At 38.5% G+C, this 72,089-nt stretch overlaps 3 protein-coding genes across 4 annotated transcripts; 1 reads left to right on the top strand and 2 right to left on the bottom strand.

Moving 5' to 3' along the window:
- Positions 1 to 1,258: 1,258 nt before the first annotated feature.
- On the bottom strand, positions 1,259 to 6,094 carry LOC130717921 (60S ribosomal protein L5). 2 transcript variants are annotated; one of them, XM_057568330.1, is made up of 9 exons: positions 5,960 to 6,094; positions 5,599 to 5,668; positions 5,408 to 5,499; positions 5,163 to 5,289; positions 4,968 to 5,047; positions 4,763 to 4,879; positions 4,539 to 4,673; positions 4,264 to 4,433; positions 1,259 to 1,607 (listed from the first exon to the last, which is right to left on the bottom strand). In XM_057568330.1, exons 1-9 carry the CDS (start codon positions 5,960 to 5,962, stop codon positions 1,496 to 1,498), a joined length of 906 nt encoding a protein of 301 aa, XP_057424313.1. In that variant the 5' UTR covers positions 5,963 to 6,094; the 3' UTR covers positions 1,259 to 1,495. The 2 variants fall into 2 exon arrangements, with proteins under 2 accessions (XP_057424313.1, XP_057424312.1); XM_057568329.1 differs by lacking the exon at positions 5,960 to 6,094 and having other exon boundaries at positions 5,599 to 5,674.
- A 26,634-nt stretch (positions 6,095 to 32,728) lies between these two features.
- LOC130719465 (uncharacterized) lies at positions 32,729 to 34,397 on the top strand. Its single transcript, XM_057570094.1, has 2 exons — positions 32,729 to 34,086; positions 34,298 to 34,397. The coding sequence occupies exons 1-2, from the start codon at positions 32,729 to 32,731 to the stop codon at positions 34,395 to 34,397; spliced, it is 1,458 nt and encodes a 485-aa protein (XP_057426077.1).
- A 21,109-nt stretch (positions 34,398 to 55,506) lies between these two features.
- Positions 55,507 to 57,021, bottom strand: LOC130719464 (uncharacterized). Its single transcript, XM_057570093.1, has 5 exons — positions 56,927 to 57,021; positions 56,628 to 56,844; positions 55,831 to 56,213; positions 55,638 to 55,704; positions 55,507 to 55,542 (listed from the first exon to the last, which is right to left on the bottom strand). Exons 1-5 carry the CDS (start codon positions 57,019 to 57,021, stop codon positions 55,507 to 55,509), a joined length of 798 nt encoding a protein of 265 aa, XP_057426076.1.
- Positions 57,022 to 72,089: the final 15,068 nt, after the last annotated feature.

Here is a 72,089-nt window from a genome sequence, read left to right as displayed (position 1 = left end):
TGTGTGTTCAACAAGAATGAATGTGGTTTATAAGAATGTTTTTACAAATAATCGATTCACACTTGTTAATTTACTGACTTATATTTGAGCTCAATTTATCATTTTATTCATTTATTTATACTCTTATTTCATCCGTGCATGGCGCAGCGGGATCAATACTAGTTTTACTACTAATAAAAAACTTTCAAACGATGAGCCTATTTTTAATTTTTGTAAATGATTAAAAAAAATTATTAGTAAATTATACTAAGTACTAGTAAGGGGTAAGGGGAAATTGTCTCCTTTTTATTATACTAAGTAGTAGTAAATTATACTAAGTAGTAGTAGCTAGAAACTTTTCTCCTTTGCTTTTTGTTCTTTTCTCCTTTCAGCTTTGTACCCAAAAAAAGGGGGTCATGGGAAGTTGTCTCCTTAACTATATTATTTTTACATATAAGATGCTAAATAGGTTTAATTGAGTAGTTGCAAGTACGAAAATTTTGTCGAACAGTAATTAAGTTTGACCATTGTAAGTGAAAATGCAAATCCAAATCTCGTAAAAATCATTTTTTGAGAGTGACAACTATAATTTCTCGAATGGATGAGAACTCCAGTAAAAAATAAAATAAAAGTTAGTTGGAAGTGATAAATGATGAAAACTAAATAATGTGTTAATAAATAATAACATATCGCTGAAATTAGTACTTAAGTTTTTAAAATTAGCATATTTTTTATTTTTAAAAAAGTGAACAAAAATTAATTTGGGTGATGATCATAAAAGGAAATAATCTTTCCTATTGAATTCTAACTCAAGGTTTCCCTCAAGAATAAGTTCTAGACATTATGAAGTTGGGCAATAATACAAGGTAGGAGGATGGTCAATTTAACAGAGGCGTAGACATGGTTAGCCAAGTTAGTTAGCATAAGTTCCAAAAAATAAAATGTTCAGTTTGAGCATCTTATGTTGCTATTAATGTGTAACTGTAACATAAATTGGTTTTCATATTTCTAGACTGTACATTTTTAAATAATATGAAACTTCCTGGCTTAAATTCACTCTTAAAAGTTTCTGTTCATATACCACTCGCTGGTCCATCGCATTAACTCAAAACAAGGACTACCTAACCATCGCCACTGCATACAATAAGAATAAACACATAGCACTTCCGAAATTAGAATGCCCCTTTAGATCTCGTTACCTTTCCTACAAAATTGATATCCATGGAACTTATTTTATTCCAGAAGCAATAAGCGCATGTAACTAAACACATTTACTGCATACTATAATGGATAACATTAATTTTATAGGAAAAGACTTATCTGGTGTACAACAGAAAATTACGTTGAGAAACATTCCAATCCAGGTTTACTCAAAAGTTGACCCCAATAAAAGACCAATACAAAAGTATCCAAAATTTCTACGTTGAAAAACAATTAGCACAAGCAACAAATTTTTAAGAAAACGATTCTGTGGATGCTAGTACTAAGAAGTTCTAGATATGCATTCATTGCACTTTCACTCATCATCCTCATCATCTTCTTGATCATCAGCAGCAGAGTTGAGGGCTTGCAAGCGTGCAATCAACTTATTCTTCCTCTCATCATAAGTAAGCTTTTTGAGGTTGTACCTGTACAAAAGATACAAAGAAATACTTAGATGTGCTTCGTTGATGCAATTGAAAACTCAGGAGAATTCATGATTTTTTTTTCATGATTTTAAGGAATTAAATTGTTCAACCAAATTCCTTTTACTTGATGGAGTTGAAAACTCTGGAGAATTCATGATTTTAAGGGCTTGCAAGCGTGCAATTCATTTGCACAATCCCTTGTTTGAATAAAATAATAATTATAATTCCTCTTATTTATAAAATTTATATCAAAATAAAGTTTCCCCCTTTTACAAATTTATTTATTAACTTTCACAGTGGTGTCCGAAAAGCAAAAACTTAGTTCCTGTGTAAGTTGTAGTAAGAAAACATACAAGAACAACCAAATCCTTTTCCCAGTAAATGGAGTTAGTTGGCTACATGGATCAAATGACGATAAGTCTACCTAGGAGATAGACCATTTAAATCTATCTCTTGATGCCTTGGGTAGTTAGTCTAAAGTAAGCCGAACACATCTATCCCAAAAATTACCAGATAAATTTAGTATGAAAAATTTCCTGTTGTGTGCAAGCAGCAATACAAACCAGCAGAGAGAGAACAGTAAACACCTTGAAAAATGTGTGGAAAGGAAGGAAGTTTGAAAGGAAGGAAGTAGAAAGGATTATGTGTGGAAAATAGCTTTTTATGTGTTTGGATGGGAGTGCAAAATGGCAGGAGCTGAAAATGGATGGACTACAGTACTAAAAAAAATTCCTCGCTGTACCTAAGGAGAAAGAATCAAAGGGCAGTTGAAATTCCATTGGGATGCGTGAAATTATACTGACTTCTCCTTTCATTCTCCCTTCTTTTTCTATTAATCCAAACAACTTAAAAATCACCTCATTTTCCGCTTAAATTCTTTCCACCTATATTCTTTCCACTCATATTCCTCCCTCACATTTTCACCTCTGCATCCAAACAAAGCAGCATATTATACAATCAGGTCTGAAATTCTCTGCATACCCCAGCCTAAGCTCCAAAAATAATCCCTAAAATTTGCTAAACCCCAAACTCTTTCCCCTCTCCTTCATTGACATTTATTAACATTCTTTCCATCATTGCATAATTTCCCTCCTATGGCCTGCAGGAACATGTACATTCTGAGACACTACCCCTCCACTATTTCCTTCTTACTCATAATAGCACTCCAGCCAGTCCACACATACATGTCCCTTGGCATAACCCTCACCAACCTACTTTCTTTATTTCTTTTTAACTATCTTGTATCCATGAGGCAGAGGCCCACTAACATGTTACGAATGATGGCATGTGTGTGACTGTGGTGGCTAAAAAGGAAAAAGGTACCTCAGGTTAATAGTGATTTGAATCACAAAAATCTGACAGGAAAATTAGGGATCTTAAATGGACATTATAAACATTTCACAGGAGGTTTTCATAGGCTTTATAAATGGATGAGGGGGTACTTAAAACATTACAAATTTAAAGCGGAAGTAACAGTGAAATACTCATAAATTAGTAACTTCATAAATACTGGGCAATGATCCAATTTTAGACAAAGTACAAAGTTGGCAGAACGCAACAAAAATGAGAAACTGAAAACCCCCTCAATTCTATCTCCTCTTCACTCTACACTCTAAATTTATTCTATGAAAAGTTCACAACGGAACAACTCTTCTACCCAAAACCATAGAAGCTACATGGAGTAAAACACATGACAAATAATGGTTTCAATTATGCATGCTCGCCCACTTTCTTGACATCACAGCAAAGTGATAATGAATCCATCAAAATAGTGTAGCGGTTAAAACAAAAACAGCCAACAAAATTCTCAAGCTGTCAAAAATCAGATCTACAATCCATGTACTAAGATACACAGAGATGACGAAAATCAGAAAATCAAACTACCAATGGATAAAAAGGAATGAAACCAATGAAAAGAATGAAGCTGAAACCACCAAATCAAGATGTTGAAGACAGTATCAGGGATCAAGATGAATGGAAAGGAAAATTAGAAAAGAATGGATGAGAAATTTTCAAAATTTCTTCTAACAAGCAGAACATGGGAAAAAAAGAACTATCAAAATTAAATAATTTTTAAGTTTCTTTTAGTAAAGCATCAATACAGATTATTGATATCTCAGTCATTTTAAATCCCTCCAAAAACTACATTTCATACCAATCACAAGCTTTAGGGGTTTCCACAAAGTAATAGGGTTAATTTACAAAAGCAAATCGAAGTTTGAATTAGTGGTAAAGAATGGGAAGAGGGTAAAGAGAAAAAGTGACCCAATCACTTATTGGGAAGATTTTAGACGAACCCTCTATTTAGGTTAAAAAAATTCTTAAACTAAGTTGAATTTTTCTTTGAATGTAGCTCTTTAAACTATATGACGTGAAAATAACTCTTCTCCCTATTTCTTAACAGCAAACAATCACAGGAAAGACATTCCCCTACAACCATTATTGAAAACAGCAAAGCAAGGGTAAGTAACCCCCCCCCCTCTATTCCCCTGCTTACTTTCCCTTCCCTTTTTATCCATCCACTTAAAATCTTTGAAACATAATAATTATATGAACAAAACACTCTCAAAACTATTTTTCCCATAAAGAACAGATAGCTGATTTTTTTTCTAGAAGCATAATGCATGTCTATATAGTATATACCACAATTACTAACCTCTTATGCTCCTTAGGTTGCGGCTTCTCAGATTTCTTTGAAGTGGGATCTGCACGAATTGCAGCATGGACCTTCTTATACAGCTCCTCAAGTCCATCAGCTTCTATTCCTCGCTTGATATATTCACTAAAGTGAGACTGGTATTTCTCTGGCTCATCTTCAATCAGAGTCTGCAAAAATTATCAAATAGGTTGTCTCACAAATATTAGAAATCTTCTTTTATTGCACCTAAAATTTCAAATAAAAATGTACTAAAATGATATCTTCGCCCATGCCTTCATATAGGCAGCAACATGTCCACCAAAGACATATTTGCGGTGAACCTCAGCATCCAGCTCCTTCTTCTCCTTATCAAAACCAGCAAACCTCTTGTCACTGTGAGGAATATCCAGACCACCATCTAGAGCTCCCTGTAAACCACCAAATTATTCAATTCAACCAGCATTAAAACAAGATAACAAGATCAAACGAATTGGCATTGCAGTATAATATTGAATACCTTAAGGGCACCGAAGACACGGTTGCCAGTTGTGGTCTTGATAAGACCAACATCAAGGAGAGCACGGAATGGCCTCCTGGTCTCAGCAGGTTCCACTGAATAGTCCTCTCCAGTAGCCTGATAAAAATGATACAACTCAATTAATAAGCAACGAATCAGGAAGTTACAGAGAGAGAGAGAGAGACTATAGCAAATTAAAGGATACCTCAACATTGCCCTCATATTCCTCATCCATTTCAAGTGTTTTAAGGACTCGACGGGCCAATAGGAGTCCAGTGCAATAAGCTGGTCATGTTTAAATATATTTGAGAACCAAAGAAAAAGGTCAAAAGATAGACATAAAAAAATGTTGAATGAGAGAATGGTAGCGGAGAAAAGGAATTTCTCTTAAACAGAGTACCTGCAGCATAATTTGTAAGGCCTACTTCAAGACCATAGCGTGGAAGTTCATGTGAATAAGCTGCAGCAAGAACAATATCACCAGCAATGGTAGAAGATATTATTTGTGCAATAATATCCTTGTTCGTCTGATGATGAGGTGAAGGTATAACTAATTTTAATAGATAAATTCATTTTAATGGCATAAAATCACTTCATGAAAGACAAAAACAATGCACAAACAAGTCTAGGCTAACAGTAGGATACAGATCGAACAACAAAGCGGTATTTTGCAGTATTGTACTTGTTCTTGTCCTGATTGATCAACCGAATTCGGGCTCTGTAATCGGTCTTTCCCTCTGCAAATTTTTAAGCAAATAATGTCATCAGAATATTAGCATAGAGGAGGCATGATGAAGAAACACAGAGCAGAAAGACAGATAAAAAATTAACAATACCTCTTCTTCTCTTAAACTTGACTTGAAATCTCTTGAAGTAAGCCCTAGGTTTCTGAGCCTTAATAAACACCTTCATTATGCATAAAGAAATGGACAAGAAAAATCATGCTTAGTCACTGAAAAAATGAGCCACCACACACATAAACATACACCAAGATTGATTTTACTCCAGAACGAAAAGCTAGTAAAAACCAAAACACAAAACTGAATGTGATGAATTTCTCAACATCAAAATACAGATTACGAACACTGCTAGTTTCTCTTAACACAGATCAACATGATTCACTTTCTGCGAGACGAAATGATTGAATGTGCTGCTGAGAAAACGAAAATAGAACGACGAGAGATTGGAAATACTCACCATTGCTGCTGAAGCTCGATCTCTTTCCCGTAGGCGATGGAGAAGAGTGAAACGGTATTAGGTTTTGCCAAGGTTTAGGTTATAAGGGATTGCGTTGGGCGGGTCGGGTCGATTCCGGTTTTGGGCTTTTATTTGGATTGGATTATCATGAGTAAGACTAAGAGTTAGGTACTGCTTTTTTTTTAAAAACCAACTTCATTTAATTTAATTAAGAAGAAATAGAGGGCTTAGAGGCCAATACGTCAGATTGGACAATATCAAATAACTCTTGAGGAACCTCCTCAAGCCAAACAATGTCCACTCAAATTAAAAGATAAATGAGCAAGAGCGTCCGCCGCACGGTTTCCCGTACGACGGACAAACAAAAAACTAAAAACATCAAAGTTTGCAAGCAAATAACGGCAATCCATTACAATTGAATCTAAAATAGAACAACCATCGGCACGACTCCAAGCGTCAAACAGCACCAAGCAATCTGTCTCGAAAGAAACACGTCCCCAAGTCCTTCGCCATAAGCATCGCCCATCGTAAAGCAAGAGCTTCCGCCACGAAAGGTGTGGGAACTAGACCAAGAAGACAACACGCTGCAGCAATGATCTCACCATGGCAGTCGCGAGTAATTAGGCCACATCCAGCCTCAGCAACCCTTTGAAGAGCTGCGTCAAAATTTACCTTGAAAACACCAGCAGCAGGCCGGCTCCAAACCGCAGCAAAAGACCGTGTTGACCGCTGAACCACCGGTTGCAAATCAGGGGGAGGGAGGAGGGAGCTTGCACGCTTGAGAATTTGCTCCACCGTTGCATTAGTGTCATTAAAGACGAGCTCATTCTGTGTGCACCACAACACATACAGCAACGTCATGAACTTACCCACTGCTTTAGCACAACCTAAATTACTTTTACACATCCTAAATTACTTTAGCACAAGCTTTCTTCGACCAAAAAAAATCCGAAAATATTATATATCTTATTTAAACATTTACATTTACAATCCAAAAAAATTTTCACGAAGATGAAATTTCATGAGTAAAATTAACTTTCCAAAATTTGAATTGTTTGAATCATTAAATTTTACATTTTCACATGTTCATGGAAGGAAAAAATTGCTTTCAGAACTTAAACTTTTAGAGGTGTTAATTTTTTTCTTTTGAATTATTCCACTTCTGAAACTTTGACTTGCAAAATCAAAAAAAACTTTATTCATATAAAAGTTGAAATTCCAGAAAAAAGAAAAAAATTAAAATTGAACTTCCAAAGTATAATTTTTTTTCTACAAATTCCATTTTGAAAACTTGAACTTCTATAACAAAAATAAAATTACACTCTTAAAAGTTTAAATTCTGAAAGTAGAAATAAAGTAGCTTTCGAAACCAATGAGTGGTTGGTTCAAGTGGTACATGCTTGATTCCCGCAAGGTCTTGGGTTCAAGTTTTGTGGATAAAAAAAACCCTCATTGGGAGAGTTAGACCGACCATGATGTGGATGTTCCCGACTCGAACAGGATTGCCTCCGAAGAAGGACACCTGTCTTACACAAAAAAAAGTTCTTTCAAAGTCGAAACTACCACTACTTTATTTTACTTATGTGAGAACATCCTACTCTCCGTACCTAGTAATGCAAGAACCTATAACTTTTTTTTACACAGGAAAGATGCAAAAACCTAGAACTACACTACTACTTTCTTCTAATCATGTTTTTAAAACTTTTCTCAAAGGAAATCATGTGGTGAATAATACTAGGGGTGGAGAATGCACTTGGTTGTTGTTCAGCCCATTTGACCCATCTTTTCATAGGTTAGGTTGAGATTTTGTATCCAAATTTTAAAAGTGAGTCAGTCCAACGCACCCCGCATTATGACGGGCTCATGACGGATTAGATTGGCCTGCCAACCTATATCTCCACCTCTATATATAGGTTATGTTTAGTCTAAAACTTTCATGATTACATGATATTATTATTTAAAATTGTTGGTTTATTATAATTGGCTGAAGTAACTCTTACTATGATTGTAGAACTCATTTAGTAATGTTAAAAATGTTAAATGAGTGTGAATCAAAGAAAAAGTGACATTCGTTAATGATTTGATGAAGGTTATTGACACTTATACTCGATAGTCGTTGTTAAGGTTGGAGTGATATTTTATAATAACAATGCATGGTAAATATTTGTTTGATGCTCTTGTTGAACTTATAACTTTTAAAGATAAAAAATAAATATAATATTGTGATGATTTTAATTTCTACATGTGACAACATACAAAAAGTAAAAGATTTCTTAAAATTACTCATTACACATTTTATTTTTATTTAACTACATTCTCTAAGCGGGTCAACCCACCAACTTGTAGACCCGCTAAAATGTGAGTTAGGTTAAAACTTTGAACCCAAATACAAAAAATCATCCTTCCATAATGATGGGTTGAATCCAACCCACCCCACCAACCCATATTACCTCTAGCGAATACCCTTCAAGTCAAATTGAAAACTTTGTTTTATGTACTTTGCTAGATTCTGGGGGTTTCTACTTCTCTCTTGTTCATTCCTATTGTTATCTTACGTTTTCCATGCCCCAATTTCACATATCATTATGGTATGCCTTTAATAAAAATATCAATATGGTAGATCTATTTTATATTTTCCTCTTCACAACAAATTTGTTTACTTGCTCCAATTGAAATCTGCACTCTCTTAGAATCTGTTATATCTTATTTGGGATGAAGTACCCATTCAATAAATTTTGACTTATAAAAAAACTAATCACCTCAGTAGTTCTAATAATTTAAGTGAATTGTTATTCAGATTCTTTCACAGCTATTTAAACCCCTGAAAAAGCGTAAAAATATTAAAATACCCTTAATGAAAATAAATTAAAAAAAACCCCACCCACCCCATCCTCACATTCTCTCTCTTCTCTCCTTACCTCTTTCCTCTTTCTTCCACCCACCACCACCACCACCTACAACCACCAAAGCGCCCACAGCCGCCGCCGCCGCCACCACCACCACCACAACCTACAACTTCTGTCGTTTTTTTTAAATTTCCAACTGTAGGGAGTTGTTTCTGTCACTTTTAATTTTTTTCTGCAAATAAACGCACTTAGAAGTGCTCACTCACGCACTTACAAAGTGTGAAAGAAACACACTTTTAAAGGGCGAATTGCTGCAAATTTGTGCAGAACTGATGTGAGATTATTTTTAAAAATTATGAGACTCCACAGTAAATCAAGTTAGAATATTTGGAGATTTATGGTGGAATAAAAAAAATTTAAAAATTCAAAATAAAATACTAGATGAAGGAATTTGGCTAAATTACACAAATCTTAGAGTCTAAGGTATGATCATTTGATTTTTCTCTTCAGCTTTGCAGTTGGTCGCCTGAGAATCCGACACAAAAAATTGTTCACTTTGCAGTTGGTCGACTACTAGAAAGTGTAGGAATTTGGAGATTCTAACAGCATATTTGAGCTCAGAATGGTCCTGTTACCTTAACCAAGAGGTGTCAGTCCTAAATTCCTTCCAGAAACTATACAGGAAAAAAAAATTGTGCGTTCCGCTCCCACTATGAAAGTGCGACCAAAACGCACGTTGAAAGTGCGTGATAAACACACTTTGGAAGTGCATGATGGACGTACTTTGCAAGTGCGTTTTGGTCACACATGCAAAGTGCGAGCGGAATTTTTTTTATACAGGGCTTTTTCGAATTTTACGAATTTAACAGAGTCTAAATAGCTGTCGGGGGGTTCGAATAACAATTCCCATAATTTAATAGTCCCTTTGGTGAATGCCACACCCTCGTGTTGAAGGACTGTGGTTCTAGTGTTAGCTCTTTAGCTCATGGTTAGCCTTGTGCTTGGGCCTTGGGGTTTGGATCCCTTTTTTGTAACAAAAAAAATTTGACCACATAGTAGAAGATTAACAATTTTAATCCTCTAGCTTAAAAAAAAAAACAACTACAATCCTCTATTGATTACGTCTGAATTTAAGACATTAGATGTCAGCGTTATCAATTAATATGTAGGGCCATGTGCTAACATTGTTCATTCCACAATATATTTTGATTTTCCAAAAACACATGTTCTAATTTGAGTGTTGGGGTGTCGTTACAGGGACCCTCTCAGACACAACGAACAACGGAGCACCGTGAAGATCATCATCTCACGACCCATCCTTGCTGGAGTTTCACCGTTCCTCTTCAATCAACACTTTTCCTGGTGATTTGGTTGGATTTGTCAGACCAATAAGAGAACAAATTTCTACTGAACTTATGTTATCCAATTTTCTATAAGAAGCATATTGTAAATGGAAAAAAAGTATCCATCCACATAAGCAACACTCATGTCTGTCTACTAACGTTTTAGATTACTAGCGTTTTAGATTAGTCGTGGGAACACAATCTAAAACACAGTAACTTCTGAAATTACACTCTGTAGCTTTTTCCTATAAGTGATTATTAGATTTCTAACAGTAAAAATCAAACTCGCTATACATCTTATAAGAAAACTTGGATGTTATCTGAAATGAACTGAAAGGGCATCAACAATAAAATAATGACGTATGATACTTAGTTTTAAAATGAATAAATACCTACATGTGGGTTAAGGTAACCTCCACTTTGGTCTTTTTCAATTTTCTTTCCCATTTTGATAGTCTAAGGGACTCAATTACTAAAGAGGAAAAATAAAGGAGATGGAAGATTTTCTTGAAATGAAAACATGGCCAATACACTAAAATAAATATTAAAAAAATATTACACCCCTATGATTCAAACCTATAAAAAAAATAAGATTCGACATAGGCCTTGGATAAAAATGTTATTTTCCTCACTGCTTGTAGCGTTTGGTAGTTGCAACACAGACAAAAATGGAGGTAGCAAAACATAAGTGGTAGTTGCAACACATACAAGGAACACAACAAAAAAATCTCATAATTCAACCCCGCAGCTCAAACCCTATAGTGGGAGTTGAAGCCACACAACCCCAGGCTCAGAACATAAACACTAAAAGTGTGTCTTTGCTAAAGCTGAAAACTTGAACAATCTCTCTAACGGGAAGAACCAATCAATCAAAAACAGAACAACAACATCATCTTCTCCTTCTCCTTCTCCTTCTCCTAGTCGAAACTCCCATCCCCAACCCCACCTGCAACCGAAACTCCAAAAGCTACCACACCTTCGAACCTTGGATCCACCCTCACCCACATTCAACCAAACCCCCGAATACCACTAATCTGGAACCCTAACCTGCAAACCTGTTAAAATAGCAACACGAATACAGATCAGAGTAGAGAGAAACACACAAAAGCTCTACGACTATAGAGCAGCTATAGTTCTGTTTATTTATTCGCTTCTAAATACAGTCACTCAGCAATTGCAATTTCTCTCCATTGCACTAGTGTCTCTTGTTAGGGCGAGTCACGACGAGGACCCATGGGTCAAGGCCTAGGGGAGACACTAAGAAGATCTTGGACAACACATCTTAACCCAAAACCTTAAGGCATTAGGTTTATGGGTCTATCTCCTTATAAACGCTTTCTCTTATCCTGGCTTCTCTGATGTGGGACTTGACTCTAACACTTGATTCCAACAAAACCCAAGCTTTGCTGTGAATCGGCGCAAATCGACTCGTACCTTGGCATTGCTATGAATCGAGATCCCCATTGGTGATGTTGTGGATCGAAGGCAGAGAAAGAGGTTGAGGGCTCTGTCAGGGTGTGAGGAGGAAGAAATTGTCAAGAGAGGAAGAAATCGAGAGGAGATGGAGAGATTGAGGTTCACCGTCATCTTCGTCCGTCGTCGCATCCATCCTCTTCCTCTCATTTTCTTCCTTCGTCCTCCATCGCACTCAGATTCGGATCCAGATCTTCGTTCTAGTGTGCTTCTGCTACGTTCCAGTGGTGGTGGTTGTTGGAGTTGGTGGTGGTGAATAAGAAAAGAGGATGGAGAAGAAGAAGAACATGATAAATGAATGAGGAAATGAGAGGAAATTGAAGAAGAAGAAGAAGAAACAAAAGAGGATTTGAGTTACAGAATATGAACCCTAATTTGATTGGAATGACTGGAAATTTGGGTTAATTCACTTAAATGGAATTAATTTTGGGGAATTGATTTTGTTAATTAATGTAGGGTTATTTTTATTAATTGGATCCAATATTCTGAATTGTTATTTTATTTTATTTCTTAATATGTCAGCTAAGTAGTCCTAGTCAGCTAGACAAAACACAAGTAATCATCAAATAATGATGTTATTGGGTTGAAGTTGAATCAATCAACTAAGACATTGATTTTTTTTTTTGTAAAAGATGTATAGAATAAAACAAATAATTGTCAAACGACACTTACAACATGCGAGAGCAAATCTCTAAGATTGCTACAACAATGTACAAAAGAATAAAAGATGAGGAGCAAGCATGCATACCCTGACAACTAGCCAAAAATATGATGCAACACCCTAAAGGTTCATCATAACCCCCTAGAAGCCCTAAAAACCAGAGAAGCTAATTAAATGACTTCTATATGAAGAGAACAATTTTCTTGAGAAGCTGAGGATCTAAGATTGGCTTTACAAATGAGGCAATGCGGTTCTTAGAGAGCCACATGTCAATACATTAGAGATGGAAAGTGTGGTTGCAACCAGGGAGTAGTCGAGCCGGTTGCTCGCTTTCAATGTCGTCAAGGCACATAACGCATTCAGTGGTGTGGTCCAACTCTTTGCCGGTAATTCTGGAAAGCTTCTCCAACTCCAAAGGGGATAACCCCAACCCCTTGACAGGCTTCGAAAGACTACGAAGATCGTGATGCATTGAATACGACATAAAGCCAAGGCTAAGAATGAAGAATATCACAATCAAAGACACTACCAAAATTTCTTCCATTGGGGAAGCGTTACACCAGCTACACGACAATATATATATTTGACACAAAAAGGAAATGCTCTGATGGATTGGATGAAGCTTCACGACTGGCTGATGAATTGAGCTCTCAGGGTCACGCTCTCAAGTATAGAATCAGTTTACTGTTTATCAGAAGAGTATGTCTGAGTTACCATCTATATTTACAAGGAAGAAGTAATTGCATGTGAAGGAATGACAATGGGTAGGGTCTGGGTAGGGTACTATAATACCCATCCCCATACGCCGCGTTTTCAAAAATTACTCGTACCCGTCCCCATACCTGCGTGGGTAGCAACTTGAATACTCGTCCCCGTACCCTCTGGGTACCTATATACCCGTACCTGAACCCATTACCCACAATTTAGCTAACCAAAATATATTTTTTCACTATTTTTGTTAATAGAAAACAAAAAATACAACTTTAAAAATAAGTAGAAAGATATAACTTAAATTTACAATTTTAGATTTATAATACAGTCTCCAATAGGTGAGTATTCAAGGTATTGATAACTATTGCTACAATTTTAAAGCTATAACTTAAGTTAATTTGTTAATAGCTTAATATATTACCAAATAATAATAATAATAATAATAATAATAATAATAATAATAATAATAATAATATGATAATAATAATAATAATAATAATAATAATAATAATAATAATAATAATAATATTATATGTGTGCGGGTATGGAGCGGGTTGGGTACTATAGTGCCCATACCCGTACCCGCACCCACACCCACTCATACCCAACCCTATACCCATCTAGCGGGTTTTTACCCTGCTCATAGTGGGTCTTTTTTGCGGGTACTCTATAGGTCCGAGACCCATTACCATCCTACATGTGATATAACTTTTGATACTTTTTTTAATGAAAAAAGATAACATATCATATTTTAAGATATATATTTGCGACTAATTAGGATATGTCAAATATCCCCTATCTTTTAATTTTTTTGAACGTCCCTATCTTTTAATTTAGAGTTTGAAATCTTTATATTTAAATTTAGATTAGAAGATATGTATCTCTTAACTACAAAAGACTAAACTATTGCAACGGATTAAATCGCTGCAAAAGCTTAATTATCGCCAGAAAAGACAAAATATAAAGAAAAATTAAAGTAGTGAGCTATGATGTTCCCAAATTATCTACGAAGCACTGTAGCATTTCAATGCATATAGATATGCAATTTTCACATTCTAAAGATGCACATATATGTGTGATTTGATAATATTTTCTCTTCAATTTCAAAAAAAAAAAGCTTATATTTGTCTTCAGTTTAAAAATTAATTAAGATTTGATAATATTTTACTCTTCATTGTGTTTGATTATGTTGGAAATGAACATGCTTGATCGTGATGAAATCACTTTTCTTAAAGTATTTCAAGTACTCTCTGAATTTTATCTTAGAGTTTGGATGCAAGAATACCCAGGATAATCAGCCTTGTTTCGAGTTTGCACAAGACCAATGAAAACTCGAAATGAAGCGAAGTGGTTTTCTGGAAAATCAGAGGATATGATTGTGTATCTTGAATTCTGAACATGCACTATATTTATAGGCCAAACAGAACAATATATAAGGTTGTGACCCTTCATAAATTGTGTCTGTTAGTAACAGATATGTGTGCCAACTGCCATTTCGTGAACAGTTGCAAAATTCAAATTCAACAACGAGCAAAACAAACGGACGTTACGGCAACCGCGTTGCCATTGCCGTTGCGTCGTGCTTAAGTGCTCAACTGTCGTCTACAAGCCGCCACTAGCGCCTCTACGCCCACGCCGGTGTGTGAGTGGAACATGTCACATAAAAGTTTGGGACCACCAAACCATGCACATGTGACACTATATCCTCTCTTTGTCCCTTTGTTGAATGGTTGACATTTAATGATATATAAATGCTTTGAAAAGTTGCTCCACTTTCTATGTGGGACTTGTTTCAAATCCATTCAATGCAAAATCAACACACTTATCATTTTGGAACACTATGTAATTATTACTATTTGAGTAATTATTAGAACAATCCCCAACTTGTTACATAAATGATGTGGATACCCATTTTTGTCCGGGTTAATAGTTTGAATTTAAAAACTATTAATAACTTAATTAAGGATATAAAGTTAGAGTGAACTCTATAGTATTAGTGATCAAGTGAGTTAATTTATTTTTGATTTCTTAACCATGTAACAATAATTAAAAAAAAGAGTGTGTGGTTAGTGGGCCTTTGGCCCATTTTCGACCAAAAATACTAATAAAAACAAGGAGGATCAGCCAGGTAAAAAAAGAGTGTGTGGTTAGTGGGCTTTTGGACCATTTTCCACAAAAAAAAATGCTCATAAGAAGGAACTGATAAGACTGATGTATTCCAAATACATGTGAAACATCTGGGTTGTCTATCTTTACTGATTCATAGATAAATACAGAGAATGAAAAATAAAATTTGTAACATGAAAACCTAGACTAAAATCTTTGCTGTTCAGAGATAATATCCAGATACATACAGAGACTGAAAAAATAAATTTGGATCATGACAGAGAATGAAAAATAAACTTGTATCATACTAAAACAATACTTGAATAACAAAAAAATACAGTAATACAATACAGTAACCATACAGTGCAAGAAAGGGGAAGGCTTTGTCCTTCACGCCCTCACTGAGTCACCAATGGAGGATGGTGGCTCGGAGTTGTGGCGGTGTGTTTTTGGGTCATCTCCACTAACCCTCGCCGGAGCATCGCCGAAAGGTGGTGGCTGCGTTGTGGTTGTGTTGCTGCTCTGATTCTCCTCTTTCCCCACTCAAGACAGATCCGAGTGTTTTGGCCCCTTCCGCAGATCTGCGCTGCTCTCGCCGGACCGCCGCCAAAAGGCGGCGTCTTTGGTGTTGCGGTGGCCCTCATCGGCCCCGTCGAGCCCTGCCATGGCTACGACCACCGTAGCCACGCGCGGAAAGGAGGCCGGCGGCGCAAGTCAGAAAGGCTAGGGTTTCAAAAAAAAAAAGGAAAGAAGAAAGAAGCGGAACTGGGAGGAAACAGAGAAGAGAAAACGTTAAAAAGGAAAATAATGAACTGTTTGGAAAAGGGGTAGGGTTTATTCCCCTTTATGGCTCTTGTTTTTTTCCTTTTTTTAATTCAATCTAAGTGATTCAATCAGGTTATGCTGCGGGCCCTGGCCCAGCTTCTTCCCCTTTTATTTGTTTTTTTTTTTCTTCTTTCTTTCTTCTTGAGTTCCATTCATATGACCTGATCCCCTTTTCTTTTTCTTGTGAGCCCGTGCATTACTATGGACTTTGTCTGATGGGCCATTTTTTTATTAATCATTTAGATGTTATTAGCTTTTAATATATGAGTCATTAAGGGTCGTGATCATTTTTTTTTGGTTTTTTTCTCACCAATTATTTTCCTAAGAAAATGTCAAGGAGCGTCTTCTTCAATGATGCCAAGAACTTGTCATAAAATGCAAGGATCTAGCCTTTTTGCAAAATATAAAAAAAATCAAAAAAACAAACTATTACTTTTTCTCAAAATGAATTAATCTTTTTGAAAACTAAAAAATACTATAACCAACTCATGTTTTTCTACCCCAAGAACTACGTAGCCTTGATTTTCTCTGTTGATAGAGAATACGTAGGCCCGGGGTCACTCCCGCCAGGCACTCCAAATAAAAAACCTAAATTTTGTCATTCTTTGTAAATAATTTTCATCATTAGGAACATGTAAATATTCTTTTAAATTCAAATTTATAATAAAATACAAGACATATTTTCAAGGACGAAATAAATGATTTAGAAAGCTAAGAAATTTTGCATAATTAATCATAGGTAACTGTCTTATGACGGACGTTGTAGGGCGCTAACACCTCCCTATGCGTAACCGACTCCCGAATCTAGATTTGGTTTCTTTTATTATTTGGGTTCTCTGATGTTCTCCCTAAAAACATTAGTGGCGACTCTTCTGATACATTGATTAAGTTTTAGCGCGCCGTCCCGCTGCGACCCCCGGTTGCGACAGATGGCGACTCTGCTGGGGACTTTGAGAGTCAAGCCTAAAATGTTTAATTGTGCAACTTTCTTAGCTTTGTATATATTTATTTTTATCTTGCTATTAATTTATTGTCTTGTATATATATCATGTTGTGGCGGACCCTAGGGTAGTCGATGGCTGAGATAAACTCGTTATATATATATATATGTGTTTGCTATTCGTCTGTAGGTGGGGGGGGGGGGTTTGTGTTTTGTGTTTGTGTTTGAAAGGTTTGGATGCTCCTAGCACACACTTCACTATCACTGGTGTTGCACACACATGTAGGCTCTATACCCGAGTCTTGACGAGCTCTAGGATTAGAACGGGATTTCGATGTTATCATTGTGGGGTCCTTTTTAGGATTTCCTTGGTTTTCATCGACTCTCCACTTGGATTGTTACTAGTATCATGACTACCGTATTGTGATCACTTCGGTGGTACTTGCGGGCCAGCTCGTGATATTGGAACCTTACTTTGGAAGTTAAGGGCAATCCGGGGACCATTTCTACTAGGGGTTTAGACCTTTCCTGTGTCATACACTATAGTCAGACCATAAGTCGACCATCCGTTTAAGGTTCAGAATCCATGATTATTGGAACCCCTAGGATTTACCCGGATAGGACAATTGGGAGCAAATCTTTTTCCAATCTCTCATCCATGTACATATAATGTCATTATCACAATTTAATTTGTCAAAATTTCAAGCATGTTATAATGCACGTTTTTCTTGACAATTAATTCAATAAATTACTACGTCAATAAAGTGAGATCCTAATGTCATTATGCTTTACACTCATATGTTGTATTATGTATTTGCACTTGCGTGACATGCATTTGCATTTAGTGGGTTCATGTAAAAAATGTGAAAAATAGGGTGTATATATTATGTGCTTCTTATTTGCCTCACTCACTTCCATCTTTTTATTTTGTTTTCACTAAGGTATTAAATATATCAACGTCACCTTGGTAGCCCGAGATGGAGAGAAATGAGAATACTAGCAATGCACAGAGGCAAGGGAAGAAATTTGTTATAGTGGTGAACGAAAACCGAGTGGAGCCCTTAAAGCAGTGGTATAGGAAGCTTCCTGCAGATTTTCGGACAGCAGTAACTAAGAGGTATGGACGTCTTATGCATCTGTGGGATGTGTCTGTGGACAACTCAGCAGTGGCAGTTTTAGTAGAGTACTGGAATCATGAGCTCAGATGCTTTGAATTTCCTAATATAGACCTCGTCCCTACTTTGGAGGAATATGCATGTATGATGAGGATGCCGATAACGGCGACAAGCCCAATTTACTTCCACACTGAGCGACAAATGACCGATGCAGTCATAAGCGCCAAGTTTAATGAACTCTTGGAAGCCCCTCCTTATCAACTAAAATTGGCAGGGCCCGCAGGATCAAGGGGGTTGAAACTGAATGTCTTGCAGGAATACATGCAGAAGCTATTACATGAGAATGAATGGGCTGTTTTGGCTAGAGCACTGGCACTTGCGATCTACGGTTTGATATTTCTTCCTTCCGTTCTAAATATAATAGACCAATCAGCGATGGACGTTTTCTATGAGGTAGAAATGAGGGAAAGGAATCCGATACCGGCTGTGCTTGCAGAAACACTCCTTTCAATAAGTCATTGCAATAAAACAAGGAGAGCGAAAGTTTTTTGTTGTACACAGCTCCTCTATGTGTGGCTTGTGACCCATTTATTTCCTGATAACGAGCTCAACGATATAGTAAATCCATTGCGAAGCTTCGAAGGAGTCCGCATGCACCCTAGAAGTCAAGATGTGTGGAGGGCGGAATTTGATAGAGCTGGTGAAGAAGGCTTCAAGTGGGTCTGTCCCTGGTTCCGTAATTCTAGAGGAGATGTTATCTTCAGATGCGGGGATTTTCCTAATGTGCCTCTTATGGGACCGCGGGGGTGCATAGCTTACTCGCCTGCGCTTGTTCTGAGACAGTTGGGACGGACGCAAGGGACACCATTCGAAGAACAACTATGTGGTTACCACTTCTGGTATGCCGAGGAAAGTGAGGCCGGAGCATTATCTCAGCATGTCCGATACGCTTGGGGGAGAATAGTGCGTTTTAGGAGTGAGGAACTTGGAAAATTCATAGTGTCAGAAACCTCTGGATACACAGCATGGCGAGTGGCGAGAAGAGCCAGGGGTAGAGCCCCCCGTTTGGTGCAAACAAAGGGGATGGAGCCAAGAAAAATAGCCGAAATGGTGGAACAGTTAGAGAAGCTAAAGGCCCAGGTTGAAGAGGTACTTGAACAGAAAGATGATGCTGATGAGGAAACAAGTTATCAGAAAAGAAAGTATGAAGCATTAAAGACTAACATGAACAATTTGACAAGGGACCATGAAGAAGAGATTGTAAGAGCTAGGAAAGGGAAAACTGTCATGAATCCTAGGGGAAGAGATGGTGTGGAAGAACGTATGCAGAAACTGACTTGGGAGAATGAAAATCTGAAAAAGCAATGGGAGGAAAGATTTTTGAAGGAGAAGCAAACGCGAGGAAAAATGCAAGAGGAAAGCCGCTGAGATAAACTAGCAATCGACATGCTCCAAAATGAAATTGGGATTGAAAAGGCAACACGCCGTGAGTTGGAAAATGCATATGATATTCTCGACGGCATGCTGAATGCCGCAAACTTCAATTGTGGCCAAGCCTATGAAGAAGTTGCCAGAATTCAAGGTATGTACGATGCCTTGGAGCAGAAAGTGACGGAAAAGGAGACAGAGGCTCTTTACTGGCAAAATCTCCATGATCAAAAAAATGATGAAGCAAACCAAGGATGGTGGGCATTCCAGACAGTCATAACAGGTCTTAATGAGCAAGCTGTACTGCTGAGGGACCACTGGGAGGAAGCGGAGAAAGATCGCACCAATCCATTCAGGGTCTTCCCTCCTGGCACTACTGGGCTGGTTAACTACTGCGACAGCATTGTTCAGGGGCTCAATAGGGCAAGGAATGAAGAGTAAGAAAAGTTGAAGAGTTGAAAGAGAAATAGAGCTGAAGAGAGACATCTACTAAGTTTTTTGTATCTATGTAATGAATGGAGCTTTGAAGAGTTGAAAGAGAAATAGAGCTGAAGAGAGATATCTACTGAGTATTTTGTATCTATGTAATGAATGAAGTCTTGAAGAGTTGAAAGAGAAATAGAGCTGAAGAGGGTCATCTACTAGATTTTTTGTATCTATGTAATGGATGAAGTCTAATGTATCATACATCTTTTTAATGAAGTACTTGGTTTGCAACTGCTATTTGCTTGACAAGATTTTGCTAGTATTCTCAAGGCATCATCCATTGTGGAAAAATGTTCGCCCTCCCTTGGATGATTGCCAACCATGTTACGGTCTTATGAGTACGCTACTCTATTGATCGAACATGGGTCTGTCTCCGCGCTACCAAGACATCGACGTTTAAAGGATTCACCCTAAAAAAGGGAATAATAATAAGGGAAAACTTTAAAAACATCAAAATCAATGAAATGAGTGACGTTTTGTTAATAAATCAAAATGAATGATATAATAAGTAATCACTTATAAAAGGGTTTGTTATAAAATACAGGCAAGCTGTATCCCCATCATCCTTACAGGACTCGTCTCCAAACCAGACTTATGGAGGGACTTGAGCAATCTCAAGAAGAGCTGAGGAGTGAAGTGAACCAGATGAAGGAGCAAATGGAAAAAATCTTAGAAGCTGTGCAGGCACTCGGAAGAAGAGAAAGCACAGAAGGGATCCCTTCGAGTGGCGTTGAAGATCATGTGACCATTCTAGCTTACCCACCTGGCTTCGAGCCTCAACCTCTGATCATTACTCCCCAAGGGGTGATGTTTCGTTCCGCGCTCCCACATAACTCCAATGTCTCTTCGCATGCAGCGTCACAATCATTTATGCCGTTCTATGGCATCCCTCAGAACTATACGTCTACAGTTGATCCAAACCCGCTCTTGGGATTTGTGTCTGAGATTGGTACAAACTCTGGAAATCCCACTGCAAACCTGCAGAGTATCACCCAGCCACAAGATCACGCCTACACTACTATGGAAGGATCTACAGTTATGACCACTGCTCCTGTGTCACATCCTCACCATGCCACACCTGCTCATGGGCAACCACAAACTACCCTTCACCTTCAAGCATCCCTGGAAAATCCCGTACCTCCTCCCTCTGTTCATGCACATGCACCGCATATTCAAACTGTTGTGGAGGAGGCTCTTACGGGCCTAACCAAAGACGCGTCGAAAGGACAATTTGCAATGTTAGAAGAAAGGTTACGAGCTGTTGAGGGAAACAATTATGGGGTCATGAATGCGGCAGACTTGTGCTTTGTCCCGGATATCGTCATTCCTCCAAAGTTCAAGGTACCTGAGTTCGATAGATACAAAGGGACCACTTGCCCAAAGAATCTTCTAACAATGTAGTGCAGAAAAATGGCATCCTATGCGCATGACGACAAATTACTAATCCATTTTTTCCAAGATAGTCTCTCTGGGGCAGCATCAAGTTGGTATACACAGTTAGAACGAAGTCACATTCGCTCTTGGAAGGATCTCGCCGATGCGTTCTTGAAGCAATACAAGTTCAACTTGGATATGGCCCCTGATCGGATACATCTTCAGAATATGGTGAAAAAAGGGAATGAGACATTTAAAGAGTATGCCCAGAGATGGAGGGAGATAGCAGCTCAAGTATACCCTCCAATGACTGATAAGGAGATGATAACTATGTTCGTCGAAACCCTTCAGCCCCCATTTTACGATCATATGGTTGGAAGCGTCTCTTCCAATTTTGCAGATATGGTGACCGTTGGGGAAAGAGTAGAAAGTGGAATGCGTACCGGGAGAATTTCTCAAGCCTCGGGTGGAGTCCCGAGTACGAGGAAACCTACCTACAATGGCGGAAGGAAGAAAGAAGGTGAAGCACATGTTGTAGGTTTTGAAGGGCAGGACAAGCAAGCTAACAATGTCCATTACTCACCCCGCGCACAGCCACAGTACCAGACGGTGGCCAACATTCCACCCTCTTCGACTCAAGCACCGCCCTCAGCTCCTGCACATCCTAGGCAGAATTTTAGACCAAATCAAGGTTCTTGGTCAAATACAAACCAGAGGAGCGGAGAAAGGAGACGTTTCGACCCAATCCCCAAGACATACTCAGAGCTACTTCCACACCTCATCAGTAATTCATTGGTTGTTCCTACGCCACTGAGGCCCGTTGAACCCCCATATCCGAAATGGTACGACCCAAATGCTAAGTGTGACTACCATGCGGGTGCGATAGGTCACTCTACTGAAAACTGTTGGCCTCTGAAACACATGGTGCAAGCTCTGATTGATGCTAAATGGTTGACCTTCACAGAAGAGGCAGATCCAAACATCAAGAAGAACCCTCTCCCGAATCATGGGGAACAGTCTACCAATGCAATTGAGGAAAGTCTTGGTCAAGAAATGGTGGAAAAAGTAGATGAAGTGAAGACTCCCATGGGGGTGATCTTTGTTGAGATGTGAAAATACGACATGATAAGCGGGAGTCTAGATAAGAAGGAGATGTGTGGTCTCCACCCAGGGTCGAATCACTTGATCCAGGATTGTGAAGAGTTTAAACTGGTTCTCCAAAACCTAATGGATGAGAAACTGGTACATGTTTGTCGTGCAGTGAATAACGGTGACGTATGAGTGACTGATGAGCAAGCACCCCCATTTCGAAAGCCCTTTGTTATCCCGTATGTGAAAACTGGCCCTGTCAGCACCCCCACAATACCAACTCCGCTTATGATACGCATGCCAGCTCCTTTTCCATATAAGGACAATAAGGCAGTTGTAACACCCCGATTTCGGTGGCGTCACTTTAGTAACCAAAAGTAAACTTAATGCGGAAAAACGTGAATTTTTTTTTTGATAATAACTAAGACGAGACTGAATTAAATAAAACCCAACAATAACAAAATCAGAACTAATATATAATACATAAACAGCCCCCGCTGTAGTACTAACCTCGTCACGAGTAAACCTCCAGTGACGGAAAGAAAAGTGTAGCGCCCGAAGGCAATATGTACAGACTGAAAATAAAGGTGAAGTGTCCGCAACACCATCCCTCAAAACTGAAAATCAGCTGGCCCATCGGCCTGAAGCAAGACCTCCTAAGTCCATCCAACTCTCTGTGATTCCTGTAAAGAAACCACACAAAAGCTATAGGTGGGAAGCTACCCTGTCCCAAAAGAAACAAATGATGTTCAGAGCTAAGACTCTACTCCTACACTAATCCCATCTTGAGGAGCTCACACCAGCACCAAAACCTACATGCTAGCATGATCGTCGTCCGAATTCGAAATCCAGAACGACCTAGTCTATGTACACCATCCGTCATCCTCTCGCTACCGCGACGCGCTCCTGTTCCAGCATCCCAACCTAGTTTCCCCCGAAGGGTAAACCATGGTGAACCAGTCCGCAATACTCATCTGACAAAAGGCGTTGTCCGCCAAAACACACACAGAAGACGCGAGGGTCAACTCTAAAGAACTATGTAGATAATAAACCCAATAGGTACAAATAATATATAGCCACTTAGGCTTATAACTAGAAATATCATTCCTAGGGTTGCATGTTCCACCAAATCATAATGACAATAATAACATTTAGCATGTTCCAAGTAAGTTCATCAAATAGCAACCACACTCATCAACTAAGTCAGTATGCATGTTGCGTGATATGTATGCAGGTTAACCCAGTCAACCAATATGCAATCCGGAACGGATGGGCATCAAACGGATCAATCCTAGCACCAGCAACGGTGGGACCATTTCTGCCCGCGTGCCTCTTACACCAAGCAAAGGTATGGACAACAACGAGTCAATCCTAGCACCAGCAACGGTGGGACCATTTCCGCTCGCGTGCCTCTGGGATGGACATCAACGGATCAATCCTAGCACCAGCAACGGTGGGACCATTTCCGCCCGCGTGTCTCTTACACCAAACCAAGGTAGCCAGATCAGCCGTAACCCGTAGGTCTGTCATTTCGGTCTGCTACAAGAGACGTCTACAAACGCTCTTTCACGGCATTCCGGGTCTTATGACCATTTTGGAAACCGACGAGGTCCAGAGTACGTCCTGTGTTAATACCTCATTAATGTTGCATGTATGCAAAATGATTAGTCAAACAACGTCTCCGTCCTCACTCGACACGTCGCCACGTGTTCTAGGGAAGTTAAAGTCTCTAAAAGCTTACCCTAAGGTAAAGTCGATTCTGCGACAAAAGACACACTTCACAACACACATCGCTGCTCCAACAGCACAAGAGTATCACATACTCGGGAACTAACGGTTCCCCGGACTTATCCCCAGGATAGCCCAACAACATCGCTGCTCCAACAGCACAACAACCAACGCTGCTCCAACAGCACAACAACCAACGCTGCTCCAACAGCACAACAACAACAGACTCAACACTTGGATCCGACGACACTTCTCGTTTTCCAAACTATGATTTTCATCCAAAGCCTCCTTTCGAGATTATTACCCTTACTTAAAGATTTAGAGGTTGTTTAATGTCTTATGAATTTTCTTTTCAAAATAATATCATTTTTAGTCTTATCGCAATTCCTATAAGTTCTCGGGATCTTCGAATCCCCAAATGACTCCAGAGAATGTCTCGATCCATAAACCCTATACAAGGCCCGAACCTCGTTCGTCCTATCAAACTTTCTCAAAACTCTCAAAATAAAATCGGCATGACCTGCCCGCTATTCTCACCATTCAGAATCTCAGATTTTCAGTGTAAAGCATATTTAAATCATCACAATCAACAACATGTCATATATCAATAAATCGCATCATAAACACTTAGCACTTAGCATATAAAGCATGCACCACACATCCTAGATTACCCACATAGCACATAGCATGTAAGTCAATCTTCAAAAACATTCAGTAGATGAATCATCTACATTGTCAGCCGAAGCCTCAGAAAACATTTTCAATCACACACAATCTCAGTGCATAAACAGTAAACAATGTCGAAATATCGACCCTAAGCATTAACTAGAGATTCAGTGAGAAGCCCTCACCTGAAAGTTCTCCAGAATGATCAACTAGTGCTTCCTCGCACTCAAAGTGTTGCTCCTCGGGAAATTCCTCAAAAGTTCCTTTAAAACAAAATCACAGAAATACTATCAGAATCTATCGAAAACTAAGTTATCGATACGTACTAAGGTTACCCGAAGTAATCTATACTCTAAGGTACGATAATCTAGCGCGAAAGACAAGTTTTCGGAAAAAGGAAATTTCTTCCTCCCCCTTAATAGGGCTCGGCCACTTTGGCTAATTATGGGGCTCGATTTTTCTTCGATCAAACTTGGTTCCTATGCTTTCATAAGCCGTAACTAAGGGTATTCTGAACTCGGAAAAATTATCGGATCAAAAACTGTCGCAGGGGTATTTTGGTCATGATTTTTAACTTAGGATTTTCAAAACTGAAATCCCAAAAATAAAATTTTGCAGGGACGTCACCAACGACGTTTATAACAACTAATCCTACTAGCACTAAGCTAAGGCGATAGTTTACAGCCTAAAGATTGGAACTTTACTCAAAAACTACATAAAATGGGTATTTTAGGTTCAAATTGATTCCGGCGGAATTCCGGCGACATAACGGAAAATCTAATCCGGCAGAAGTGATCTTGGGCATACATAGAAGAGGTTTAGAATCAGAAATGAAAGATTCAGGATAGTTTTGCAAAAACCCATAAACTATCCACTCAGAAAACTCTACAGAAAAGCTATGGAAAAAGCGATCGGAGGTAAGGATTAGCGACTATACCTCGAAACCTTGAAGTAGCAACTAACGGATCAACGATCAAGCAAACGATGAAGAAAAACTCTTCTTCCTTCTTCCTTGTTCTTGGCCGCGGTTTAGAGGAGAGAAAATGGAGGAAAATTGTGTTTTTTCTTCCTTTGTTTGCTATATATAGAAGGTGGAAATTCGCGGGAAAATGAAAGTTCCGCGAATCCGATTTTTCCGGCGTCATTCACCATGAATTCTAAGATAGGTTTTGGCAAAGGAATTCCCAAGCTAAGAAGATGTCTCCTTGTATTTTTGGCAACTAATGCAAAGTCGGTGCAAAGTCGGTGTAAAACTATTTTACCCGATAAGTTGCTTTTTGCCTCGAATGTCGGAATGGAAAACTTCCTTCTGAAGAAAGATTGAAATCATCAAGAGAAATGGGTGTACGCGTGTGGAATATTCATTTGAAGCTCTGAATAGATAAAGTCCTCAAAGTCGGGAAATTCTAGGGTTTCGGCAAACTTCCGATGATTGGAATCGGACGTTCGTAGATCCTAGAGTTTCGCCTCGAAACGATTGTGACATATGGAAAAAGAGAAGTTCTAACATTTCTCTGAAGATTTTTGGAATTAACTGCCATCGTGCCTAAAAGTGAAAATTAGCTATATACTAGGGTTTCTGACCTAGGTTTAAGCGTAAAACGTTCGTGCTATAACTTTTATCGATCATAATGAAATCCTTGAACTTTTCCTGAACTTTCTCCTTCATAAATATATTTCATTTAATAAACTTTCGTTCAGGTTTCCCTTCACATTACATCAACCCTAATCGTGAATAAAAAGTTTATTCACTTAACATAAGCCTAAAACTCGGGCCTTACATTACTACCCTCCAAAAAGAAAGTTTCGACCTCGAAACTTAAGGGTCCGTAAAAGTTCTGGATATTATTCCTTGATCTTTTCTTCTAATACCCATATAGCACCGTCCGTGTCTTTGTTCCAAATAACTCTTACTAAAGCACTCTACTTTCCCTTCGATTGTTTCACTCTTCTAGTCCCAATGTTGATTCGACGGCGTCTCAAAAGACATATCATCTTCCAACTCTATGTTGTCCGGTTCGACCACTTGCGTTGAGTCTCCGTTTGAAGTAATACTTGTTGGCATTCGTGCAATTGCACAACATTAACCACTCGTTCCTTTGCTTTTGTTCGTCCAAAATGTTGATTAGAAACTCGGTACATCTCTATGCTCCGGAGTGAATGCTCAACTTGAGTCTTAATACCTTGTGCATCACAAGACTCATCCCCTTTAACATTAACTTATCAATAACTTATAAGCTAACCTTCATCTTAATCTCTACAATTCATTATTATCGTCTTCGTCCTCAAAACCCTCCTCGCTCAAACCAACTCAGACTTACTGAAATCCCTAACACTTCGCATAAAATGAGATTTATCCCCTAGGAATCCAATCATAACTATACTTCAAGGAATTTAGCTAGTCATCTCGTCATCTCATCCTTCAACTTACTGTCATCCAGCTCGATAGCATGTGTCAGATCCGCAATATACTTCCGTTTAAACGCACCGGTGGAAGACTACTTCCTAGGCTTAGCATGTTATCCTAAACCTCGTGTACTTCTATAGTTAAAATACGAGCTACGGTCAAGTAAGGTATTAATAGGCGTACTAACTGTAAGGTCAAAGCTTAAACGATGTAAGCAAGATAGGTGTGCTTGCACACGTTACGAGAGAAATGGAACAATATTATACTGAAATAAGAAAGATTGGTTAGAAGGTTACCATCGTTCTTGCGCTCTCCTCTGACAAATCCTTCAGCTCTCTCACCGTCCATGGTGTAAACTCTTGCTTTAGCAGCAGAACGTTTTCCACGAGCAGTGTTCACGGTTGGCTCCGTCTTGGGTGCTCTACACTGATCGGCATTATGCCCCATTCTGTTACAATTAAAGCATTTGGGCCTCTTGTCGGGACAAGCATTAGCATAGTGCCCCGGCTTCTCACATCTGAAACAGGTCACCTCCCTGTTCAAAGTCCGATCTCCAGAACCACCAGCAGTACCCGTCATGGGTCTGTAAGATCCTGAAGTAATCCCTCCTCCAGCAGGACGCTGATATGGTTTCCTGCTCTGAAACTTCCCCTTGTCTTGAAAATTTTGAGAACCTGATCTCATCGGCCCTCCAGTTCCAGCCCGGTTCAACCTCCGGTTCTTCATCAGCTCCACTTCCGTGGCTTTCTCCACCAATGATTGGAATCGCATGATTCCCAGTGGCCTCACTGAGTCCTCAATATCGGGCCTCAGTCCATTCACGAAGCGCTTGCACATGTAGCGCTCGTCAACATGATCATTAAAGAATTGAAAATGCTTCGCCAAAGACTCCAGCTTCGAAGCAAATTCCGGTACAGACATACCTCCCTGACGGAGTGTCAAAAACTGCGCCTCCCTCTCATCCCGGGCACTTGTCGGAAAATACTTTTCCAAGAATGCGGTCCGGAACGAGTTCCAGTTAATTTCTTCATGGTTAGCTTCCATGATCCCCCTGGTGCCCTTCCACCAGTATTCAGCATCTCCCAGCAGAAGATAAGTCGCCATGCCCACCTTGGCACCCTCTACAGTCTGCAGAACACCGAAAATCTTCTCGATTTCCTGGATCCAGAGATCCGCTGCGTCTGGATCAGTACCACCAGAGAACTTTGGTGGGTTTTGCCTCCTGAAGTCATTGAGGCCTTTGTTCTGGTCCAGAGTTATTTCCCTCTGGCGCTGATGTTGTTCACGTGCTTCTTCAGTAGCACGCCTCATGGCATTATCGTTTGCCTGTGCTGTTACCGCTTGGGCTTGCGCTGTTACCGCTTGGGCCATAGTGGCCATCATCTCAGCTAGCTGATTAGTATTCACCATGTTCTGTTAAGTTAAACAAACAGTTAGTACTCATCATAAGATAGCATCTAGTATAACTATACAATATGAGTAAGCAATAACTTCAATCAATTTTTAAGCGAAAAATCGCTTGCAGACAATCAATTTTTCACCCTTTGCAGAGTCACACAACCTAGCACAGAAGACCTATTCCCCAACAACTCCCGAAAGACTCGACCGTGCTCTGATACCACAATGTAACACCCCGATTTCGGTGGCGTCACTTTAGTAACCAAAAGTAAACTTAATGCGGAAAAACGTGAATATTTTTTTTTGATAATAACTAAGACGAGACTGAATTAAATAAAACCCAACAATAACAAAATCAGAACTAATATATAATACATAAACAGCCCCCGCTGTAGTACTAACCTCGTCACGAGTAAACCTCCAGTGACGGAAAGAAAAGTGTAGCGCCCGAAGGCAATATGTACAGACTGAAAATAAAGGTGAAGTGTCCGCAACACCATCCCTCAAAACTGAAAATCAGCTGGCCCATCGGCCTGAAGCAAGACCTCCTAAGTCCATCCAACTCTCTGTGATTCCTGTAAAGAAACCACACAAAAGCTATAGGTGGGAAGCTACCCTGTCCCAAAAGAAACAAATGATGTTCAGAGCTAAGACTCTACTCCTACACTAATCCCATCTTGAGGAGCTCACACCAGCACCAAAACCTACATGCTAGCATGATCGTCGTCCGAATTCGAAATCCAGAACGACCTAGTCTATGTACACCATCCGTCATCCTCTCGCTACCGCGACGCGCTCCTGTTCCAGCATCCCAACCTAGTTTCCCCCGAAGGGTAAACCATGGTGAACCAGTCCGCAATACTCATCTGACAAAAGGCGTTGTCCGCCAAAACACACACAGAAGACGCGAGGGTCAACTCTAAAGAACTATGTAGATAATAAACCCAATAGGTACAAATAATATATAGCCACTTAGGCTTATAACTAGAAATATCATTCCTAGGGTTGCATGTTCCACCAAATCATAATGACAATAATAACATTTAGCATGTTCCAAGTAAGTTCATCAAATAGCAACCACACTCATCAACTAAGTCAGTATGCATGTTGCGTGATATGTATGCAGGTTAACCCAGTCAACCAATATGCAATCCGGAACGGATGGGCATCAAACGGATCAATCCTAGCACCAGCAACGGTGGGACCATTTCTGCCCGCGTGCCTCTTACACCAAGCAAAGGTATGGACAACAACGAGTCAATCCTAGCACCAGCAACGGTGGGACCATTTCCGCTCGCGTGCCTCTGGGATGGACATCAACGGATCAATCCTAGCACCAGCAACGGTGGGACCATTTCCGCCCGCGTGTCTCTTACACCAAACCAAGGTAGCCAGATCAGCCGTAACCCGTAGGTCTGCCATTTCGGTCTGCTACAAGAGACGTCTACAAACGCTCTTTCACGGCATTCCGGGTCTTATGACCATTTTGGAAACCGACGAGGTCCAGAGTACGTCCTGTGTTAATACCTCATTAATGTTGCATGTATGCAAAATGATTAGTCAAACAACGTCTCCGTCCTCACTCGACACGTCGCCACGTGTTCTAGGGAAGTTAAAGTCTCTAAAAGCTTACCCTAAGGTAAAGTCGATTCTGCGACAAAAGACACACTTCACAACACACATCGCTGCTCCAACAGCACAAGAGTATCACATACTCGGGAACTAACGGTTCCCCGGACTTATCCCCAGGATAGCCCAACAACATCGCTGCTCCAACAGCACAACAACCAACGCTGCTCCAACAGCACAACAACCAACGCTGCTCCAACAGCACAACAACAACAGACTCAACACTTGGATCCGACGACACTTCTCGTTTTCCAAACTATGATTTTCATCCAAAGCCTCCTTTCGAGATTATTACCCTTACTTAAAGATTTAGAGGTTGTTTAATGTCTTATGAATTTTCTTTTCAAAATAATATCATTTTTAGTCTTATCGCAATTCCTATAAGTTCTCGGGATCTTCGAATCCCCAAATGACTCCAGAGAATGTCTCGATCCATAAACCCTATACAAGGCCCGAACCTCGTTCGTCCTATCAAACTTTCTCAAAACTCTCAAAATAAAATCGGCATGACCTGCCCGCTATTCTCACCATTCAGAATCTCAGATTTTCAGTGTAAAGCATATTTAAATCATCACAATCAACAACATGTCATATATCAATAAATCGCATCATAAACACTTAGCACTTAGCATATAAAGCATGCACCACACATCCTAGATTACCCACATAGCACATAGCATGTAAGTCAATCTTCAAAAACATTCAGTAGATGAATCATCTACATTGTCAGCCGAAGCCTCAGAAAACATTTTCAATCACACACAATCTCAGTGCATAAACAGTAAACAATGTCGAAATATCGACCCTAAGCATTAACTAGAGATTCAGTGAGAAGCCCTCACCTGAAAGTTCTCCAGAATGATCAACTAGTGCTTCCTCGCACTCAAAGTGTTGCTCCTCGGGAAATTCCTCAAAAGTTCCTTTAAAACAAAATCACAGAAATACTATCAGAATCTATCGAAAACTAAGTTATCGATACGTACTAAGGTTACCCGAAGTAATCTATACTCTAAGGTACGATAATCTAGCGCGAAAGACAAGTTTTCGGAAAAAGGAAATTTCTTCCTCCCCCTTAATAGGGCTCGGCCACTTTGGCTAATTATGGGGCTCGATTTTTCTTCGATCAAACTTGGTTCCTATGCTTTCATAAGCCGTAACTAAGGGTATTCTGAACTCGGAAAAATTATCGGATCAAAAACTGTCGCAGGGGTATTTTGGTCATGATTTTTAACTTAGGATTTTCAAAACTGAAATCCCAAAAATAAAATTTTGCAGGGACGTCACCAACGACGTTTATAACAACTAATCCTACTAGCACTAAGCTAAGGCGATAGTTTACAGCCTAAAGATTGGAACTTTACTCAAAAACTACATAAAATGGGTATTTTAGGTTCAAATTGATTCCGGCGGAATTCCGGCGACATAACGGAAAATCTAATCCGGCAGAAGTGATCTTGGGCATACATAGAAGAGGTTTAGAATCAGAAATGAAAGATTCAGGATAGTTTTGCAAAAACCCATAAACTATCCACTCAGAAAACTCTACAGAAAAGCTATGGAAAAAGCGATCGGAGGTAAGGATTAGCGACTATACCTCGAAACCTTGAAGTAGCAACTAACGGATCAACGATCAAGCAAACGATGAAGAAAAACTCTTCTTCCTTCTTCCTTGTTCTTGGCCGCGGTTTAGAGGAGAGAAAATGGAGGAAAATTGTGTTTTTTCTTCCTTTGTTTGCTATATATAGAAGGTGGAAATTCGCGGGAAAATGAAAGTTCCGCGAATCCGATTTTTCCGGCGTCATTCACCATGAATTCTAAGATAGGTTTTGGCAAAGGAATTCCCAAGCTAAGAAGATGTCTCCTTGTATTTTTGGCAACTAATGCAAAGTCGGTGCAAAGTCGGTGTAAAACTATTTTACCCGATAAGTTGCTTTTTGCCTCGAATGTCGGAATGGAAAACTTCCTTCTGAAGAAAGATTGAAATCATCAAGAGAAATGGGTGTACGCGTGTGGAATATTCATTTGAAGCTCTGAATAGATAAAGTCCTCAAAGTCGGGAAATTCTAGGGTTTCGGCAAACTTCCGATGATTGGAATCGGACGTTCGTAGATCCTAGAGTTTCGCCTCGAAACGATTGTGACATATGGAAAAAGAGAAGTTCTAACATTTCTCTGAAGATTTTTGGAATTAACTGCCATCGTGCCTAAAAGTGAAAATTAGCTATATACTAGGGTTTCTGACCTAGGTTTAAGCGTAAAACGTTCGTGCTATAACTTTTATCGATCATAATGAAATCCTTGAACTTTTCCTGAACTTTCTCCTTCATAAATATATTTCATTTAATAAACTTTCGTTCAGGTTTCCCTTCACATTACATCAACCCTAATCGTGAATAAAAAGTTTATTCACTTAACATAAGCCTAAAACTCGGGCCTTACAGCAGTGCCGTGGAAGTATGACCTAGAGGCTTATCCGAATAACTCTCAACTGAAGATTAGTGGTCGTGATACTCCAGATGTTACCAACATTTCTGGAATCGGGAAGATGACCCGCAGTGGGCGAATCTATGGCCCACCAGAAGATGACAAAGAGAAACCTAAAGAAGCACCGGTGAACGAAAAAGGAAAAGAGAAAGCGGGTGGAGAGGCTGCCAATGAAAAGATCGAGGAAATAGCACAAGAATCAAAACCTGTGTCCAATGAGGAGGTGTGTGAATTCCTGAAATTCATAAAGCAAAGTGAGTATGCAGTGGTAGACCAGTTGAATCGCATCCCGGCGAAGATTTCTCTGTTGGCCCTCTTGATGAATTCAGATCCCCATAGAAAAGCATTGTTGAAGGTCTTGAATGAGGCGCATGTAACCCAAGACATCTCGGTGGGTAGATTTGAAGGAATCGTTGGTAATATCACAGCTAATAATGTCTTGGCGTACTCTGACGCTGAGATTCCCCCTGAAGGCATTACACACAACAAAGCTTTGTACATTTCTCTCAAATGCATGGATCATATTATGGCCAAAGCTCTTGTTGATAATGGATCATCTGTTAATGTGCTGCCAAAGCCGACATTTGATAGACTACCAGCTGGAAGACTGCAAATGAGGCCTAGTCTTATGGTTGTGAAGGCTTTCGATGGTACGAGAAGAGAAGTATTGGGAGAGATTGATTTGCCAGTTTTGGTCGGGCCAGTAACCTTCATTATGACTTTCCAAGTGATAGATATGGTGCCGGCATATAGCTGTCTCTTAGGAAGACCCTGGATGCATCCTGCAAAGGCCTTACCATCCACCCTTCACCAGAAAATCAAGTTCATAGTTGATGATAAGCTTGTTATAGTATCCGCTGAGGAAGACATGTTGATAAGCAAGCCAATAACAACCCCTTATATAGAGGCTGCTGAGGGAGCTGTGGAGGCTTCTTTCCAATCCTTAGAGATAGCTAATGCTACCTATGTGAAGGAAAAAACACCGATTCTGAGGACCGAATTATCTGGGGCATCACCTGCTGCTAGGATGATGATAGAAAAGGGGTACCAATATGGTTGCGGATTGGGAAAGGAAGGCCAAGGCAGAACTAATCTGGTGGAAATCCCAATCAACAAAGACCGTTCTGGACTCGGGTATGTACCCACGCCCGCCGATAAAAAAAGGATTGCGGATGAAAGGAAAGAGAAGAAGGCTGCCAAACGAGAGGGACGAGAGGCCTTAGCTCAAGGGATCCCTATCTGTGACATCCGTAAAAGCTTTCAGAGCGCTGGATTCGCCTTTTTAAGCCAGGTCGCCATGGCTGCAGAAGAAGCACCTGGAGATGAACGTGTTGATCTTGTTCTTCCCTGTGAGTCCGACTCAGAACTCGACAACTGGGAAATTCTTGAGCTTCCCGTGGTCCTTAGCCCAGATTCAAAGTAATTTGTAATGCCACTCCTATTGCTCTGCCCAAGGCTTTAGGATAGACCTTTGTATTAGGGCTCACCCTTTTAAAATATCTATATGCTATCAATAAAATGCATTTTGAATTTCCAAGTATGTTTTATCTTTGTACCCCATGCCCATCCATAGATTCCTTCTATTCATTTCCCTTCTTCTCTTTCTTTCTTTCATCTCCCGATATTGCAGGTACGAAAGTGATTCTCTTGACAGTAACAGTGCTAGCCCTTTGTCCCATGATTTCGATCGTCCTGTTAATCAAGCTGATGAAGTTGAGGAAGATGAATAGGAGCCCTCCCCCGATCTCTTGAGGCTCGTGAATGAAGAGGAAAACAAAATTGAGCCGCATGAGGAGCCAATGGAAACGATCAATTTGGGGTCTGAGGAAAACAAAAAGGAGGTCAAGATTGGCACTTGTATGAAGGGAGATGCGCGCGGAAAATTGGTCTCATTACTCTTTGAATATGTTCATGTCTTCACATGGTCTTACCAGGACATGCCTGGGCTCGACCCTGCAATCGTGGTGCACAAGTTGCCCCTGAAACCTGAATGCTCACCGGTCAAGCAAAAGTTGAGGCGCATGAAGCCTGAGATGTCGCTGAAAATAAGAGATGAAGTTAAAAAACAATTTGATGCAGGGTTCTTGGCTGTCTCGAAGTATCCCCAATGGGTTGCAAACATTGTCCCAGTCCCCAAGAAAAATGGCCAAGTTCGTATGTGTGTGGATTATAGGGATTTGAATCGAGCCAGCCCCAAAGACGATTTCCCCCTGCCTCACATTGATGTGTTGGTAGATAACACTGCTCACCATTCGTTCTTCTCATTCATGGATGGTTTCTTGGGTTACAATCAGATTCGAATGGCCCCTGAAGACATGGAAAAAACGACGTTCATCACGTTGTGGGGAACCTTCTGTTATAAGGTGATGTCGTTTGGTTTGAAAAATGCTGGGGCAACCTATCAAAGGGCAATGGTCACCTTGTTTCATGACTTGATGCACAAAGAGATTGAAGTTTATGTGGATGACATTATTGCAAAGTCAACAACTGAAGAAGAGCACATAGCAAATCTGCAGAAGTTGTTTGAACGACTGAGGAAGTTTAAGCTTCGGTTAAACCCAGCAAAGTGCACCTTCGGAGTGAAGTCTGGGAAATTGTTGGGATTCATAGTGAGCCAGAAAGGAATAGAAGTTGATCCAGACAAAGTACGAGCGATCCAGGAGATGCCAGCCCCACGTACAGAAAAAGAGGTTCGCGGTTTCTTAGGGAGGCTGAATTACATTGCCAGGTTCATATCCCAGCTCACTGCCACATGTGAGCCCATCTTTAAATTGCTGCGTAAGAACCAATCGATGGAGTGGAATGATGAGTGTCAACGTGCTTTTGAAAAGATCAAACAGTACTTGCAGAACCCTCCTGTACTGGTGCCTCCCGTTCCAGGGCGACCACTTATAATATATCTAACAGTCCTGGATGGGTCCATGGGGTGTGTCCTGGGGCAACATGATGAGTCTGGAAGGAAGGAACAAGCCATCTACTATTTGAGTAAAAAGTTCACTGACTGTGAAGCTAGGTACTCATTGTTAGAACGAACTTGTTGTGCTTTGGCTTGGGCCGCTCGGCGATTGAGACAGTATATGTTGAGTCACACGACTTGGTTGGTCTCCAAAATGGATCCAATTAAATACATATTTGAAAAGCCTGCTCTCACTGGACGGATTGCAAGATGGCAAATGCTCCTATCAGAATACGACATTTTGTATGTAACTCAGAAGTCCGTAAAAGGTAGTGCACTCGCAGATTTCCTGGCACATCAACCTTTGAACGATTACCAGTCGATGCAATGTGAATTCCCAGATGAGGATATAATGGCATTATTTGAAGAAGGAGAAACTTCAAGAGACGGCAAATGGGTCCTCTTTTTTGATGGGGCATCAAACATGCTTGGACATGGGATATGAGCTGTATTGATTTCTCCGGAAAAACAATATATTCCAATCACGGCCAGGTTATGCTTTGAATGTACAAATAACATAGCAGAGTATGAAGCGTGTGCAATGGGATTGCAAGCAGCCCTGGAGACCAAAGTAAGAAACTTAGAGGTGTATGGGGATTCAGCACTAGTAATCCACCAGTTGAAAGGGGAGTGGGAAACGCGAGATGCAAAGTTAATCCCTTACCAATCCTACATTAGAGAGTTGATGGAGGAATTTGATGAGGTTAACCTTCACCACATCTCTCGAGAAGATAATCAGTTAGCAGATGCTTTGGCAACTTTGTCATCAATGTTTGAAGTTAGCCAGGATGGTGAGATGCCTCTCATAAAAACTCAAAATCATGATAAGCCTGCATATTGCCAAGTTGTGGAAGGAGAGCCTGACGGGAAACCATGGTATTATGACATCAAGAAGTACATCAAGTACAAAGAGTACCCATCAGATGCTACTGAAAATGATAAAAGGACCCTGAGGAGACTGGCCACCAGCTTCTTCCTGAACGGGGATGTTCTCTATAAGAAAAACTTGGATCTCGTACTCCTCCGATGTGTGGATGCAACTGAAGCACAAAGAATCATCGACGAAATCCATGAAGGTTCCTTTGGGACCCATATGAATGGGCATACAATGGCAACGAAAATCTTAAGAGCAGGATATTACTGGCTCACCATGGAAACAGACTGTTGTAATCACGTAAAGAAATGCTACAAGTGTCAGGTGTACGCTGATAATATCAATGCTTCCCCAGTGTCTCTGAATGTTATGACGACACCTTGGCCATTCTCAATGTGGGGGATAGATGTGATCGGACCCATCGAACCAAAGGCATCAAATGGGCACCGCTTCATCTTGGTGGCGATTGAATATTTCACCAAATGGGTAGAAGCCTCGTCTTATGCAAGTGTGACAAAGAATGTGGTAGTGAGATTCATTAAAAAGGAGCTGATTTGTCGATATGGTCTTCCAAGCAAGATTATTACAGATAATGGAACTAACCTGAACAACAAGATGATGGAAGAGTTGTGTAACGATTTCAAAATCTAGCACCATAACTCGACTCCGTATCGTCCAAAGATGAATGGGGCGGTCGAGGCGGCTAATAAGAACATCAAGAAGATCGTTCAAAAGATGGTCGTAACTTATAAAGATTGGCATGATATGCTCCCTTTCGCCTTGCATGGCTACCGCACTTCTGTGCGAACTTCCACTGGTGCTACCCCCTTTTCCTTGGTGTATGGTATGGAGGCGGTCCTCCCATTTGAAGTAGAGATCCCATCATTGAGAGTGATAAAAGAAGCCGAGTTTGAAGAGGCTGAATGGATCCAAGCTCGCTTTGAACAGCTGAATCTTATTGAAGGAAAAAGGTTGAATGCGTTGTGCCATGGTCAGTTATACCAGAAACGAATGAAAAAGGCCTTTGACAAGAGAGTACGCCCGCGAGAACTTCAAGAAGGGGACTTGGTGCTTAAAAAGATTCTACCAATTCATAAGGATTGACGAGGAAAGTGGACTCCGAATTATGAAGGTCCTTATGTTGTGAAGAAGGCATTCTCAAGAGGTGCCTTAATTCTTACTAATATGGATGGCGATGAACTCCCGCATCCTGTCAATTCTGATTCGGTCAAGAAGTATTACGCTTAGAGCCGGCCAGACAGGCTGAACAATCAGTTGCAGCCTATGAATGAAAAGTAAAGAGGAAAAGATGAGAATATATATAAAAAAAATGAAAAAAAATGAAAAATGAAAAAAAAAAAAAAGCTCGTTAGGTTGAAAACCTGAAAAAGCGACCTAAGCAAAAATTAGAGCAAACCCGTGAGCTGAAAACTCGAAAGAGCGGCCCACTTTGAGGTGACTGAAGTTAAGCTGAAGAAATAAAGACTAATGTTGAGGCATGGGGCAAAATGTGATTGAAGTGGAAAAGCGAGTCTTTGCCATGGAGCGGATCCTCATGCGGGGAAGTTTGCAAGTGGTTAACAGGCTTTGAGGTCTTGGGCATGAATGGCTGGCATTGGCACTGAAAGGGTGTTACTTTGTTCATGCGTCACCAGCTTCTAGCCTTTTCTTTTCCAAACTTTTGTCTTCTTTCTTCCATTATGAATATTATCCTTGTAAACGCAACTCCCTTTCTTTGGATATCATATGAATATTTATTGTTCAACTTGTATTTGTTTGGTGAACATATATTTTTTTAAGAGGTGAGTTTATTCTTGATTAAAGGCTTTATGTTCGCCTCGAGCATTTGGGGCATGTCCAGAAGAAGGGTATATGTGATCAGGGGATTAAAAAATATATATTAAAAAAAAAGAGAAAAAGAAGAAGGAAGAAAGCATCTGATGCAAATATCACAAGAGTCATGAGGAATCACTGTGGTTCTTAAGGAAAGTTGATCCAAATGTCCCACAACATTCAATACTGCAAGGATGGGAGATCAGCGCCAAATAAAGATAATAAAAATTAATGGTATCTAGCACGAATGCCAATGACAAAGATAAAAGAAATGAAAAAATTAATAAAAAAAACACTAATGCACTGCATTTGCATGCCATGCATAACATCATTGTATATTAAATTCTGCATTTGCTTGTTATTGTGGATCATGTTGGCCTCAGGTGGGTATGTTTCTGTCGACACCTGTTGGCCTCAGATGGGTATGCTTTTGTCGATATCTGTTGGGCTCAGGCGGATACATTATTGTCAAGGCCTGTTTAGTTTATGTTGGTCTCAGGCGGGTATGTTTTTGTCGATGCCTGTTTAATTTTTCCGTTGGCCTCAGGTGGGTATGTTTTTGTCGATACCTGTTGGTCCCAGGTTGGTATGTTTTTGTCGATGCCTGTTTAATCTTTTCGTTGGCTTCAGATGGGTATGCTTTTGTCGATATCTGTTGGCCTCAGGCGGGTACATTATTGTCAAGGCCTGTTTAGTTTATGTTGGTCCCAGGCGGGTATGTTTTTGTCGATGCCTGTTTAATCTTTTCGTTGGCTTCAGGTGGGTATGTTCTTGTCGATATCTGTTGGCCTCAGGCGGGTACATTATTGTCAATGCCTATTTAGTTTCTGTTAGCCTCAGGCGGGTGTGTTATTTGCCGATGCCTGTTTAAATTTTGTTTGACTTAGGCGGGTATATGAATGTCGATGCCTATGTTGTCTTTGTTTAACTCGAGTTAGTGCTTAGTCCGACGCTCGAGGTTGTTTGCGCGCTCTAGGTTTGCTCTCTAACCTACTGCGGGATACCCGACTTTATATCAGTGTAAGTAAAGTCGTCACGCCTTGTATCCACGTCTTTACTTAGCTCTTACCATGGTAAGAGACAAGTAAAGAGGGACAGCTGTTGATACCCATTTTTGTCCGGGTTAATAGTTTGAATTTAAAAACTATTAATAACTTAATTAAGGATATAAAGTTAGAGTGAACTCTATAGTATTAGTGATCAAGTGAGTTAATTTATTTTTGATTTCTTAACCATGTAACAATAATTAAAAAAAAGAGTGTGTGGTTAGTGGGCCTTTGGCCCATTTTCCACAAAAAAAAATGCTCATAAGAAGGAACTGATAAGACTGATATAAAAAGAAAAAGAAAAAAAAGGAAAATGGGATAAAGATGATCACAAGTCGGTTCCCGATCCTTCTGAGGTAAGTAGCCACCCCTATAAATAGAAACTTTTTTTTTTTACTTTACCAAGGACCAAGAATAGAGAATTAAAAGGCCATTAAAAAAAAAGCAAGAAGAAACTAAAAGTAGTCTGATAAGAGAACTAAGAAGCTTCTTTGTAGCTTTCACTTTCACTAAGGTATTTTTTTCCTCTTCCCTAAGACTTTATTATACTATGTTGTATATATTCCAAATACATGTGAAACATCTGGGTTGTCTATCTTTACTGATTCATAGATAAATACAGAGAATGAAAAATAAAATTTGTAACATGAAAACCTAGACTAAAATCTTTGCTGTTCAGAGATAATATCCAGATACATACAGAGACTGAAAAAATAAATTTGGATCATGACAGAGAATGAAAAATAAACTTGTATCATACTAAAACAATACTTGAATAACAAAAAAATACAGTAATACAATACAGTAACCATACAGTGCAAGAAAGGGGAAGGCTTTGTCCTTCACGCCCTCACTGAGTCACCAATGGAGGATGGTGGCTCGGAGTTGTGGCGGTGTGTTTTTGGGTCATCTCCACTAACCCTCGCCGGAGCATCGCCGAAAGGTGGTGGCTGCGTTGTGGTTGTGTTGCTGCTCTGATTCTCCTCTTTCCCCACTCAAGACAGATCCGAGTGTTTTGGCCCCTTCCGCAGATCTGCGCTGCTCTCGCCGGACCGCCGCCAAAAGGCGGCGTCTTTGGTGTTGCGGTGGCCCTCATCGGCCCCGTCGAGCCCTGCCATGGCTACGACCACCGTAGCCACGCGCGGAAAGGAGGCCGGCGGCGCAAGTCAGAAAGGCTAGGGTTTCAAAAAAAAAAAGGAAAGAAGAAAGAAGCGGAACTGGGAGGAAACAGAGAAGAGAAAACGTTAAAAAGGAAAATAATGAACTGTTTGGAAAAGGGGTAGGGTTTATTCCCCTTTATGGCTCTTGTTTTTTTCCTTTTTTTAATTCAATCTAAGTGATTCAATCAGGTTATGCTGCGGGCCCTGGCCCAGCTTCTTCCCCTTTTATTTGTTTTTTTTTCTTCTTTCTTTCTTCTTGAGTTCCATTCATATGACCTGATCCCCTTTTCTTTTTTTTTGTGAGCCCGTGCATTACTATGGACTTTGTCTGATGGGCCATTTTTTTATTAATCATTTAGATGTTATTAGCTTTTAATATATGAGTTATTAAGGCCCGTGATCATTTTTTTTTGGTTTTTTTCTTACCAATTATTTTCCTAAGAAAATGTCAAGGAGCGTCTTCTTCAATGATGCCAAGAACTTGTCATAAAATGCAAGGATCTAGCCTTTTTGCCAAATATAAAAAAATCAAAAAAACAAACTATTACTTTTTCTCAAAATGAATTAATCTTTTTGAAAACTAAAAAATACTATAACCAACTCATGTTTTTCTACCCCAAGAACTACGTAGCCTTGATTTTCTCTGTTGATAGAGAATACGTAGGCCCGGTGTCACTCCCGCCAGGCACTCCAAATAAAAAACCTAAATTTTGTCATTCTTTGTACATAATTTTCATCATTAGGAACATGTAAATATTCTTTTAAATTCAAATTTATAATAAAATACAAGACATATTTTCAAGGACGAAATAAATGATTTAGAAAGCTAAGAAATTTTGCATAATTAATCATAGGTAACTGTCTTATGACGGACGTTGTAGGGCGCTAACACCTCCCTATGCGTAACCGACTCCCGAATCTAGATTTGGTTTCTTTTATTATTTGGATTCTCTGATGTTCTCCCTAAAAACATTAGTGGCGACTCTTCTGATACATTGATTAAGTTTTAGCGCGCCGTCCCGCTGCGACCCCCGGTTGCGACAAATGACAATGTCAATTCCAGAAATAGAAACACCTGAGTGTTAATACAGTTTAGTATCTTTCAATTTGAACTAAACCTTAGTAAATATTGTGCAAAGTATAATCGGAATATTAGGTAGCTGTGCTTTGAACCTATATTCCTAATGATCATACCGGCATAAAAATACACACACTCGTTTGTGATCCTTCGCCTACATTTTCCTCGCCTAGCACTTTTTATGGCCATGTGCTTTCCTGTTTTCGTGAATTTTATGAGAGAAACTCCAACTCTCATTTGAGACGGCACCATCTCGAAATTCATATAGGTGAAGTTCATATCTTATGTAATTTTCGCAAAACCACATATTTTTTATCATGAAGTTCATTAAGAGTATATAAAATATCAACCCTCAATATCTAATAGTCAACATTGTTGCTTAATGTTGCATTGTCATCCAAATCAACGATTTGTTGTTACCCATTGAATCTTAGGTTAAGGTTTTCTTAACTTCAGATTGGGTTGCCACCGTTGTTGGAACTCTTACTCAAGGAGTTTTAATCCCATACCTTTCGAGGTATTCTTTACTAAGTCTCTGGCCAGTGACTTAGTAAAAGGATCTGCTAGATTATAGCTTGTTCGTATATAAGTAAGTGAGATAATTCCATATTTAATCATCTTTCTCACGAGAGAATGTCTTAGACCTATGTGTCTAGATTTCCCATTATATACTTCACTGTATGCTCTGGCTAGGGTGGTTTGACTATCACAATGTATCAACACTTTTGAAACATTTTCTTTAGCCAATGGAATTTCCAATAGGAGATCTCTTAGCCATTCAGCTTCTTGTCCTGCAGAAGCTAGAGCCACGAATTCTGATTCCATGGTGGAGAGGGTAATACACGTCTGTTTCTTGCTCTTCCAAGAAATTGCCCCTCCAGCCAATGTGAATATCCACCCAGTGGTGGATTTATGATCTCCAGCACTCGATATCAAACTAGCATCGGTATATCCTTCTAGTATTGCTGGAAACCTATCATAATGAAGTCCAAGATCTTTGGTTTTTGAAAGATAAACGAATATCCTTGTAACTGCCTTCCAATGCTCACCATTTGGATTGCTAGTGTATCTACTCATCTTACCAACAGAGAATGCAATGTCGGGTCTGGTGCATTGCATTAGATCCATTAGACATCCAATGGCGCTTGCATATTCCAACTGGGTCACTGCCCTTCCTTTATTCTTTTCAAGTTTGATGCTAGGATCAAAGGGAGTATTTACTTCCTTAAATCGTAGGTGTTTGAACTTATCTAACATTTTCTCAATGTAATGTGTTTGACTAAGTTCATAACCCCAACTATTTCTTTTAACTTTGATACCTAAAATGGTATCAACTTGTCCAAGATCTTTCATCTTGAAAGAGGACGTTAGAAAATTCTTTGTTTCTAGGATTCCATCCATGGTATTGCTCATGACCAACATATCATCCAGTATCGTTCTGCACCTTTGTGTATAGACATTTGTCGCAAGAATTCGGAATGAATTCATTTGAAATTATGACCGAGTCAAATTTCTGATGCCATTGTTTTGGCGCCTATTTTAGACCATATAGAGATTTTACTAGTTTGCACACTTTTTGTTCATTTCCAGGAAGTATGTAACCCTTTGGTTGTTCCATGTAAATTTTCTCATCTAGATCTCCATTTAAAAATGCAGTTTTAACATCCATTTGATGTACTGCAAGATCATTTATTGAGGCTAATGCAAACAATACTCTAATTGTGGTTGTTCTTGCAACTGGCGCATATGTGTCAAAGTAATCAATACCTTCCTTTTGTCTAAATCCTTTGGCTACTAATCTAGCCTTATAGGTATTTAATGTTCCATCAGTATGAAACTTTTTTCTAAACACCCATTTACATCCAATAGGTCTTGAACCTTTTGGAAGATCAACTAGTTCCCAGGTTTGATTAGACAAGATTGAACTCATTTCATCTCGGATTGCATCTTTCCAAAAAGAGGAATCCCATAAAGCCATGGCTTCCTTATACGTTTTGGGATCATCCTCTAATTGTAGAATAATAGGAATTTTATGCAAATCATTCTTACAATTACCTTCAACAAGGTAAAAGGAAATGAGTTGAGAATCGATTTCATCTGAACCTAAATTTTTAGTCTTTCGAATTCTCTTACTTTTTCTAGGTTCAGGTTGTATTTCTACAACTTCTTGAGAATCTATATCTCGAGATTCCTCATTAGTGTGCGTTTCATAGTCTTTATTCTTAGTTATAAGATTTTCAAAGAATTCCACATCTTTGGATTCGACTATGATATTAGACTCAAGATTTAGAAGTCTATATGCCTTACAGTTTGTGGCATATCCGATGAACGCACATCTAATTCCACGGGGACCCAATTTTGTCCTCTTTGGATCCATATTTTCGTAATATGCTACGCACCCCCACACTCTAAAATAACCGATATTGGGTGATCTACCCTTCCATATTTCGTATGGAGATATTCCGGTCATTTTTAGGGGTATCCGGTTCATAATATGACATGCGGATAAAAGTGCTTCGCCCCATAAATTAAATGATAATTCAGAATGCACTAGCATGCAGTTTATCATTTCTTGATAGGTTCGATTTTTTCTTTCAGCGAGACCATTTTGTTGTGGTGTACGCGGTGCAGAACATTCTTGTATAATGACATGTTCTTCACAAAAAGAATCGAATTCTGTAGAGAAATATTCTCCACCCCTATCACTTCTCAAAACTTTGATAGTTTTATTTAATTGATTTTCTACTTCTGCTTTGTATGATTTAAAGGCATTGAAGGCATCATCTTTATGCTTCAATAGGTAAACATGAGTGTACCTAGAACAATCGTCTATGAATGTTATGAAATATCTATTTCCCCCACGGGTTAGCATGCCACTAAATTCACATAAGTCAGAATGTACAAGATCAAGTAAATTAGATTTTCTTTCAACACTTTTGAAAGGTTTCTTGATCATTTTAGATTTAACACATATTTCGCATTTTTCAAATTCATGAATGTTACATGATATTAATTTGGATTTAATTAGTCTATTCATAGTACTAATACCAATATGTGCTAATCTAGAATGACATAAGGAAACATAATCAATCATATAAGCAGAATTGGAAACTTTATTAATAATGTTATCAATAGTACATAATTTGATCATTCCCTCAGCAGAATATCCTTTTCCTACAAATACCCCATTACGGGTTAATATAAGTTTCCCAGATTCATACAAAGATTTGATTCATGGTTTTCCCAACAAGTCCCCACTAACAAGGTTCCTATTCATCTCTGGAACATGCAACACATTAACAAGAGTAACTTTCTTTCCGGAAGTGAAGTTGAGTTCGACAGTTCCAGTTCCGACAACCTTTGATCGAACTTCATTTCCCATCTGCACTTCTTGACCATCAGTTGATTCAGAGTAAGTCTTGAACGATGCTTTGTCATATGATACATGAACAGTGGCACATGTATCATACCACCACCCTTGAACTTTACCCTTTACAGCCATAACTTCGCTCACAGTAGCGATTATTTCATCATCAACTTGGACAACATTCACTTTTTTCTTAGCCTTGTTTTGTCTGCAGTCTCTAGCAAAGTGGCCAGGCTTTCCGCAAACCTAGCAGCCACCCTTTGGACCTTTTGTTCCATTGTTGTTTTTGAACTTATTATGTTCTTTCCTTGGTCCAAGATGTTGCTGTTTTCCAACATATTTTTTTCTTGCCTTTTGCCGTTACAGCATTTGCCTTAGAGAAACCAGAAGACTCAGCCTTGTCTTTGACCTTCGATTCCTCCTCGATTCGAAGGTATTTCTGAATTTTCTCCAATGATAAGTCTTCAGAATCGTGTAGCAGTTTCTTCCTGTAACCATTCCAAGAAGGTGGCAATTTTGCAATGATTGCACTAACTTGAAAAGCTTAAGGGATGTCTATTTTCACTGCCTTTATCTTATTTACGAGAACCTGTAACTCGTGCACTTGTTACAGAATAGGTTTTTAATCCAACATTTTGAAATCAAAATATTTAGATATTAAGAACTTTTTAGTACCTTCTTCCTCAGCCTTGAATTTGAATTTCAATGCTTTCCATATTTCCACTGCGGACTGAGTGTCTGTGTATAGATCATAGAGGCGGTCGGAGAGAGTGTTCAGAATATGTCCACGACACAGCAACTCATCCTCTCTGCGCTTCTTTCTTTCGGTCTTAAGTTCATCAAAATGATATTGTGGTTCAGCAATTGGTGTTAGATCAGGGTCTAACACATAATATATTTTCAGTGCAGTCAAGAGAAAAATCATCTTGTCTTGCCAGCGAGTGAAATTTGTTCCATCGAAGCGATCAAGTTTAACAAGATCCTGGTTCATAACTTTGATACTTGAGACAGAAGCATCAGTAGCCATTTAAATATACTTTAAGATTGTTGGAAATGAACAGGCTTGATCGTGATGAAATCACTTTCCTTAAAGTATTTCAAGCACTCTCTGAATTTTGTCTTAGAGTTTGGATGCAAGAATACCCAGGATAATCAGCCTTGTTTCGAGTTTGCACAAGACTAATGAAAACTCGAAATGAAGCGAAGTGGTTTTCTGGAAAATCAGAGGATATGATTGTGTATCTTCAATTCTGAACATGCACTATATTTATAGGCCAAACAGAACAATATATAAGGTTGCGGCCCTTCATAAATTGTGTCTGTTACCAACAGATATGTGTGCCAACTGCCATTTCGTGAACAGCTGCAAAATTCAAATTCAAAAACGAGCAAAACAAACGGACGTTACGGCAACGCGTTGCCATTGCCGTTGCGTCGTGCTTAAGTGCTCAAGTGTCGTCTACAAGCCGCCACTAGCGCCTCTACGCCCACGCCGGTGTGTGAGTGGAACATGTCACTTAAAAGTTTGGGACCACCAAACCATGCACATGTGGCACTATATCCTCTCTTTGTCCCTTTGTTGAATGGTTGACATTTAATGATATATAAATGCTTTGAAAAGCTGCTCCACTTTCTATGTGGGGCTTGTTTCAAATCCATTCAATGCAAAATCAACACACTTGTCATTTTGGAACACTATGTAATTATTACTACTTGAGTAATTATTACAACAGATTATACATACATATGTTTTAGCTCAATCATGCTTAATTATATTTGAGTGTCTGCTTTATGTTAAAATAATCTAAAAGGAGACTTCTACGGCTGGGCAGTTGATGACTCAAGTAGGAAAAAGACAAGATAAAGACTTAACCAGGGTATCTAAATTCTAATGAACTGGAGAAGAGTTTTGATATTTTACAATTCAATTTCTTTCTATCTCACTTTTCTATCAAATAACATATCATATCTTAATAATATATAAGGCCCATCCACCAAAGTGGGTCATATTGCTTTATAATTTCCAAATGCCAGCATTCTATTGGTTGTTTTCATTGAATTTCCACATGGCTATTGCTGATTGGTTTAAATCTTTTAATTTTAATTGGTCAAAATTAATTAGTCCATAAATTAATAAATAAATAAATAAATCAATCAATCAAACATTAAATAGAAAGTTATAAATTATTCCACGCGATTTTATTAAAATTAAATTCGTCCACGTTAGAATTGGAAAATTTGGACTAATGACGTAGATTTGAAAAGTAAATGCCACAAATTAGTCTGTGTGGCTTATTCTTACTGGTCCACATTGTTTAATTTTCATTGATTGACATTAATGAGTCCATCAATTAATAAATCAATAAAAAAATTAATTAATCAATAAATATATAAGAGAAAAAACCATTGACCGTACGTACTTAATAAAACAATAATATCTACCATTAATTATAGCATTCAAACTTGGTTTTCATTCAAAATTTAAATGTAAAAGTTAATCAACCATGGAAAATGAAGAAAAGTAAAAAAGTTAAACTTAATTAATAGCCTTCGGAGGAAGATTCGAAGGATGGATTCGGAGGTAATAGCAAAACTGATAGATTAAATCAAAAGATTCCATTTCAGCTAGACATCCGGATTGGCTCGTACATTTTTGCAATTATGTTATCAAATTAGGTAATAAAGAAAATTAAATATGATTGGAGCATCTTCAACTTTTAAAAATTGGCTAATTTTCAGGTTGCCTAACTGATTCCTAAAAAACAGACTAACTTTTAGGAATAACTGTTTTTTTTTTCGCTCTAGTTTTAAAAAATTGGATAACTTTTAGAAATAACTTTTAAAAAATCTCTAAAATATTAGTAAAAAATATTGCAAGATATATAATTAGACAATTTTGAAAACTTTAAATACCAAGATTGAAGCTGATAATTATTTAATTTGTATTGTCAGTTTAAATTTATAAGAATCAAATTGATAGAATTCAAATTGTAAGGAATATATAAATCAATTCATAATCATATTATAAAGATAATAGAAAATAAAAGTATTTTTGTTTTCAATCTAAAAGAAGAGGAATATGTTAACTTTTTGAGTTTTTTTTTAAAGTAACTTTTTGGGTTAAAATAAATACAAATATACGTATTCCAAACATAGCATAAATTTTATTTTTGAAAGTAAGGAAAACTAATTAAAGTGTGCGCGTATATCTCGATGTTGACTTAAAAAGTGCAAAGTAGTATCAAAGTACAACTACTATTTGACCCAATAAAAGTACAATTACAATCACTTATTCGTTCAAAAAAAATACAATCATTTATTTTAAGAGTGAATATTGATATAAAGAGTATTAAATGTAGTCAATATCTTTTCACATGAAGGTGAGTCAAACTTTTTTTCTCATGAAACCACATGGCATTAATTTTAATTGCTCTTATAAATAGACAACCAAAATATAAATCATCATTTAAATTTTATCAGTCAATTCGTAATGATTAGTATTTTTTTTGGAAATTATTAGTATTAATTAATTTCCTATTGTGTTTTGTTGGTGAATAACATATTCAAAATCATATTTAAATGTTCACCACAAAATCTGTTTTATTTTATCTATTTTCACCAATGACAATGTTTTGACAAATTCCTTTTTTCTACTTGAACCGTATTTTTGTCCACCTTAATTCTTCCTTAAATCATGTCAACGTTAATTGAATTAATTTATTTAAATCACTCCTTATTTCTTCCTTAAATCATACTACATTCTATATAATAGTTGGTTTCTTTGTTTCTTCATCATCTTTTATCAAACACTGAATCTGTTTCTTCTCTATACCCTACACCTTTTGTTACAATGTCTAATAAGTTTACTCTTTTATCTGAAATTAAGCCTGGGAAGTTGGACTGGAGAGTCAGAGCTAGAGTTATCATGAAGTGAAATTGTTTAGATTTCAAAGACTGCGCCAAAGCTACAACCACTGAGATGATACTACTTGATGAGAAGGTATCTTTCGTTCAGTTTATACAGTTTATACAATGTTTTGTTCTAAATGGTTACAAACTAATCAAGTTATTATCTTATACGTAGTGCGGGACAATGCATGCTACGATTAGAAGTGATCTCATGCACATGTTTCAAGTTATTTTGGTTGCTAATTCTGATGGCCGGTTTAAGGTCTCTATGAATAAGTACAGATTAGATTTCATCGGCAATACAAAGCTATCATGATTAGAATTCGGGATTCCAAAACATTTTTCAAGCTCGTGCCGTTTCCGGAAGTGATAGAAAAGTTTGCTGATCAGACTTCTTTGATAGGTACATATCCTTATTATCCAATCCACTATTCATTTATTTATATTTAGTTTTTTTATATTTATCTGGTTATGTTATTTATTACAATTGTAATTTGCATGCGGCATGTTCTACATTGCAGGTATGTTGTGACTTACAATCTCACTCTCCTTATGAAGTATCAAACTCACATTAATATAATTATTAGATAGGGGAGGAAAAAATGACAATTGCTTCCAAATATATCATATTGTAAATTAAGTTACATGATTATTTTCCTAAGAGAATTGATACTATATTATTGATATCAAGGGTCAATTTGATGAATTAAAGGCTTTGTTAAGGTTGAGTGTTTTCTTTAGAGAACTTCATCTTCAAGATGGAGTTGGAAGTGAATTCTTAGAATCTGATTCAATGCTATTTGGGTTTTGCAGTAGCTTGGCTATCAATTATTAATTCTTCTATTTTTATATGTTGTCTGTTTGACTTTAGATGGTTGATACACTTGGGGTGTTAGTTTTTGTTTTGGTTTTCTTTTTACCCTCCTTTAGAGTGATGTTTCTCAAGGATCATAAATATTTTGAATAACATTTTGTTTCATAAAAACAAGGCTTTTATCTCAATGAACTTTGAATACATGCTTGAATATATACTTGGTGCTCACCGACTCACAACGTGGAAGGAAAAACTCATATTCTCCATTTAGTATTAGAAATGGACAAATTTGGTAGTTTGTGAATTATAGCAGCAAAATATTACAATAAGAAGCTCTTATTTAGGTATCTACATATACATTTCCTACACGGGTTTGTGAACTCCAATCCTAGATTACAGGTACATAATCACATAAATGGCGACTCTCTTTTATCTTTCGCAATTAATTTTTTAGGAAGTTTTAATAATATCACGTTTGATATACTTAACTTGGAAAAAATGGGCTAATTTTGCAAAATCAAAACATAAGACCCCATTTCATTAACTTTTTTTTGTTAAAGGTAATAGGTTCATTGACGAAAGGCCCAAGGCCCTAGCCCACGAAGGGAGGAAACAAAGAGAGAAAGACACTGAAAGTTCTAGAAGAGGTCAAAAGCTAGACACACACCCACCTAAGGCCCCGTTTGGAAGAACTTATTTGAACTTGTCTGATAGCATAAACGCTTTTGTCAGTTTATGACTTATTTTCATAAGCTACTAATAAGAGCTTATGAAAAAGAGCGTATCCTTATATATAGCTTATTTTCAATTTATTTCAATAAATATTTTAAAATATGTTATAAATAAGCGCTTATGTCATAAACACTTATGACCATAAGCGCTTAATTAAACTGTTTTCCCAAACAGAACCTAAATACAAAGAGAGAATCATATTATTTAGTCACGTGGTGGGACCTTAAGCACTAACTTATCTTTTAAAATTAATGTTTGTTGTATATTTTTTGGGAATTAATGTTAAGGTCCAAACATTAATTTTAAACGTGGGGTTTCCTTCTGTGTTAGTGCTTAAGGTTCATACATCACCCATACAACAAATGCTAATTTTAGCATTGGTTATTGATTTCTCTGCTATACTCCTCTGCTAGGGTTTCCTTCTGTGTGCCAGCGTCGCCCCTTCCCTGAATGGGTGTTGTATGGACCTTAAGCACTAGCGCTTAATTAAGTTGTTTTCTCAAACAGGACCTAATGTTTGCTGAATGGACCTTAAGCACTAGTACAGAAGGAAATCCCACGTTTATTAAATGGGTGTATTAGTACAAAACACAATAATTGAGTGTCTCAATTTATGTTTTTGAAATATTTACATTTTTATTATGATCGTGCATTCATTACTTTCATTATTAGTATCTCAATATGACTCAGTACAATATCGTATTTTTCCGTGCAACGCAGGGGTAAAAATTAAGGTTTGTTGTACTTTTTTTGGTGCATAGGAAAATTAACGTTTGTTGTATTGAACGAACACGTATTAATTTTTTTTTCTGAGTAAATTATTCAATTTACGTATTGGAAATTTTTCTATTAAACAACATAACTAACACGTAAGATACATACTATCACGTTTTCTTAAAAAAAAGATGCATACTATCACAATTTAAATCAATTTAAATTAATTAATACATATAAAAAAATGAACAACTTAAAATTTCTGTGCAACGCACGGGTCATCACACTAGTATATCACATGTTTATATATATCTTTTCTTTTACTATCTGACTTAGATAGAAGTAAATTATGAGTGTGAAGATAAATTCCGTCACTAAGTACTTTACGATGGGAAACTTCTCTTTCCATATTTTATCACTATTTGGCGACTTATACAACTTAGGTAATTAAAAAAAGTACACTAGCTATAATAATATATAGGTTTCAAAAGTATACTATATTGGTAAAAAAAGCCCCTAGCAATATATTTTTTTTAACAGCCAAAACAAATGAATGAATAAATTATAGCATCAAGGAATGCTAAAAACCCCAGTACACATAGACAAAAAGTCAAAAGGCAGAAACAAAAACAGAGCCGAAGCAGGGCAATATTCAGCAATATTGACTACACCCAAATAATTCATCAAACTCTATACAGTAATTTCTCAACAAAATTCTCCAAGAAATTGTACTGAAAAATTGAAATTCAAATACATTTTCCTATGTTTTAAGATGGTAATAAAACTTCTAAACTAGAGAAAGATTCAAACATTTATCAATTTATCATACTTGTAACTGGTAATAAAAATCTTGCCAAACCATGAATCAAACACAACCTTTATGACATGATAAGTTGATGGATTTTAATTAGATGTCTGTATAAAACTTTTTTTCACAATCTATGCATAATAGTTTTTTTTAAACTCCAAGTATTTTTTTTTGAAACAAACCCCAAGTAAAATTAACAATATAGTGTTGTTTTAAAAAAAACAATATAGTGCCATAATATATTACATAAAATTAACAATCACTATTCCTCTAAAAGCTTTTAAGGGACACAGATAAATATCTTTTTTTAAAGTGAATATAACAGAAAAATTAGTCATGATTCTTATACACTATAAAAAAGTAACAACATATATGCACGCTTGTATAGAAAGCCATGTAAAGCAAGAATATCTCTTTATATTCACGTGTGTGGAATGATTTACAAGAGTTACACTAAATAGTTATAAGGGAGACTAACTAAAAAAGAACAAACTATGTAGAAATTAAAACTTAATTACATGATATTATATTAATTAAAAAAAACTTAAAAATTGAAATAGAACAACAAATCAACAATTTGATTTGATGCACTAAAAAAGGAAATAGAGCAATAAATCAACAATTTCATTTGATACTGATAATAACAATTTTTTATCTCTATTTTTCTTCTGTTACATTGCATTACTTCACATATCATATTATTTATTATTTTTCTCTCTTCTCTTCCTATGTTTATGTGGTTACACTGTACACACAAAAAAAGCAACGAATTGATACTCTAGTTTCGCCCCTGCACGTAAAACACAAGAAGTAATATTGTGCGCAAATAAATAAACCAAAGGTTAATAACAAGTGATCCATCGAACAGTGATGCCCCTAGGGTAAAAATTGAATCAATCAACAAAGACATTGGGAGCATCTTTCTTGAGAAATTAAGGATCTAAGGTCGGCTTTACAAAGCGGACAATGCGAGTTCTTGGAGAGCCACTTGTCAATACACTGGAGATGAAAAGCATGGTTACAACCGGGGAGCAGTCGAGCTGGCTGCTCGCTCTCAATATCGTCAAGGCACACAACACATTCGGTGGTGCGGGCCAAATCTTTGCCGGTGATTCTGGGAAGCTTATCCAACTGCAAAGGGGACAACCCCTTGATAGGCTTCGGAAGACGACTGAGATGACGACGGAATTCATAACAAGAATAGCAAAAGTAAATCATGAAGAACATTCCGCTCATAGAAAGTACAAAAGCAACCCAAAATTTTTGTCCCATAGGGGAAGTGTAATGCCAGCTACACAACAATATTTCGCACAAAAACAAGACCAAAATTGTGCGTTGCAAAGTAAAAACCGGTATTTAATGAATATGAATGCTCTCATGGATTGGATGAAGCTTCACAACCAAGTGCAAAGGAATATTGATGGGGTTACGCTCTCAAGTGAGTATGTGATTAGTATATAGAATCAATTTAGAAGAGGGTAGTGGCATGTGATAGAACTTTTGATACGTTTTTTATTTTAATGAAAAAAGATATCATATCTTCTATATCCGGTGAAATTTAAGATTTTAAGAAAGGATATGTCAATATCTCCTATCTTATTCCGTTTTTTTTTTGTTACATATCTTATTGCGTTTTGAAATATTTATATATTTTTGGTCAAAAAAATATTTATATTTGAATTAGATTAGATGATATGATCTTATCAAATGATTATGCTTATCAAAAGATTAGATGTATTTAAAGATCCATGTTGAGTATTGACTTTTGACAACAAAAAAAAATACATGGTCCCTGTAATGATAGTGTATTCAATTTTCATTATCGGTGTGAGGAATGATAAGTGTAAGCAATCTATGGTACCCGTAAAAAATTTTAAAAAAAATCTATGGTCCCCGTAATGAAGATCGGAATTGAATACACACAATTTTTTATTCATTAAAAAATCTACACATACAAGAATACAAGATAATATTACTTCTTTTCTTTCTCCTTTTCCCTTACACTACTCTCCTTTTATTTTAAATTTCAAATGAACAAAACCATGCGTGATTTATTATAGAGTACTAAAGTCCGGCCAGATTCAATGTACTGGAAGAACTTTTTTTTTTCTGATAAAAACTTCCACTGGAAGATGCTCAACCTAATTTTATGGGCACTGTATCGTAAAATACAAAGAGGATTGTTAACCAGAATTTGAGCAATTTTTATGAAATTTATGTACAGTGGTTAGTATTTTCCTTAAGTTATGATTGTGATGACATTAATTCATGCATACACTTACGGGTAATTAATAAGTCCCGAATGAGATTAAATGGTAAGAGCTAGGGATATAAGGATTGTGTGAGATAAATGAGGAAGGGTACAGAGTTCGAACCCTGAGTATTACTAATTTACTAACATTACTGACAACTAACATTTGCCTATAAAAAAAAGTAATTAATAAAAAGATATAATTAAATTAATTTACCAAAAAGTAAGATAATTAAGTTATCTATGTTAAAAAAAAATACAATTGATTTAATAGGTTCGCTCTTATTATTTCATAGAATAGAATCAGTTTACATTAGGTGTCAAATTTTAATGTTATTATATTTTTTTTCAAGAGGAAGTTTAAATTTATTTTATAAAAAAATGTTATACTTTTTAATAAACTTTTTATATTGTCAAATCAACCAATATAGCCATTGAATCACGTTATATATGTTATTTTGATATTAAATTATAATTTGGACAATCATATATGCAATTTTTTTGGTACATATATACAAGCACGTAATCTAATAGTAATACACACTCCATGAGGAAAAAGAAAGAAAGCAACAATTTGTTTTATTGAAGGCCAAAGTCCAAAGACTTCCCTATGCAACTTTTATTTTTCAAACACACTGAATTAATTAATTTCACATTCTAAAAAAAATATTAAGCGACATAAATTTAAACTAGTTTTGCATGTTTACTTATTATTTTTTTTGGAATAGGAAAAAAGATTAAGAAAAAAAAACAAATACAAGTAAAGACATAAGTATTAAAATAATGATATATGATCAATTGACACTGGTTTTAAACTAAAAAAGGAAAGGTGTAAGAAAAATCAAAATCATTACTACATAATATCATTTGAATTTCATTTAAATTTTAAATTTTCATGACACAATGTTTTAAATGTGGATAATTCCACAAGCTGAACCAAAGATGTTCTTCGAGTATATCTATTGAGTTCTAGACTATACATGGAAAACATAAAATCCTCTTGATGACTATATAATAATTGGGTTACATCAAAATTTCCCTATTTTGTTATAGGATATATATATATATATATATATATATATATATGCCTGCATTGGAGTGGTACTATGCTTAAACTATAAAAGAACCTTTACCCGTGTCCATATGTGATTGTGATCCACTATCCTCTAGCTCACCTCCTTATGTTAACTTCAGTCCTTTAACACCTTCTGCCCAAAAAAAAGGCATTTACCTTATTTATGTCAGAAAAGTATTTTTTCCCCAAAGATCACAACGGGAAAATAATGAAGCAAACTCTCTAAGCAGAAAAATATTCATAGAGCAAACATCTAATCTAACATGTTGTTATAAATTCATAATCATAATTTTATTAACATTACACCATTTAAAACTCAAAAATTAATTAGAGTGAATAATGAATGTGTATACCGTGTAAACAAATGGATCATGACGCCCACCAGAGCCTGATCTTTTCACAGCATTCACCCTCAACAACCTGCACATAATTTGGTTAATTTCTTCAGATACAATAAAACCGAACGCAATTTCAGAGTTTCACAATCACAGAAGTGTAAAAGTTGCATCATGCTACGATCCATGATGAGAGAGTGAGAGAGATCACATTCGAAGCGCTTTGCTAGTGTCCGGGCTATCACCGAGCATTTGACGGATCCTCACTTCAGACCAGCCACCGTGAGAGAGAAGCTTCAGTATGGCTTCACCACGCCGGCGCAGATGCGGCGAACTGGCGACCTTCTTCACAGGACGCGGCGTCGCCGGCAGCAGTGGCGCCACTCTCGCACTCGTGATGTCGGCGACTCTGCTTCTGTTAGCATAGCGCAAGCTTCGCGCGCTGGAGATCCCGCTTGAGCTGCTCGATAAGCAAGATGTGGCCTCGCCGGAGACCGAAACCGGAGAAACCATCGCCGTCGCGGCGGCTTTCATTTTCCGGTCGACGGAGCAGGAGGAGGTCAATTTCACCTTCGATCGTGTCTTCCTCGCAATCTTCCACAATCAAAATTTCTCAGTTCATACAGATTTGAAAAACACCGTTAAATCGTTAATTAACTATGTAAAACTCCAATTCAATCGAGAAATTCGAAAATTCTAAATCGTAAAATCATAAATCACTCGTATCTCTTCTCCTTCAACAACGAACTTGCTGAACAGAGAGAACCGATCGACATTCATCAAGTCCAATCGAATAGCAGAACACACTTCCAACGAATCAGAAACGAAGAAGAATCTTATCTTAGTAGCAGAATCAATAAACTAAAACTAAAACAAAAACACTAGATCTGAATCGTGAAGCTGAAGTTCACAAGGATTTGCGATTCCAATTTTAGAAAGAAAAAAAGCAGATCGGAAACAGAAAATGGTTCAGATCGGAAACAGAAAACGATTCAGATCGGAAACTACCTTGAACTTCATCTGATGGTACCGATCGGTGGCAGAGAACGATGATACCGTAAGCGATCTGATGTCGTCGTCGTCCTCTGAAGACTCAGAGTCGTCGTTGATGAGGGAGCTCGAAGAGAAAGAGTTGGAACACCATGAAACTGAGCTTTCTTTGAAACTCTCTTCGTTTATGCTTCCCTCTGCAACTTGATCGTCGTCGTCGGAATCAGAGTCGAACCTTCACAAAATTTGCAAAATCAGATCAAATTGAAGATAACAGATGCAGAGAGTGAGTGAGTGAGTGCGTTGGTTACAATTACTTTGGAGTAGAAAGCGATGGAGAGGGAGAAGTTGAAAGGAGAAGAAGCAGTGACGATGCAACCGTTCGTTCGTCGGAGCTCGGGAACGAAGACATTGCTTGTTTCAGAAGCTTCTCGTTCTCTCTCTGATTTTGAATTTTGGCGGGTGTATATCAATCTTTTCAAATTTCTCTCTCTCTTTCATGTGAATGCCGTGTTTGCATTTTGTGATTTTTTTTTACCATACTCTGTTAGTCTGTTATACTAATTTTCTTGGTAATTTCCAAAAAAAACTATTGGTCCTGCTATACTACTCATTTTTAAATTTTAAATAGTGAAGAAAAAGTCAGCAATGTGATTTATAATACAATAGAAAAAAAAAGATACACAATATGTGAAAAAGAAATTGAGTGTTTAAAATTAATGTTTATAAATATAAAGTTGGCCCAAATTATTAGGAATAATACACACTAGAAACAAGTATTAAGAATATTTCTAAAAAAAGTACTAAGATAATTTGACTATTTTTCTACTATTTTTGTTTTAGGTGATAAACACACTATCTCGTAATTTATATCTTCTAAAATTAGGGTCTTTTGATTTACGTTCTCTAAATATTTTCTTTTGGTATACACCCTTATTTTGAAAATAATATGGAGGGATAAGTCTCTGCCCTTATTTTTACCTAACGGATGCTTGTAAGATCAAGTTGTGATCTAGTAGTACAACTCTATGTTTTGATGATTACAAGTTAACCTTTTGATATGAACAATTGTGGTACTCTAACGTGTTTTTCTGAGTGTGCTATTTACAGGCTCTGACCTCTATTCAATCTCACACTAATCAGAAGCACTGCGCTTAAAGAGTGTCCCAAGCAACGCTTTCGCATTGACCATGTTCAATATAAACAGTGGAAAAGCTTCAGAAGTTCTGAAGCTACACAAACTCTGATGTGGACTCAGTCACTAGAAGCTCTGAAGATCCGGAAGTTCTGACAACCAAGAAACACTGAAGGCTCAAATGTTCTGATAGTGTAGAAGACTCTGAAGATCCAGAAGCTGAATAGTGGAATCTCTGATGTCCAGAAGCAAGAAACTCTGAAGACCATGTACTTCCCTCTGAGTTCAGAATCAGAAGATACAATGGTCAGAGGATCTGGGCTTTCCCTCTGACTCTGATCAACCAGCTTCACAAGTTCCAACATGAAACTTTCCCCTGATCAGAAGTCTCCTAGGTTTAAAGGTCAAGTCACTTTCAAAGTACAAAAGCAACTGTACCATCCTGACGACCTACCTAACGTTCTCAGCCACAGCAGAAGCTGGATTTTCCAGAACTGCCCTCCAACGGTAGCATTTCCCATGCAACGTTCAACCCTAATCCTTGGAGTATAAAAAGAGGCTGAAGACTGAAAGAAGCGGCTAGAAGCATTCACATACGCGCAAGACAAATTCAAATTCTTCTAAGCTTTCTTTCATCTGAAATTCTTTGTGTTTACTATAAGCTTTTTAGAAGCACTTTCTTTGTAAACAAGAACTTCATATACAGTTGTATAGTTTTCCTTTAGGAGATCAAGGTTGATCGGATCCTAGAGAAGACTAAGAGAGTGAATCTTAGTGTGAGCTAAGTCAGTGTAATTGTTAGTCACTTGTAGGTTTCAAGTGCAGTTGTAACTCTTACCTGATTAGTGGATTGCCTTCATTCTAAGAAGGAAGAAATCACCTTAACGGGTGGACTGGATTAGCTTGAGTGATTTATCAAGTGAACCAGGATAAAATCCTTGTGTGCTTTTCTATCTCTTATTTTTAGCACTTAAGTTCTCGAAAGATTTGTCAAAATCTTTAAGGTGGAAGCTTTATCTTGAAAACGTTATTCAAACCCCCCCTTTCTACCGTTTTTCATACCTTCAATTGGTATCAGAGCGCAAGTTCTGATTACCACACCTAACAGTGTTCAGTGATCCGGGCCGGTGTGAAAAACAATGGCTGCCACCACCAGTGAAACTCAAAGAGATGGTTACAATGCAAAGCCTCCCATGTTCGACGGTCAAAGGTTCGAATATTGGAAAGATAGACTGGAAAGCTTCTTTCTGGGTTTCGATGCAGATCTCTGGGATATTATTGTGGATGGCTACGAGCGTCCAGTTGATGCAGATGGCAAGAAGATCCCAAGGCCAGAAATGACTGCAGATCAAAAGAAGCTGTACTCACAACATCACAAAGCAAGAGCAATTCTTCTAAGTGCTATTTCTTATGAAGAGTACCAGAAGATTACAGATCGTGAGTTTGCAAAAGGCATTTTCGAATCTCTGAAGATGTCTCATGAAGGAAACGAGAAAGTTAAAGAATCAAAGGCATTGTCCTTGATCCAAAAGTATGAATCCTTCGTCATGGAGCCAAATGAGACCATTGAAGAAATGTTCTCCAGATTTCAGTTGCTTGTAGCTGGAATACGACCTCTCAACAAGAGCTACACAACAAAAGATCATGTCATAAGGGTTATCAGGTGTCTTCCTGAAAGCTGGATGCCTTTAGTGACATCAATTGAGCTCACAAGAGATGTCGAGCATATGAGTTTAGAAGAACTCATCAGCATTCTGAAATGCCATGAGCTGAAGCGTTCTGAGATGCAAGATTTGAGGAAAAAGTCCATAGCCTTGAAATCTAAATCTGAAAAGGCTAAGGCTGAGAAGTCAAAAGCTCTTCAAGCTGAAGAAGAAGAATCTGAAGAAGCATCAGAAGATTCTGATGAAATGAGCTGACTCTGATCTCCAAGAGACTCAATCGCATCTGGAAGCACAGGCAGAGCAAGTACAAAGGCTCTGGAAAGGCAAAAGGAAAGTCTGAATCCTCAGGTCAGAAGAAGTCCTCACTTAAGGAAGTCACATGCTTTGAGTGCAAAGAATCAGAGCACTACAAAAGTGACTGTCCAAAGTTGAAGACGGATAAGAAGCCAAAGAAGCACTTCAAGACAAAGAAGAGTCTGATGGTGACATTTGATGAATCAGAGTCAGAGGATGTTGACTCTGATGGTGAAGTCCAAGGACTCATGGCTATTGTCAAAGACAAAGAAGCAGAGTCAAAGGAAGCTGTTGACTCTGACTCAGAATCAGAAGGAGATCCTAACTCAGACGATGAAAATGAGGTATTCGCTTCTTTCTCTACCTCTGAACTGAAACATGCATTGTCTGATATCATGGATAAGTATAACTCTTTATTGTCTAAGCATAAGAAGCTGAAAAAGGACTTATCTGCTGTTTCCAAGACTCCTTCTGAACATGAGAAAATTATTTCTGATTTGAAAAATGATAATCATGCTTTGATCAATTCTAACTCTGTGCTTAAGAACCAGATTGCTAAGTTAGAAGAAATTGTTGCTTGTGATGCCTCTGATTGTAGAAATGGTTCTAAGTATGAAAAGTCTTTTCAAAGATTCCTAGCTAAAAGCGTGGATAGAAGCTTAATGGCTTCAATGATCTATGGCGTAAGCAGAAATGGAATGCATGGCATTGGCTATTCTAAACCAATTAGAAATGAGCCCTCTGTGTCTAAAGCTAAATCCTTGTATGAATGCTTTGTTCCCTCTGGTACCATATTGCCTGATCCTTTACCTGCTAAAGTTGCTAAAAACCCTCTTAAAAAGGGATCTTTCTCTATGTCTAAATATCATGCAAATGTTCCTTTAAAATATCATGTTGAGACACCCAAGGTGATCAGAACCTCTGGGGTAACTAACAAGAAAGGACCCAGAAAGTGGGTACCTAAGGACAAGATTATCTATGTTGCAGATATCCTTGATAGCTCCACTGAAACACCAATCATGGTATCTGGACAGTGGATGCTCGCGTCACATGACGGGAGAAAGGCGTATGTTCCAAGAGCTAAAACTTAAGCCTGGAGGCGAAGTTGGCTTTGGAGGAAATGAAAAGGGTAAAATTGTTGGTACTGGTACTATTTGTGTAGATAGTAGTCCATGCATTGATAATGTGTTATTGGTAGACGGCTTAACACATAACTTATTGTCTATAAGTCAATTAGCTGACAAGGGTTATGATGTTATATTCAATCAAAAGTCCTGCCGGGCTGTAAGTCAAATCGATGGCTCTGTTCTGTTTAACAGCAAGAGGAAGAACAACATTTATAAGATCAGATTATCTGAGTTGGAGGCTCAGAATGTGAAGTGCCTTCTGTCTGTTAATGAAGAGCAGTGGGTATGGCATAGACGGTTAGGGCATGCCAGTATGAGAAAGATTTCTCAGCTGAGCAAGCTAAACCTTGTCAGGGGCTTACCCAATCTGAAGTTCGCTTCAGACGCTCTTTGTGAAGCATGTCAGAAAGGCAAATTCACAAAAGTCCCTTTCAAGGCAAAGAATGTTGTCTCAACCTCAAGGCCGTTGGAACTTCTGCATATCGACCTTTTTGGACCAGTGAAAACTGAGTCTATAGGTGGCAAGAGATATGGGATGGTTATCGTTGATGACTATAGCCGCTGGACATGGGTAAAGTTTCTAACCCGCAAGGATGAGTCTCATGCTGTGTTCTCTACCTTCATAGCCCAAGTGCAAAACGAGAAGGCTTGTAGGATTGTGCGCGTCAGAAGTGACCATGGTGGAGAGTTTGAGAATGACAAGTTTGAGAGTCTGTTTGATTCCTATGGAATTGCACATGATTTCTCTTGTCCCAGAACTCCTCAACAAAATGGTGTTGTTGAGAGGAAGAACAGAACTCTTCAGGAGATGGCTAGAACCATGCTCCAAGAAACTGGCATGGCTAAGCACTTTTGGGCAGAGGCAGTAAATACAGCATGTTACATTCAGAACAGAATCTCTGTGAGACCAATTCTGAATAAGACTCCCTATGAATTGTGGAAGAACATAAAACCCAACATTTCTTATTTTCATCCTTTTGGTTGTGTTTGCTATGTTCTTAATACTAAGGATAGATTGCATAAATTTGATGCTAAATCTTCTAAATGTCTACTACTTGGTTATTCTGAGAGATCTAAGGGGTTTAGATTTTATAATACTGATGCTAAGACTATTGAAGAATCTATTCATGTTAGATTTGACGATAAGCTTGACTCTGACCAGTCAAAGCTAGTTGAGAAGTTTGCAGATTTAAGCATTAATGTTTCTGACAAAGGCAAAGCTCCAGAGGAAGCTGAGCCAGAGGAAGATGAACCAGAAGAAGAAGCGGGTCCCTCTGATTCACAAACTCTGAAGAAGAGCAGAATCACTGCAGCTCATCCTAAGGAATTGATTCTGGGCAACAAAGACGAACCAGTCAGAACCAGATCATCCTTCAGACCCTCTGAAGAGACCTTGCTTAGTCTAAAAGGATTGGTGTCCTTAATTGAACCTAAGTCCATAGATGAAGCTCTTCAGGACAAGGATTGGATTCTGGCCATGGAAGAAGAATTGAATCAATTCTCCAAGAACGATGTTTGGAGCTTAGTGAAGAAGCCTGAGAGTGTCCATGTAATTGGAACAAAATGGGTGTTCAGAAACAAGCTGAATGAGAAAGGAGATGTAGTCAGAAACAAGGCAAGGCTAGTTGCTCAAGGCTACAGTCAGTAGGAAGGAATAGACTACACAGAAACATTTGCTCTAGTAGCAAGACTAGAAGCAATCAGACTGTTGATCTCTTTCTCAGTGAATCACAACATAGTTCTTCATCAGATGGATGTGAAGAGTGCCTTCCTAAATGATTATATTTCAGAGGAAGTTTATGTTCATCAACCCCCAGGTTTTGAAGATGAGAAGAAGCCAGACCATGTGTTCAAATTGAAGAAGTCACTCTATGGTCTGAAGCAAGCTCCCAGAGCATGGTATGAGAGACTCAGCTCATTCCTTTTGGAGAATGAGTTTGTAAGGGGTAAAGTAGATACAACTCTCTTTTGCAAAACTTATAAAGATGATATCTTAATTGTGCAAATCTATGTTGATGATATAATATTTGGCTCTGCTAATCAATCTCTATGCAAAGAATTTTCTAAGATGATGCAGGCTGAATTTGAGATGAGTATGATGGGAGAACTAAAGTACTTTCTGGGAATACAAGTTGATCAAACACCAGAAGGAACATATATCCATCAGAGCAAGTACACTAAAGAACTTCTGAAGAAGTTCAACATGCTGGAATCTACAGTGGCCAAGACCCCAATGCATCCTACATGCATCTTGGAGAAAGAAGATACTAGTGGTAAAGTATGTCAGAAGCTCTATTGTGGTATGATAGGATCTCTTCTATACTTAACTGCATCTAGGCCTGATATATTATTTAGTGTTCATTTATGTGCTCGTTTCCAATCAGATCCAAGGGAAACCCACTTAACTGCTGTTAAGAGGATCCTAAGGTATCTGAAAGGCACCACTAACCTTGGCTTGATGTATAAGAAAACATCAGAGTATAAGCTTTCAGGTTATTGTGATGCTGATTATGCTGGAGATAGAACAGAGAGAAAAAGCACTTCTGGAAATTGTCAATTTCTGGGAAGCAATTTAGTCTCATGGGCAAGCAAGAGGCAATCAACCATTGCACTATCCACTGCAGAGGCAGAATATATCTCAGCAGCAATTTGCAGCACCCAGATGCTCTGGATGAAACATCAGCTGGAGGACTATCAGATCCTTGAGAGCAATATCCCAATCTATTGTGATAACACTGCTGCAATTTCATTGAGTAAGAATCCTATCTTGCATTCAAGGGCAAAGCACATTGAGGTAAAGTATCACTTTATTAGAGATTATGTACAGAAGGGCGTACTTCTTCTGAAGTTTGTTGATACTGACCATCAATGGGCAGATATCTTTACAAAGCCCTTAGCAGAGGATAGATTTAATTTTATTCTGAAAAATCTGAACATGGAATTTTGTCCAGAGTGAAGATGGATCAGAACCTCTGACTATGATACTTCTAGATCAGAAGATGTCTAGTCCAGTAGGTAACTCAATCAGAGTGTGTGTACCCATTGGTACTGACTCTGAAGCTGAGACAGTAACACGTGTGTCAGTATCTCTGATGCATAGTTCCTTGTCCCCGTGTGACAGTCTTTCATGATGCGTGTAGATGTGCTTCTCTCCTGTGTGTGATATGTGTATTTACTGTTACTATCTATCTTTAATTTTCAACCGTTGATTTTAAATTGCTTTTTGAATTAACAACGGTTATTTGTCAAAACCCACTATACACACACGATCTCCTTCACTTTCGGATTTTACTCTCTCTCTTGTATTTTCAAAACCGCTTACCCTCGATTTCTCTCTTGCTCTCTCTTCATCTTTCAACCTTCATCTTCTACCCAAAACCTTCAACCGCTCCAACAATGGTGAGACAAACCAGAAGAGATACTGCAGATGCAACCCAGTTCCCTCATATGGTAGTTGGTCAAGCTACAAGCCAATTGGGTCCTGAAACTCCTGTTCAAGATCAAGCTCAAGAGCAGATTATCCCGATTGCAGAACGGGGCTGTGCAGTTCACTGCGTATATGCTCCTGAGGAACTTCAAGTACTGGCAGAATGGAGATTCGACCTCGACAACCTTGCTACAAATGGGTATGATCTTCGTCCTGAAGTCCAAGCTCAAGGTTGGGAAAATTACTTCAACAGGCTTCGAGGACCGGTGTATGACAAACTGATCAAGGAATTCTGGAAGCACGCCGACTGCGATGATACTCAGGTGGTATCTCATATTCTTGGATGGAAGATCATAATTACAGAGAAGTCATTAGTGAATCTGCTGGGTGCAGAAACTGCTCGTGGGTATCGATTCCAATTCACTGAATCGAAGCTGAAACCCAAAACGAAGGATGAGACCAACAAGGCCCGATACACCAATTACAAACCGGGCAAGACTAATTACAAAGTGATGAATCTTCATCCCAAGCTCAGAATCTGGCACAAGATTCTGCTGAATTGCATCAACCAGAGGCCAAAGGGCAGTTCCCCAGATTACATCAATTTCTGCCAGAAGGCAATGCTTGTCTTCATCCAAGACAAGAGGAAACTCTGCCTCCCTTTCTTCCTGTTCTCATACCTGAAGGAATGTATCCGGAAGTCAAGGACTACTGCCTCCATCAAGTCCGCAATCAAGTATATCCCTTTTGGGAGATTGCTGTCTGATCTCTTCATTGAGAGTGGCCTTATTCAAGATCTGGTCAATGCTGGATGCGTAGAGGATTTGACCACCATTGTCAGTGATGTCTTCACTGCAAATTCTCTGAAGAAAATGGGTCTGGTCAAGAAGAAGATTGCTCCTGCCCATGAAGACACATCCTCTGAAATCAGAAAAAGGAGAGTCCCTCTGAATGACTTTCCTGTGTGGACCCAGGCAGACAACCCTGAAGCAATCAGGTGCTTTGTTGAGGATTTGAGGAATCAAGGCTTTGAGATTGATGTTGATGAATTCTACAGAATGCTGCCTCCTGCACCAGAGCTTGATTCTCCTCTCAAGAAAAAGGTTCAGAGGAAGATGATCCTCGAAGAATCATCTGAGGAATCAGATGTTCCTCTGACCAAAGGGAAGAAGGCTGGTCAATCCAAGAGAAAACATGATGAAACCAGCAAACCAGATGATGATGATGATGGTGATAATGAGGATGGTCCTCCTTCTCCCAAGAAGAAGAAGAAGCAGGTCAGAATAGTGGTGAAGCCTACCCGGGTGGAACCAGCTGCTGAAGTGATCAGAAGGATTGAAACTCCTGCCAGAGTGGCAAGATCATCAGCACAATCAAGTAAGTCTGTAGTTGCTTCTGATGATGATTTGAATTTATTTGATGCACTCCCCATCTCAGCCATGCTCAAACAATCTCCAAATCCACTCACTCCCATTCCTGAGTCCCAACCAGCTGCACAAACCACCTCTCCACCACATTCCCCAAGGTCTTCATTTTTCCAACCTTCTCCAACTGAAGCACCTCTCTGGAATTTGCTCCAGAACCAACCATCTAGGCCAGATGAACCAACCTCACCCATCACCATCCAGTATAACCCATTAACTTCTGAACCCATCATCCCTGAGCAACCAGAGCCCAACCAAACAGAACCTGGACCCAGAACCTCTGATCACTCTGTCCCAAGAGCATCAGAACGTCTGGCTCCCAGAACCACTGATACAGACTCTTCCACAGCCTATACACCTGTATCCTTCCCAACTAATGTTGCTGACTCTTCTCCCTCCAATAACTCTGAATCCATTAGAAAATTCATGGAGGTCAGAAAAGAAAAGGTGTCTACCTTAGAAGAGTATTATCTCACTTGTCCAAGCCCTAGGAGATATCCTGGCCCTAGACCTGAACGTCTAGTAGACCCAGATGAACCTATCCTGGCCAATCCTTTACATGAGGCAGACCCTTTGGCTCAACAAGTTCAACCTGCCCCTGACCCACAAGAGCCAATTCAACCAGAACCCGAACCAGAACAATCTGTGTCTAACCACTCTTCGGTTAGATCACCAAATCCTCTGGTTGACACTTCAGAACCTCACCTTGGAACCTCTGAACATAATGTTCAATCCTTTAACATTGGCTCTCCACAAGGTGCCTCTGAAGCTCATAGCAGCAATCACCCAGCCTCTCCTGAAACCAACCTCTCCATAATTCCTTACACTCACCTCCGACCCACATCTCTCTCTGAGTGCATCAATATTTTCCATCATGAAGCTTCATTGATGCTACGCAATGTGCAAGGTCAGACTGACCTAAGCGAGAATGCTGAATATGTGGCTGAAGAGTGGAACAGTCTGAGCACTTGGCTAGTGGCTCAAGTTCCAGTTATGATGCAGCTCCTGAATGCAGAGGGAAATCAGAGGATCGAGGCTGCAAAGCAAAGGTTTGCTAGAAGGGTGGCTCTTCATGAACAAGAACAGAGACAGAAGCTACTTGAAGCTATTGAAGAAGCCAAAAGAAAGAAAGAACAAGCAGAAGAAGCTGCACGTCAAGCGGCAGCTCAAGCTGAACAAGCCAGATTAGAGGCAGAACGACTTGAAGCTGAGGCTGAAGCTCTTAGATGCCAAGCACTTGCACCAGTAGTGTTTACTCCTGCTGCTTCTGCTTCCATTCCAGCTCCTCAAGCTGCTCAGCATGTTCCTTCCAGTTCTACTCAGTCAAGCTCGTCCAGACTCGACATCATGGAACAGCGTCTTGATACTCATGAGTCTATGCTAATAGACATGAAGGAAATGATGATGGAACTTCTGCGTCGATCTGCTAAACCCTAGTCTTAGGATCTCTTCGTTCTTCTTCTTACCCTAGTTTTATTTTCTTTAAGTTTTTTATTTTATTATTCTGTTATGTCTTTTCGTTATTTATTTTTGCACCTCATACATATATATATCTGACATTATGTTTGCAAAATTTTCTTTATTCATAATAAACTGCGTTTACATCATACATTTTTTTTCTTTTTCCCTAAAATCCTAGAATGGAGGATCCCTCCTCATTCTTCCGCACTCCTGGCGCTGCTCTGACCTCTCCTTCTCCAGACGATCCAGTGAATACTGGATGTTGTTGAGATTGACAATCTGCTCATCCCTCTCCAGAATTTCTTCTGAAGTCTTGAGCTTCTTTTCTATAATTTCTTTCTCTTCCAGCAGCTTTAGTTCAAGCTGGCTGAGTTCTTGCACTTCCTCCACGAAGGCAAGAAATTCCCGCAAGTCTTTCTTCAACTCTGGACGCAAGTCCTCCTCCAACAGTGTCCGTGTTAGCTCTGAGATGGTTGTTGTACCCTCTGGATGCCTAATATTGAGGAACAAGTCCCCCTCAAAGGCCTTCTTTCTCAGCTCTTCTAGTGCGATCATGCTTGATGCCATTTCTCTTTTTATGGTATTGTTCGAGTTGTGAAGCTTACCCTATTCTCCATCGCTTTATATAGGCTTCACCTTCTTTCTGAAAGTTAATGCTCCTACAGTTTCTCGAGGTTAAGTTCTTGGTAACTGACCCTTATCTCTACTACTTTGGCCGGTGGTAAACGTTCTTCTTTTGCATTAACTCTTCTCTTTAATTCGCCTAACTCTGATTCTTGCATCGTTTTTATTAAAACTTAGACCTTCTCTAAGGGGGAGTACCTTGTACTTCAAGCTAAGTCTTTCACACCCCAAGCTTTTTGCTTATGACAAAAAGGGGGAGTAAACCCAGTTTTTGATGTGTAAGATGTGTTAGTGTGATTTATTTTTTCTTTTGGAGAATTTAAGAGTTCCACCTTTATGACCATAGATGTGTCACTGGGCAAATACAAGGAATACATTTCACTTCTTCTGAAGTGATTTTAGTTTGACTCTGATACCCAAGACTCTGATACCTTGTCTGTTGACTCTGATTACTTATGCGCTCTGATTACTCTATTTTCATCTATGTCATAAGTTTTTCACTCTGAACTCTTATATTTTTTTTAGCTCAGAATCTAGACATTTCTAACGTTTTCATTAAGTCTTAGATTCAGGGGGAGCTATGCTCAGAATCAAGCTGTGACTTGGATTCATATTGAGTAAGATAAACTATTCACATCAGGATAAGTCTGATTCTCTATCCCTAAACTCTGAGTAAATTCAGTTTATTGTTTAAGAATTGTTCATAAAAAATCTTAGTTTTGTCATCATCAAAAAGGGGGAGATTGTAAGATCAAGTTGTGATCTAGTAGTACAACTCTATGTTTTGATGATTACAAGTTAACCTTTTGATATGAACAATTGTGGTACTCTAACGTGTTTTTCTGAGTGTGCTATTTGAAGGTATGAAAAACGGTAGAAAGGGGGGGGGGGGGTTTGAATAACGTTTTCAGTATAAAACTTCCACCTTAAAGATTTTGACAAATCTTTCAAGAACTTAAGTGCTAAAGATAAGAGATAGAAAAGCACACAAGGATTTTATCCTGGTTCACTTGATAAGTCACTCAAGCTACTCCAGTCCACCCGTTAAGGTGATTTCTTCCTTCTTAGAATGAAGGCAATCCACTAATCAGGTAAGAGTTACAACTGCACTTGAAACCTACAAGTGACTAACAATTACACTGACTTAGCTCACACTAAGATTCACTCTCTTAGTCTTCTCTAGGATCCGATCAACCTTGATCTCCTAAAGGAACTAAACAAACTGTTTATCAAAGAATTGTTTACAAGAGATTTGCTTCTAAAAAGCTAATAGTAAACTCAATGAATTTCAGATGAAAGAAAACTTAGAAGATTTTGAATATGTCTTGCGTATGTGAATGCTTCTAGCCGTTTCTTTCAGTCTTCAGCCTCTTTATATACTCCAAGGATTAGGGTTTGAACGCTGCATGGAAATGCTACCGTTGGAGGGCAGTTCTGGAAATTCCAGCTTCTGCTGTGTCTGAGACTGTTAGGTAGGTCGTCAGGATAGTACTGTTGCTTTTGTACTTGGATAGCGACGCGACCTTTAAACCTAGGAGACTTCTGATCAGGGGAATGCTTCTTATTGGAACTTGTGAAGCCGGTTGATCAGAGTCAGAGGGAGAGCACAGATCCTCTGACCATTGTATCTTCTGATTCTGAACTCAGAGGGAAGAACATGGCCTTCAGAGTTTCTTGCTTCCGGACATCAGAGTTTCCACTATTCAGCTTCTGGATCTTCAGAGTCTTCTACACCATCAGAACATCTGAGCCTTCAGTGTTTCTTGGTTATCAGAACTTCTGGATCTTTAGAGCTTCTAGTGACTGAGTCCTCATCAGAGTTTGTGTAACTTCAGAACTTCTGAAGTTTTTCCACTGTTCATACTGAACATGGTGAATGCGAAAGCGTTGCTTGGGTCACTCTTTATACACAATGCTTCTGATTTGTGTGAGATTGAGTTGAGGTCAGAGCCTGTAAATGGCACACTCAGAAAAACACGTTAGAGTACCACAATTGTTCATATCAAAAGGTTAACTTGTAATCATCAAAACATAGAGTTGTACTACTAGATCAAAACTTGATCTTACAATCTCCCCCTTTTTGATGATGACAAAACTGAGATTTTTGATGAACAATTCTTAAACATTAAGCTGAATTCACTCAGAGTTTAGAGATATAGAATAAGACTTATCCTGATGTGAATAGTTTATCTTGCTCATTCTGAATTCAAGTCACTGCTTGATTCTGAGCTTAGCTCCCCCTGAATCTAATACTTGATGAAAACGTTAGTAAAGTCTAGATTCTGAGCTAAATGATATAAGAGTTCAGAGTGAAAAACTTATGACATAGATGAAAATCGAGTAATCAGAGCGCATAAGTAATCAGAGTCACGGACAGGGTATCAGAGTCTTGAGTATCAGAGTCAACTTAGAATCACTTCAGAAGAAGTGAAATGTATTCCTTGTATTTGCCCAGTGATACATCTATGGTCATGAAGGTGGAACTCTTAAATTCTCCAAAAGAAAAAAAAATAAATCACACTAACACATCTTACACATCAAAAAACTGGGTTTACTCCCCCTTTTTGTCATAAGCAAAAAGCTTGGGGTGTGAAAAACTTAGTTTGAAGTACAAGGTACTCCCCCTTAGAGAAGGTCTAAGTTTAAAGAAAAAGAAAACGATGCAAGAATCAGAGTTAGGCGAAATAAATAGAAGAGTTAATGCAAGAGAAGAACGTTTACCACCGGTCAAGTGAGTAAAGAGAAGGGTCAGTTACCAAGAACTTAACCTCGAGAAACTGTAGGAGCATTAACTTTCAGAGAGAGAGTGAAGCCTATATAAAGCGTTGGAGAGAAAAGTAAGCTTCACACCTCGAGCAATTTTCAGTAAAAAAAAATGGCATCATACATCGTAGCACTAGAAAAGCTGAGGAAGAAGGCCTTTGAAGAGGACTTGTTCCTGAACATCAGGCATCCAGAGGGTGCAACGACCATCGCGGAGCTGACACGGACACTGCTGGAAGAGGACCTGCGTCCAGAGTTGAAGAGAGACCTGAAGGAATTTCTTGCCTTCGTGGAGGAGGTGCAAGAACTCAGCCGGCTTGAACTCAAGCTGCTGGAAGAGAAAGAAAGTTTGGAAGAGAAGCTCAATACCGCAGAAGAGAGTCTGGAGAGGGATGAGCTTAAGGACAGGCTCAGCAACATCCAGCATGCACTGGATCGTCTGGAGAAGGATAGGTCAGAGCAGCGCCAGGAGTGCAGAAGAATGAGGAGAGATCCTCCATTCTAGACTCAAAAAAAAATGTAAACATAAAGAATGTATGATGTAAACAGAAAAAAAATGAATAGAAGGATTTTTGCAAACATATGTGACATGAATATATATAGATATGCATATATAAGCACAAACGAACAAAGTAGAATAAATAAATAAGAAGAAACAGAGTTTAACAAGAAAAATAAAACAACGTTAAAGAAAAAGAAAGAAAATGAAGAGATCCTAAAACTAAGGTTTGTCAGTTCGTCGCAGAAGTTCCATCATCATGTGCTTCATCTCAATCAGCATGGATTCATGAATGTCAAGACGCTGTTCCATGATGTCGAGTCTGGATGAGCTTGACTGAGTAGAACTGGAAGGAACATTCTGAGCAGCTTGTGGATCTGGAATGGAAGCAGAAGCATCAGGAGTAAATACTACTGGTGCAAGTGCTTGGCATCTAAGAGCTTCAGCCTCAGCTTCAAGTCGCTCTGCCTCTAGTCTGGCTTGTTCAGCTTGAGCTGCTGCTAGACGTGCAGCTTCTTCTGCTTGAGCTTTCTTTCTCTTGGCTTCTTCAATAGCTTCGAGAAGCTTCTGTCTCTGTTCTTGTTCATGAAGAGCCACCCTTCGAGCAAACCTTTGCTTTGCAGCCTCAATGCTCTGACTTCCCTCTGCATGCAGGAGCTGCATCATAATTGGAACTTGAGCCACTAGCCAAGTGCCCAGATTGTTCCACTCATCAGCCACACGTTCAGCATTCTCACTGAGGTCAGTCTGACCGTGCACATTGCGTAGCATCATAGAAGCTTCATGATAGAAAGTATTGATGCACTCAGAGAGAGATGTGGGTCGGAGGTGAGTGTAGGGAATTATGGAGAGGTTGGGTTCAGGAGAGGCTGGGTGGTTGCTGCTGTGAGCTTCAGAGGCACCTTGTGGAGAACCAATGTTAAATGGTTGAGCATTGGGTTCAGAGGTTCCAAGGTGAGGGTCTGAAGGTTCAACCAGAGGATGGGGTGATCTAACCGAGGATTGGTTAGACACTGATTGTTCGGGTTCAGGTTCTGGTTGAATAGGCTCTTGTTGGTCTGG

Source organism: Lotus japonicus, chromosome 5, assembly GCF_012489685.1.
Source record: "Lotus japonicus ecotype B-129 chromosome 5, LjGifu_v1.2".
NCBI classification, from domain to species: Eukaryota; Viridiplantae; Streptophyta; class Magnoliopsida; order Fabales; family Fabaceae; genus Lotus; species Lotus japonicus.
The sequence above is the reverse complement of the archived record's forward strand: the minus strand, read 5'-3'. Positions and strand labels throughout refer to the sequence as shown.

What these genes read in the sequence shown, in the direction of transcription:
- LOC130719464 (XM_057570093.1), bottom strand. Translation starts at nt 57,021, where the DNA reads ATGTCTTCGTTCCCGAGCTCCGACGAACGAACGGTTGCATCGTCACTG. An exon ending in ACCATCAGATGAAGTTCAAG is followed by an intron (nt 56,214 to 56,627) that starts GTAGTTTCCGAT and finishes TGATTGTGGAAG; the next exon opens with ATTGCGAGGAAGACACGATC. An exon ending in ATGATCCATTTGTTTACACG is followed by an intron (nt 55,543 to 55,637) that starts GTATACACATTC and finishes ACAACATGTTAG; the next exon opens with ATTAGATGTTTGCTCTATGA.
- LOC130717921 (XM_057568329.1), bottom strand. Translation starts at nt 5,674, where the DNA reads ATGAAGGTGTTTATTAAGGCTCAGAAACCTAGGGCTTACTTCAAGAGA. An exon ending in CCTTACAAATTATGCTGCAG is followed by an intron (nt 5,048 to 5,162) that starts GTACTCTGTTTA and finishes AAACATGACCAG; the next exon opens with CTTATTGCACTGGACTCCTA. An exon ending in AATATGAGGGCAATGTTGAG is followed by an intron (nt 4,880 to 4,967) that starts GTATCCTTTAAT and finishes CATTTTTATCAG; the next exon opens with GCTACTGGAGAGGACTATTC.
- LOC130719465 (XM_057570094.1), top strand. Translation starts at nt 32,729, where the DNA reads ATGACCCGCAGTGGGCGAATCTATGGCCCACCAGAAGATGACAAAGAG. An exon ending in GTCCTTAGCCCAGATTCAAA is followed by an intron (nt 34,087 to 34,297) that starts GTAATTTGTAAT and finishes CCGATATTGCAG; the next exon opens with GTACGAAAGTGATTCTCTTG.